Here is a 72,089-nt window from a genome sequence, read left to right as displayed (position 1 = left end):
GTCTGACCCAGTGCCATCCTCCCAGCATGACAGCCCTCTTCACCTCATACAAAGGAATATCACTCAACAATGTCTTCAAAGAGAAACCAACAGCACTTCTTTGCAAATTACCAAATTCCAACCTTTGGATCTCTGGGATGAGGGATCCATTTATAGATATTTGTAGGGGGGTGAGTCAGCTTCTGGGATTTTGATTAGTGTCATATCTCTTATAGTTCTTGGTTCCACTTCGAGATTTCATGATCTCTTACTCATCCTTGGGAAAATTCAGGGAGGCAAGTGTCAAATGAGTAGCTTCTAGAAGATTCTCAGGGTCTCCACCTAACAAACTGCTTGTGCCATTTGTCTGTTCTCACTCATGACACCCTTTGCACTGGGCAGTCTGTATGGTCCTGCTTTGACCAGTTCTAAGTGGTTTTTCATGGAAAACTTCTGGGAGATGATGTAATCGGCTGACCTTGCTCCTTTAGGGTATGAAACAACACTTTTAGGGACTTAGAAGCCCTTGGTTTATGGACATATGTGATTAGCATTGCAGTGACCAAATATGTCTATAACACTATGCCAGCTCTTAGGAAGACTAAGGAGAGCAAGACTCACCATGTCATCATCGGCTATCGTGATTCCTACACTTCCAAGCTCATCTCTGTAGGTGGTGAGCTTGTTCAGATATGTAGAGATCATGTTGCCCTTTTCACACTTGATTTTCCAAAGATTTTTCTTTAGCACTAGCTTCCTCTGGTCGCTATTGTTATGATATAGATCCTTCAATGTTTTCCACATTGAAAACAGAGTCTCCTTCCCATGGAGACTCGAGACAATATGGTCTCAAACTCCCTCTAGAAGAATCCTCCTCACTCTTGCTACACATCTCTTCCATTCCGCCAATTCTTAGGCATTGGCTACTGCTGGCTTGGGGAATTCTCGATCAATGAAGTCCTTCAAACCATTGTCCTCTAATACAGCTTCCATGCTATCGTTCCAGGCTATGTAATTCAATTTGCCATCCAAGGCATACTCGAGTCTCAAGCCATTGAATGCCATTGGTGAACTTTGAGATGTGATAAGAAATTGATTATGTACCTTCAATTAAGAACTTCAAACTTTGAACTTCCACCTTCTTTGTATATTGTTCTCCACTTTCATCACCTTTGCTTTGATACCATGTAGAAATTCTCACTGTAGATCACCTGATAATGCAATGTAACTAAAGCAAAATACTTGATCTACTTCTACTATCAAACTTTGCGGAAGCTTAATCAATTTGAGCAAGATCAATCAGAACACATATAACAGAGAAGAAGAAATCATACACATGAAACATAGAAGAATACTCTGGGGAAAGACTCAGCTAAAAACCCCGCTATCTGTATTATCATACAAGTGGAAATATCTCAGGATTACACAAAGATTTACCTCACAAGCTATCAAGCTCTCAGTAAAATCCCTCACTACTGCTCATAGACAGAATAGACAACACATATGCCTTCCTTCAATCCTCCAATCCTCCTATTCCCTTGTGTAGTTTCTCCTGGGTCCTCCAGCTGCAACTTGTGTGATTCTCACCTCACACACAACACTGACCTCTGAAATAACTGCACAATCCTAAAGGAGATAATTCCTTCTGCATGGATGAGTTTCCTTTATAGGAAAATTCCTCCAACTGATAGTACAATATCCCTTCCTCTAATCTCAACTAGGTCTTTGTCTGAATTGACATGCATGAGTTATTTATGAGAGAATATTCAGTTATTTGGAGAACACTAGTTGCATGCATGCATGCATGCATTAACTAACTGAACTCACAATTAGTTCCACAAACTATTTGGAACTAATTCAACTAGACTTAACTCAGTTAACTGAGCTAACTAATTACAACTCAAATACAACTCATCCTTATCTCCTTGATTAAGGGATAACTTCCTTAATCAAAGGGATAATTGTTGCATGTCTTCACAAAGACTTCACGTTTGATTTTCCCCAACTAATTAACTCAAGATGAATTAATTAATTATTTTTCAAATAGCTAGTGAAACTAAATTCAAATTTTAATTCTCAATTTTGATTCAAGGACAAATCAAAATTGGAATATATCCCAAAATGCTATTTATAGCAATGCTATTTTTAGCATTTCTATTTTTTTCTATTTCCAACAGAGTTGGAGTATATCCTGAAATGCTATTTATAGCAATGCTATTTTTAGCATTTCTATTTTTAGCATTTCTTGTTGCTATTTTCAATAGTCCCTACCTCTTTCACTTTCTCACTAAGTAATATTTTCCCAATCAAACCTCCATTGCACACTACACATTCCTAGTCAGTAGTCATGCCATATCTTAGTCCTTTAATTGGTCAACTACGTGATTAAATTCTTAGTCCTTCCAGAACTATGCATTCTAAAATCACAATGAGAAAGTCTACCTCACTACATCCCTAACTCCCTCAACTGTGCAATATTTCCTTCTTTTCCCTCAATCACTGCACATTGTGTAGTTATAGTGACTAGACAGTCATCACTATCTCCTATTTCTACACACTAGGAAATTGTTGGGCCTCTTTCTGAATCCTACACTTTCTCCTATCTCAATCAAATATGTTGCATGAGGAACAATATCGACTAGAATACTTTGGGACTAATGTTATCTTGTCATGAGTGAATTATATTTACAGGTGTTGTTATCTTGACATGACAGGATGAAGCTCAAAGAAGATGCCAAGGATATAATGCAAGAAGACACTTGTGAACCTGGAACAATAAAAGGACCATTAACCAAAGAGATGAGGGAATACTAGATCACAACAAAAGAAGGAAGATCAAGGTCACAATTAATACTCCCTATAATTCTACAATTTTGGAGGATGACAATGAAGTACATGCAAGACCTATCATGATGATTTAAAGGTAGCAGTAAGAAGAGAAGCTTATCCTTGACATATTCCAATGAATTTCCTTGTCATCACTACCAAGTCATGTCCTATCCAAGTGTCACCATAAAGGTCATTTGTGTCAATGTATTCCGCCACATCATTTGTGGAATGTAATTATTGTATTTTTAAAATGAGAAAATGTAAAATGTGTTGAAGCCCAAGGGTTCCACATGGAATGTGAAAAGTCACTAGAAAGTTCTAAAGTCATGCAAAAGCTCAAATGCCACATAGGAATTCAAAAAATCATAGTAGAAGCTCAAGAGTCATTAGGGAGGTAAAGAGTCACATGGCAGGTGGACAGTCACCTCCTTTGCTATAAATACACCATTGTATCTGAAGAGAGGGACTATGAAATTTTCACCTTGGCTTCTCTAGTTTGGCATAAGAAATAATATTCTTCTTTGAAGGAGACAGTGGTGACTTAATGTTCCACTATTCGGGCTAGTGTGGTAGCATTGCAATAATGTATCTTGGGACTTTCATTTATTATATGAAGATCTAAGAGCCGACACACTTTCATTCATATGTCGCGAATGATTGTGAGACTATATTTTCATTGTTTGAAGTGTATCTTTATGTTAACACATACTAATGAAAATGATATGTTTCTTTGGCTTTGGTATGCATCCTGTTGAATTTGTTTTGTTACTTAATTTTATGGACATTTTTATGCTATGAAATACTTCGCAGTTTAACTAACGATTCCTTCCATGCTCTTGTGTGCCTCCTTACACTCGAAGGTTTTGTTAAGCATTAGTGCAATATGTTACCAACTGCTTCTATTCATTCATTTGAGAAATGTGTTAAGGATCTTCTTCAAACATTTGAAAGATATGATTATAAATATGTATATAAAAGTATCAATCCACTTATAATAAAACCTTGTGAATTAGTAGAGGATTTTCTTGATCATTTATTCACCTTTTCTATGAGTTTCCTGAAGAAGATATGGATTAGGATTTCCTTAGTCAGAAGTTTTATTGTTTGGTTCTAATATTGATCTGATAATCATCCTATGAGTGACTTCATTTAAATATTTATTACATGAAGGTATTATAGACTCATGTGCTGGTGTGTGTGTCTATGTTATTTAGGCAATGGATTGATCAGATTGCAAGTACACAGACACTTGAAATGGAAAACAGTAGAGAAATATAGTAATCAATATAAGAACACAAGAATTTAATAAGGAGTTCACCCTATCCTCCAGGGCTACGTCTCTGGTTCAACTCTTAGTGGTGGCCTTCTTTTATTGTATCTTAAAGCAAAAAATTACAATGAAGGAGCTCAATGTGAGTCTCCTGAACATAATTTGCTTGGCAGGGTGGTTCTTGGATGCCCCAAGCCACTAGAGTACACAAACTCTTTTCCTTACCAGCTCTATGACCTTTTGGTCTTTAATGGAGGAAGCCCAATTTAGTCTGAGCAGATCCTCTCTCGGATGGCTTGAATCTCTCAAGCTCTCTGGTGCTCGATGCTACCTTTGGTAAACTCAGCCCTCTGTCTTCCATTCTGCTTTGTGTCACTATATTTCCTTTGTTTTCTCTGTCTTCTTCCTTTTTTTCTTCCCGTCTTCCTCTCGGGGTCCGGTGTTTGGTTTCCTCTACTTTCCTGTGCATGGTTTTAAAACCATTTGAGCTCATGGCTGTTCGATTCCCCTTATAATTCATGTCGGATCGCCTACTACAGCTTCTCTTGGATTTCCCTATTTAGCATCATCATCAGGCTCACAGGGAGTGACCACTTGTCCTCCTTCAGCTACGCCAACTCACTTTGTCGGTTTGGTTCTTCCATTACGCTGTGGAATGAGTCTTCTACCACCTTGGCAATCAAATCAGATGTCAAATTCTTATAAATCATGGCTTAATCCCTCGTCGATTTCGCTTTCCCATCGGGCGCGATCTCAACCATCAGATCTGGGGCCTCCAGATCCAATGCCATACACATGTTTTGCGTGGTTGACTTGCTCGACCGTTAGCACATGATTAGTGGAAGTTTTCTCTCTCGTCCGCTTGGCACGTGTCGGGTGTTGAGTGGAATTGCTCCATTTTCACCAATTCTGCTTACTACTTGAGGGTGCCCCCGATCAATACTGCCGGTTTTCAGAGCACGGGTCTCGCCTTGTCCTTTAGACTTTTCCCCACGGTTCTCCCGGCTCTCCATGCAACCAAGCACTCGAGGCCTTCCCATTTCGAGGGGTTTTGCCTAGCGACTGCGCATCAAAAACTACCTCTATTTCCCAATTCGAGCTTCCTAGTGGCTAGTTTTGCCTCCTGCACAATCTCCATGGGCCTCAGTCAACGCGCTTGACCGAGGTCCTCGTCACTCCATGCTATCTGCTAACTGCCACTATTCAGAGGTGTTTTTGACCATTGTTTCTTAATTCTTTGATGTTTGTCCCGACCTGATACAGTCATGGTCCTTCTGAAAATTCTTCATGGATCCAATTCGGATCACGGCCTTCCCACTGAAAAATCTTTTGGACCACCAAAAGTTGGTTTTTAAACATCGACTAAGTGAGGGAATTGTTTTCTCACTTGCCCAATCTCAATCCACTTTGCACTGCTTGGCTTCGAACCTTTGAGCCCAATCCTTAGGTACTCCAAATCTCCCCTGCGCATCATCCTCACCTTCCTGTCCAGTACTGTGTCTTCTTGCAATTCATTAAGATATTCAGGTAGCAGGTCATTGATAGAAGGCAATTGACTCTGCTCTTCATGGTCCTCAATCATTGAAGGTTCAAACAATCTCAAGAAATCTGCATTTACGACTGAGTAGATGTGCATGTAAGCTGGTAGATCAAGGAGAAAAGAATTTTCACCAATATTCTCAAGTATCTTAAAGGGTCCATACTTGATAGGTTTTAGCTTTATTCCATCACCTTGCATCCTGTCCTTACTGATATATAGCCGGACTTGGTCACGAACTTGAAAACTATGCTCCATCTGTTGCTTGTCATGCCTAGCCTTGTACTTGGCTTGGCTCTTTTCCAGCTATTCCTGTACTACCTGGTGGATCTCCTAGATCTGTTCAATGAGCCTAGTTTCCTTGTCCACATCACTGTGTCCATCAACCATGGTATATTTACCAAAGACAAAATCTAAAGGAGACCTTCGTGTGAAACTAAAACAGGTCTCAAGAGGAGATCTCTGTGTAGAAGAATGTTTTTCTCTGTTGTAAGCATGTTGCACATAAAATAAATGTTCGTCCCAAAGATTAGGATGCTTGCTGCAATATCCTCTCAGTAACTAAATCAGTGTCCTGTTAACTACTTCTGTCTGGCCATCAGTTTGTGGATGAAAAGTTGTGATTTTCTTCAGTTTAGTGTCCATTAGTTCCCACAGACTTGACCAGAACTTCCCCACAAATCGGGTGTCTTGATCAGATACAATAGAAGTGGAAAATCCAAAATGAACCCATACATGCTCAAAGAATAATTTTGTATTCTGCTCAGCTATAATCTCTTTATTACAAGGTATCAAAATACACATTTTGCTGAACCTATCCACAACAACATATAGATAATCATGACCTTTCCTAGATTTAGGCAGTCCTCCAACAAAATCCATGGAAACACTTTCCCAAGGGTGAGAAGGAACTGGCAATGGAGTGTACAAGCCTAGTTTTCTATTATTGGGCTTGCTTTGAGCACACATAATACATCCTCTTACATATCTAGAAACTGTCTCATTGATCTTCAGCCAATAAAAAAATATTTGTAGCTGTGCAAATGTTTGACCTACTCCAAAGTGACTTGATATCAGGGAAGTGTGTGCTTCTCTAAATATGTTTACTCTCTCAGTTTGTGGAATGTGGATTTTCCCATAATGGTATAAGAGTCGGTCCTTTGCATGATAATCCAAATCTTCTACTCTTTTTCCTTGACTCAAAGTTGCATATACATCTTTAAAGTCTATATCTTGAGAATATTGTTCAATGTAGCTTTCATGTAGCACATAATTATGCTTAAGTATAGTGGATGCATTTATAATGGGTCTAGATAACATGTCTGCAACTTTGTTATGTATGCCCTTTTTATATCTGATGACTAAATGAAACTGTTGTAGAAAACCCATCCATGTGTAATGTCTTGATTGCTGCAACTTAGTTTGGGAGTGTAGATATTGAAGTGGTTGATGATTAGTGTGTATTACTGTCTCTTTGCCCATTAAGTAATGTTTCCACTTTTTCACACTCTAAACTAATGCATACAATTCTTTAACATATGTAGGATAGTTAGCCACTGCAGGATTAAAAGTCTCAGAATGATAACATATGGGTTTATCGTCCTGTCTCAACACTGCTCCCATGTCATAGTGACTGGAATTCGTTTGGATCTCAAATGGTATTTGTAAAACAAGCAGTGCTAGTACAGGTGCTATACTAATATTTTCTTTCAATATGTCAAAGGCTGTCTGATGTTTGCCTCCCCACTGAAACACCTTGTTCAATCCGGTTAAAGCATGTAAGGGAGAGGAGAAATTAGAAATGAACTTACTCCAATATTGTGCTAATCCTAATAAGCTTCTTACTTCTGTAGCAGAGTTGGGTGTAGGCTAGTTCACAATGATTTCCACTTTAGAGGGATCTATCTTCAATTCACCACCCCCTACTCTATGACCCAAATAGTTTAGAGATGTTTTTCCAAATTCACATTTTGAGAGTTTAACATAAAGTTTTTATCTTTTCAAAACATCTATTGTCTACTTAACATGCTTTAAATGTTCTTCCCACGTTTTACTAAAAGTCAGAATGTCATCCAGGTACACAATCACAAAATCATCAAGAAAAGGTCTGAGTACATCATTCATTAATATCATGAAAGTAGCAGGAGCATTAGTTAAGCCAAAAGTCATAACCAGCCACTCATACAATCCCTGCTTTGTTTTGAAAGCAGTTTTCCATGCATCTTATTCTACAATCCCGACCTAATGGTATCCACTATGCAAGTCTAGCTTCGCAAAATAAACAGCTTCCTTCAATTGATCTAAGAGATCATCTATGCAAGGAAGGGGATAACAATTTTTGATTGTTATCTTATTCAGTGCTCGGTAATCAATGCACATTCTCCACAAGCCATCTTTCTTTCTCACCAAAATGATTGGTGACCCACATGGTGATGTGTTAGGCTTGATGAACCCCTTCTCGAGCAACTCATGCACCTTCTTCTTGATTTTAGCATTCTCTAAAGCTGAAAACCTGTACATTCGAATGTTAGGCAATGGAACATCTTGCTGCAAAATAATATCATGTACTATTTCCTTTTTGGGTGGCAGACCTTTAGGTTATTGAAATAAGACATCATACTCTGAAACAACCCTTTCTATATCAGCTTGTTGTTCAGCATTACAACCCTCAAATACATTGGTTTTATTAGGTTTCTTTTCCTTTACAACCATCAGTAAGAATTGTTTGCATGAATTTATCATTCTTTTCATCTGCCCTGAGTTTATGAGAGTATAATTATTCTTTAGCTTATGAGCTCTTACAAAGTATTCGATTCCATCTTTAACAAGCAGATACTTGTTCTCATATCTATAGAAAATAGCCTTTCTATCATACAAGTAAGGACTCCCTAAAACAATTCCATATATATCCAAAGGAATTATGTCTAACTCCACCTCATCTACAAATGTTGACCCAAAAGAAAATTTGAGTTTGCACTGTCTAGTCACTTGTAGTTGTGTTTTATCATTCAGCCATCCTAATGGGTATGGTTTCTTGTGAGGTGGGGTTGCTAATCCCAATTTATTTGCAATTGCTTCAGAAATTAAATTTATTTGTGAGCCACTATCAAACAAAGTATCAATATTTTGATATTTGGAAACAACTCGAATATGGAAAAGCTCATGCCTTTTTCTCTCATTTTCTTCATCAATAACAAATTGAGCAGAATTACTAGTAGATGCTTTAGAATCCTTACCCTTGATACATGTGGCTGCAATGGTTGTTTCATCTCCCAAGTCTGACCCCAAATCTTTCTGAATGGCTGCAACAGTCTTCTTCTTCTTGCCCTCGAACTTCTTAGGTCTCATCTCTAGATGCAGAATCCAACAATGCTCATCATCATGCCCATCCTTTTTACAATGAGTGTATGAAGCTTTAATTTTCTACAGTGTTAGCCTTCCTTGCTTTCTACTCTGCTTTATTTTCTCCTTGCTCTTGCTTGCAGTGGGTTGCAATGGTCCCCCAACTTATAGATTTCCATTCTCTCCTCTAGCTTCTATATGAGTAGCTTGTACAGATACCTCATCTATACTAGCGGGATTGAACATGAGGATGGTATGCCTCATGTAGCTATGTAGACCACCAATGTACTTCAAAAGAGTTTCTAGTGAGTCTAGTGAGATTCCTAGAATCAATGCTCTCTTTCGAAATTCTTGAGTGTACCCTTGCACACTTTTCCCTTTTAACTACTGAAGAGTTTGCCAACTCATCATAGCTTGTTGCATGTAGGCCAATGGATAGAACTGCTTTTTGATTGCAGAAACAAATTCTCTCTAGACAGAGATAGTCATACCATGTCTTTTCATATCAGCTTGGGTTCTGCCTTCGCACCAAACCAAGGCAGTGCCTCGTAGGCATATGCTTTCCAGCTGAATCTTGCTCTTGTATAAGTCAATGTTCTATACTCTGCAATAAACATCAATTTGTTTAATCCAATTGTCCAACTTTTCAGCATTTAACTCCCCATCATATATAGGCAAATCAAATTTAACATCTAGTTTGATTAAGGATGCTTTCTTGTTATGCACAAGGCTATTAGGAGGTGTAAGAAATATTTCCTTTTTCCCTTTTCCTTTTGAGTGGTCGTGGAAGTGAGACTCATCTTCTTCTTTCTCTTGTTTAGAACCTGATGAATCTTCAACCTTATGTTTTCTAAAGTCCCTATACATTTCTTCTACCATGGACTTTATAGCTACGAAGCTTTCTATGAATTGAGGGTCTAGCCCTACATAGCCTTCTTCTAACATTGTCTTTCGAGGATAGACTCTCCAAATTTAGGATTAGTTTCCACCAACTCTCCTTCTCCTAATTTAAGCTTTGATCTAGTGAGCATTCAATAGCTAAACCAACACAAGCTTGTCTAACCTTATAGCAGAGAGCTCTGATACCACTTGTTCTAATAATCACCCTATGAGTGACTTCAGTTAAAGATTTATTACATGAAGGTATTACAGACTCATGTGATGGTGTGTGTGTCTATGTTATTTAGGCAACGAATCGATCAGATTGCAAATACACAGACACTTGAAATGGAAAACAATAGAAAAATATAGTAAGAAATATAAGAACACAAGAATTTAATAAGGAGTTCACCCTATCCTCCAGGGCTATGTCTCTGGTCCAAATCTCAGTGGTGGCCTTCTTTTATTGTGTCTTAGAGTAGAGAATTAAAATGAAGGAGCTCAATGCGAGTCTCCTAAACAGAATTTTCTTGGGAGGGTGGTTCTTGGATGCCCCAAGCCACTAGAGTACACAGACTCTTTTCCTTACCAGCTCTGTGACCTTTTGGTCTTTAATAGAGAGAGCACATTGTGGGGCTCAGTCCAGATAGATCCTCTCTAGGATGGCTTGAATCTCTCAAGCTCTCTGGTGCTTGATGTTGCCTTTGGTCAACTCGGCTCCCTGTTTTCCGTTCTGCTTCACTTCACTGTCTTTCCTTTGTTTTCTCTGTCTTCTTCCTTTTTTTACTTTCCATTTTCCTCTCGGGGTCCGGTGTTTGGTTTCCTCTACTTTCCTGTGCATGGTTTTAAAACCATTCGAGATCATGGCTATTTGATTCCCCTTCCACTTCTTGTCTGATCGCCTGCTACAACTTCGCTTGGAGTTCCCTGTTCGGCGTCATCATCAAGTTCACAAGGAGTGGCCACTTGTCCTCCTGCAGCTACGCCAACTTGCTTTGCTGGTTTGGTTCTTCTGTTACATCATGGAATGAGTCTTTTGCCACCTTGGCAGTCAAATTGGATGTCAAATTCTTATAAATCGCGGCTTAATCCCTCGTTGATTCTGCATTCCCATCAAGCACAATCTCAGCCATTAGGTCTGGGGCCTCCAGATCTGACGCCATACCCACGTTTTGCGCAGTTGACTTGGTCGACCATTAGCACATTATCAGTGGCAGTTTTATCTCTCCTTCGCTTGCCATGCATTGGGCGCTGAGTGGAATCGCTCCGTTTTCGCCAATTCCACTTACCGCTTGAGGGTGCCCCCGATCAATACCACTGATTTTCAGAGTGTGGGTCCCACCTTGTCCTTTAGCCTTTTCCCCATCATTCTCTCAGCTCTCCATGCAACCGAGTGCTCAGGGCCTTCCCATTTTGAGGGGTTTTGCCCAGTGATGCCCAATCTGGGCTTCCCAAGGGCTAGTTTTTCCTCCTGCGCAGTCTCCATGGGCCTCAGTCAGCACGCTTTGACTGAGGTCCTCGTCGCTCCACGCTGGATGCTAACTGCCATTGCTACGAGGTGTTTTTGACCACTGTTTCTTAATTCTTTGATGTCTATCCAGACTTGATATAGTCATGGTCCTTCTGACAATTCTTCATGGATCCAAATTAGATCAAATCTCCATGCAACAATTTATATCATATTCTCCTAATGACTTTTCTCTTAAAACTTTTCTAGATCTTGAGGCCCCTTCATCCTCAGAGGGGGAATTAATTACTCCTATTATTCCTTGACCTCCTCCTTTCTCATTACCAAACAAAGGTACCCCTCATATTTAGGTTGGAATTGTGAAATATGAAAACCAAATTGTTTATTTGTTTCTCTCACATTCATCTTCTTCTCATGAACTAGTTTTCATTCAAAGAAGCATTCAAGGTTCTCATGATTCCAATGAATCTAATGTGGAGGTTGATCCCTTGATTCTTCAAGATAATGCTAACATCAATAAAATTAATCTTGAATCTGATTCTATTGAAAGTAGTGATTCTGCAAGGGATACCTATCATATTCTATCATTTACACCTCAGGAACCTTTGTACCTTCATTTTCTTAATTAATTCACTCCACTAGTAATTTCTCTAAATACTTTTAATTCTCAATGTGTTGGTTCACATCATGATCAGGTACAACATGGCTATATCCCATAGGTATAGGAGAAAAAGAATGAATACAGTTTTCATATTTCTTCGCTCTTTAAGATTCCTCCATCTCAAAATGATGATTCTACACTTTTGGGTTATCAATCATCTTATGATATTGATAACAAGTCAAATGATATACAAATCCTTACTCAAGTTGAAACCTTGGAAAACCATCACCTTAAAATTCATGTCTCCATTGATATAAGAAGTCATGGGTTCCAAAGTAGATTGAATGATCTTTCCTTTCCTCAAGAAGACTTGAATTTTCAAGGCTTCAATCTAATTTCTAAGCAACCATCTCATGGCTTACAAAATCCTTTTTTGGATTGGGATAATATTTCAGTTTAAGATGCTCTTTATATTCCTATAATCCATACATCATTAGATAATAAATGATAAGACTGAAATGGTTAGGTTCTTGAAGCTTTAATATACCTTTTTAAAGAAGAGCAACACCAATTTCGGGATCACATTGGTATGCCATTTTTTTACCATTATGCTGATGAAGATTATGTTGATCTAATTAATAGTTAGCTTTCTCATATTATGCTCTTGTATTTGCCTCACTTCGATGACCCAAGAAATGTCCTATGTGGTAGAGGATGTTCACATAATTTCACGGAGCATAACATGCATATTGATCCATGGATTTTACAAGCTGATATATGTGCTCATGTTTTAAATTCTAAATTAAGTTTAGATGCTTGTCCTCCTGATTATTTTCATATTTCATCAACTTTAGAACACTACTCATTGTGCTCGGATAAGTGTGATGGCCAAGCTTCTCATGAACAACAAATATTCTAATCCACAGGGATTGGAAATTAGTGTGTTTCCTCTTCTCTTCATGGGACTTATCCCACTTCAATACTAAGTCACCCACATTGAATTTCCTTTTCGCTACAAAATTCTTATCAAACCATCTCTTCATACATCTCTAGTTAAGAGAATTTTTTTCCTTTTTCTTTCTTTCTTTCTTCCTACAAATTAAGAAGAGTGTTTATCCTACTCTAAACCAAGAGGAAAGGCTTATGCTGGGATTCTTGTGAAAGTTGAAGGGTATGAAAGTGGATGTTTGAATGCACAATGGCTTATTTTTCATACACCAAGAAGCAAGGAGAAGTATTCAGAGATGGTTTAGGCGTGACATGGTCATCTCATAGGGCGTTCAGGAAATCAATGTGGCAGTTCCTTTCTTCCAAGAAGACAATCCTTTTAATGATGGGGATACGGTTTTTATTACTTGACTCAGCAAGACCATTTCCCTACAAGTAGTACTTAGATGAATGTGTTAATATCATGCCATTTTCTAATGAAAAATCATAAATTTTTAGCAATGAACAATAAATTTCATTGTAAAAAGAAGGTGAAGTCGGAACGTTGAACCTAGTTATAATATTCTACATGAGGAAGTTGATGACTTCTTGATCATTCACTTGCTTTAGAAGAACCGCTTCAATCCACCACGTGAAATAATCTGTAGCAGTGAGAACATAGTGGTGTTGCTTCGATGAGTTCGGAAGTATCTCACTATTTACATCTAAGCCCCATTTTTGGAATGGTTATTCTATAGAGATGTCTTGCAATGATGCAGATGAATTCTTTTCTCGGCCAACACATCTATGAAAAGCTAGAAATTTGCGAGCATAAGCATGCGAGTATTTGAAATGTGTGGGTCAATAGCCAAAAACTTCCATCACTTTGTGTGTCATAGTGTCACATGTGAAATTTCCTCCAACTAGTATGTCATGGAGGTCACATAATACCTTTTCTGAATATGGTTCTTTCAAGCATCTAAGCAGGACTCTATTATGGTGCTTTCTAAAAAGCACTATGTGTACCAACTAGTAAGCTAAAGCTTTTAATATGGTAGCCCTCTTATATCTCACTGATAAATGAGAGGGAAGAGTATTATGCTCAAGTTATTCTCACATGTACGCATACCAATGGGTTGGTATGTTAGTGGGGGTAGCTTGTTCAATATTGTAAATTTCAATCACCTTCTGCCATTCAAAAAAGTCATCTTTTGGTGCCTTTACCACTTCTACTACTAGATGGCATAGACCATGGCCTTTGATAGTGTGAACTAGCTTAAACTCAGGATCATACTCTTGTAAGACAGTCATATAGTTAACTCTTCTTTCACCTAGATCTTGTTGAACGAACAACAAGATGAAAAATAGGTGTGGTACAATGATAATACAATGATTTTTTAGGAGATAAGGTTGAGTGTTTTACCTCCTTGTATACTATGTATGCTTGTTTATCAATGGAAGGATAATTGAGTTTAGTTACTTGTAAGCCAACACTCATTAATGATATGGTCCAATCATTATTCAAATATTTTTGTGTAATTACAATAGAAAGAGAAGTATCAAAAGTGAAAGTATATAGTAGGAAATATTTGTTGAAGTTTGGAACTTACAGTGTTGGTGGTTCTATGATCGCTTGCTTTATACAGGTGAAAGGGACCTTTTCCATTTTATCCCACTTGTATATCACACACTTCTTTATCATCTATTGTAGTGGTTTCACTAACTGTGCATTGTCAGAGATGAATTTGTGGAGGAAATCAATTTTCCCCAAGAAGGATTGCATGAATTTCTTGTTCAGTAGGAATGGAATCTGAGTAATGGTTTTGACACTTTCAGTGTCCACCTTAATCCCACTCTTTGCAATGATATGACCCAAGAGATTTCCCTCAGACATTGTTAAAATACTCTTCTTGGGATTAAGCTATATCATGTATTTGTGACATTTCCTGAAAATTTTCTTCAAATGGCATAAGTGGTCAAATCTTCTTTTGGAAAACATCCTTACGTCATTAACATATATCACTATGATTTGTCCAATCAAATCAAAAAATGAAATTTCCATCACACGTTTGAAAGTTTCGCCTGCATTGATAACTACAAATGACATTCTCTTAAAAGAAAGTGTATGACACTTGGTTAGAAAGGTTGTTTTATATATATCAAGTTCTAACATTAGAACTAGGTTATAGCCCAAAAATCCATCCAGCAAGTAAAACATTTCATGCCCTGATATTGTCTATAGAATCTATTCCATCAATGACACTAGATAATTGTCCTTTCCTGAGGCATGATTAAGATTGTGAAAATCCAAACACAAGCATATTTTCCTAGACTTCATTGTCATGGGGACCAAATTTGAGATCCATGTTGAATGTCACACTTTGAAAATGATCTAAGGATCCAATAGCTTCCTCAACTCTTTCTGAATTAGGGGCTTAAGCAATGAATGAACTCTATGCAGCTTTTGTTGGAAAAGCTTGGCCCCTTCCTTGATTGAAATTATGTGTTGGGTTATTCACATGTCATATGCTTTGAGTTCATCATATGTCCATGCGAAAAAATATCAATAATTGTTAAAAAGGCGGATGAAATCTTTCCTCTCTTGAGGTGGTAGAAAGTACTGAGATTGACAAAATTCAAATCTTGTTCTATTCAAGGATTAATCCATTCGTGCAATCGAGTTGAACTGTGAGTCTTCGTGTTCACTAGCCCCTTAAAGTGAATTTTCAAGTCATACAATTTTTCTAGTGACACCGCACCCTTGGGCATAGGGTTTTCTATGCTCAGTTGAGATACATCCTACAATACTTTATCATGCTTATCTTTGTCGATGGTTCCATATTTAAACAAATCAACATTCGCCATAAAATCTAGAATTTTCTAGTCATCATTGAAAATGTGAAAATTAGTGATATTATCATGAAAGGATGGCCTATAAATGATTTCAATATAAAATCCATCTCACAACAGTGACAGCCTAGAAAAAGCATTTTCTAATGTATCAACAATAGTGTTATGTATTCTAGGAACAAAAACAATACTGAAATCTTGGAATTATGAAATCAAATGCCATAGCTCTTCTTGAAAACTTTTCAAATTAGGTGACAAACAATGTATAGTATTTTCTACTTGTTGTGCAACAATTTCATAGTCGACTTTTTTTTAAGAGCCTCAAGTTTGAGGTCAATGGCTTTATTCACACCCAAGTTGAATACTTTGTATTCTGCAACGTTGTTGGTATTCCAAGTGAGAAGAGATTCGATGTTTTCTCAGTTACGGTTCTAATAAAATGAAACCATATCTAGAGCCCTCCATCATTCTTGAACCATCAAAATATAAAATCCAATAATTAGAAATGTTAGAGCTATAACCTACACTAGTACTATCTACATCTATTATAAAAATGTCATTCTCACTAGGTGGATTTCTAGGAGGGAGGTCCAACTATGTATCTGATGGGACTAGTGAAGGCCAAGCTAGATAACATCCAGGATCTACGTCAAGAAAAAAAAACTGAAGATCACTTTTGCAAAGTCCATTAGCTCATTTTTTTTTCAAGTTGTGTCATGATTCTCTTCATGTAGGGTTCGCTTTCAAATCGAATCTGATTATTTTTTCCCTTGTAGGGAAAACATAAATGAGACTAGTCTATCTCAAGATATCCTTAGAGTTTTCTGGACCAATCTCTACTTAGCATTAATCCATATGCTTTTGGAATGTCGACAACTACAATATTTGTACATTGATGAAATCTATGATCAGATGAAAAATGGATAAGAACATTTTGTAGTTCACCTATAGTTTGGACAGTTGATATGTCTAACTTTATGATTTGTGCATCAATTTTATCCCATTTTGCATTTACTTTCTTTAGAATAAAAAATTCCACAACATTCGCTAAGGCACTGGAATCAACTAAACAATTGTGAAAATTATAATTAAAATTTTCAAAAGTTAGCAGAAATGGTGGGTAGATAGTGTTATAACTTAAATTTACAACATTTAAAATAGATTGGATGGTATCGCAAGAATTACCAGACATTACATGTGATGCAAAAACCTCTTTACCTGCCAGAGTGTGTGACGAGACTGTTTGGAGAATCAATTCACGCTTCACCATTATATTTGGAGCTTGAAAAGTGAAATGTTAGTGTGATATTTATTGATGTCATTAGTAGTGTTATAATCAATGTTTTCCATCACAATGTGCTATGCTGATGAGTCAAGTGGTGAAACTTTGTCTGATGCAACAAGAGTGATGGAAAACATAGCGGGAGTCTTATCATCAACCATTTTTTTAAGAAAAAAACTTCTTAAACTCCCTCCAATCTCAGATTGAATTTGGCTGGAAGGTTGTAATATGATACATATCCTCTACTTTTTAAAGTGTATGAAATGCACTTTCAAGCAACATCATTGATAAGTACCTCAAGCATCCATATATGTATGTATAACATCTATATGGTCTTCAACTTTGGTCTTCGTTTTTGTATCAAACTTTGACAACATATTTTATGGATGTTTTGGCATCTTGTTAAGATTGTCTGGAAGAGTGAACAGCCCTTAGTCCATCCAATCCAAATCTGCATCAGCCATGTCTTCGTCTTTGTCCTTTTCCTCTTCTTCTAATTCTGATGAATCTTCTCCCTGACCATTCAGATCTGCACTATAATCAGGGTGTTTCTCATCAAAAAACTTAAAATATTTCCCTTCACTGTTTGGATTCTCTTCAATAGGTGGAAGTTCCCCTTGATTTTCTATGGGTTGAGTGAACTCTTCGAGGGTTGGAATCACCAAATATTCCACTAAAAGAATCAGTATGTCACTACTAGTTACTTCTTTCTTTATAATATTATAGGGAAAATCACAACGACACAGAGTTGACCAAGAGCTCTCGCAAACTAACAAGGGATGGGTCGTATAGTCCGGAGTTGGTTGTAGGTAACTTAAAAGGCTTTTCCTAGGCTAGAATGAATAGTTTCTTCATTCTTAGAAGTATGAGTGGGCCTGGATATGTGAATTTTGTTTCCTTACATGAATTTTTTTTTGTTAGGATGTGGTGAGTTTTCAAAAATAAAGTGGTTTCCCTCCTTTTATTGCTAGAATTCACATAATTTGGTGTGGGAGCCATTCTAGAAATAAGACATGACTTCCACATATTCTTAAAGATATTCCTTGGCTGTAATGTTTAGCATAAGAGACTAATGCACATATACTTTTAGATTAGTAAGTGAGTATGCCTTGGGAACTTTTCAGTTGCACAATATATGAAGGTTCTTCTACCGAAAGGCGAGAGAAAAGTGATCCTTTAAAAGAAGAGTAATAATATTGCTCTAGTAAAGACATGCATGCATATAAAAATGAATGAATCGTTGGACAAATGAGAAGTAGTTCACATAGAAGAAATGATTTTAGAAAACATATAACACACCTTCAACAAGATAAGTACCAAAGCCACTGAAATAATTCAGTTTTCTTAGTGCAAATGAAAAAAAATACATCACAAACATTCAAAGAATATTCTTACAATATTTATGACATACGAATGAAAGTGTGTTGGCTCAACATGCTTTGAAATGAAGCCAAATTTCTAAGATACATGAAGATAATGAACACCACTAGCCCCAATAGTAGAGAGTTAGAGAAACCACTTGCTCCTTCCAAAGAACTATTTTCCTCTCTAATGCATGGTAGTAGGGTCCAAGGTGAAAAGTCTTTTGCTTGATCTATGAGGGTGTATATAGAACAAATGGGATGACCATTCACCTCCCTTGTGACTCTTGGACTACCATCATGACTATTTGACTTCTTTATGACTCTTTGAATCCTTCATGACTTTTCACATTCTATGCATGTCTCTTGGACTTCCACTTTACATTACATTTCTCTAATACAAAACTTACATATTCCACAAATGATGGTGTAAGTGATGACTCATCACATGACATGACATGAAACTGATGACATGGATTGCATGATGACATGGCAATGTCAAGACATTATATTCTATTAATTTCTTTATGTCTTCGTGAAAGTTTTAACATGCTCTTCTTCTTTCTCCTCCATAAGGCTTGAAGGTAGGGATTCTTCAATGTGATCTTGATTTCTAGATCCTGTCACAATCTGGCATCCCTTTGTATTTCTTGATTGATCAACTTGTCTTCACAACTTCAAATATATATTCTAGTAGGTTCTCCTTCTTCATCACCTTCATCATGATCCAATCGTAACGTGATATAATACTTGTAGCTGAGATCCACTCATGACAAGATGACATCAGTTTGATAAACCCCTAGTTTAACATTCTTCATTACAACCATTGATTGAGATGAATATGGGTAATAGGCTAGAAAGCATTCTCAGGTATTGTGTAGTTTTTCATCTCATGAGGTCAGGGGCCAGGACTAGGCCTTGAGACTATGCAATGTGTAGTTCAAGAAATCCAAGTGTGTCAATTTTTTCTGGATTTGGCTACATGTAGGATCAGTGAGGCCAAAGTGAACAATGACAAAAAAAGCATTGTCCCACACTCATAAAAATTTATGACACACCATTGATCACTTAGAACACACAAACAACATATTTACCTCAATGAAATGACATTGTGACAAATTTCCCCAAGTGCGACACTAAAAGTGCACTTTGCGTCGAAAGTGACAACACTTGTGGGAAAGTGCTTGAAACTTTGGGAATGAGTCTGATACAAGTCTGCATGGTAATAATAACTCATTAACACCAAGTGTACCCCTTGAAACAAAACAAATATACATATATGTGATGTGCAATGCTTTCCATGCTAAAAAATGACACTTTGATTTTCTTCTAAATGGGACAAGAATACTTGGAGAAAACACATGTGATGACTCTTTATACTGGCAATGAAAACATGCACAATCAAAGTAGGCTTTAAAATTTGGTTGTAGGCCAAAATTTAGGAGAGTGTTTTAGTATCAACAACATAACCCTATTTTCCACTCCATTATATTTTCCACTCCATTATAGTGAGAGAAACCCAATATCAACTTACCTTAGCTACTAGCTAGAATGCATCCCATTTCACCTTTTCTTTTACTTATGTCAAATTTATTCCATGTTAAAATGGTGGTATTACATAATTAAGAAATTTATCATAATTATTTTTCTAAAATGTTATAATTATGAAATAATACCTATTTTTTAATTGAGATAATTGAGAAAAACTTCACTATTGTAAAAAATATTTTTAGAGTTTCTCATTCCCAAGGAGATTAAATTGACCCACTTGTGTGTGAGTGGACTAGGGGTCCATTATTGTAGAATTTTACTAACTTCTTACGTCCATGGGTGTTTCTATACATTCTCTTAGAGGGTATAATGAACTTATATAATCTTAACAAGAGGAAAGGGGGGAAGAGAGAGTATCCAATCTATAGTATGAGAGCTATGCTGTATTGGGAGAAGGACACCATACTATAAGTTTGAGGAGATGATCTAATTCTTTGAAGCTATAATTGTACCATTTTGTTTATGATTAATGAAATTACATGTTCCCTTTCCTGTAAATCAATGCTTATGGTTTATTATACATGTTAATGTTTGTTTGAGCTGGCAATCCTTTGTGGAAGGTTATTTGTGGTCTTTGTTTGATGATGCATGTGTGTAGGTAGAATATTTATTGTTGGAGGAAACATCGCTTGGCTGGAGCAAAGACTTTCTAAATCAAACCCAACATCCTTCACATATTTGCGAGGGTTCTAGGTGTGATCTCATACCATTAGTGTAGGGAACACATGCATGATTGGTTGCTTGACCATACAAATCGACATTCATTTATGCGATTGAATTGGTCATATATTTTATTATCTGGTAACCTTTCTAGGGCCATAAGGTTGTGGATAAATAACTCCTTATGTGTGAATTTTGCCTCAACACTTCCAAATCTCAACCAAAATTCCTTTAACATAGGCCCAAAGCCTTTTAATAAAAGCACCAAGATATCGACTCGTTCAAACAACGGTCTTAATTAATGGCCATTTGACTATATCCCTAAAGGATTATTAACAATGAAAAACTCTATTGCGTTTGGTCACAAACTCTACATGAAACCTCATCATTACTTTTATGTTTGGACCCTAGATTTGTTTCCTAGGTGTGCATTTTGTAAATACCATTGGGTTCTTTGATCTAGGATTATGTGTAAAATGGGTCCACCTCCTTCTCTACATCCTTGATTCTCATTTGTACCTACAGTATGTCATGTGGGTTTCTATGTCCTAGAGTTTAATCATCCTAGAGGTCCTCCTTTGTGATTTTTAATTTTATTCAATGGTGGCACCTTTGTGGTGATTTCTCATATGGGTCCTATTGTTGCTGTGATAAGCAACCTCCAAAATTTTACCTATGCTAAATTTTGGAGCCTACTTGTGATCTTATGGTCTGTCATTTTATGTTTTCTGCTATCCATTCATGTTTGGTTGATGTTTTCCAAGTGCTTAAGTCCTCTTCGAAGATTCTTGAGTGTTGAAGTCACTTGCTTACACATTCTTATCTTTCAAGGCATCTACAAGTGCACTTATTTTGAGCAGGCTTACTAGTCAATGTCTATCTTTGAAGTCAATCATTGTTAATCCTTGATATCAATGCTTGTAATGTTTCTAGAAGTAGTGATTTCACATTCCTTAAGGGCAGTCATTGCAGAACTCCTGAACATCTTGCAATCCCTACTGACAATGCTCGTATAGTTGTCAAGGAAAATGCACTGTGCAATCCCTATGGATAGTCAGTGTGCAATTTCGATTGAAAGTCTCTCACAATATTACTTGAAATTATATTATCATCTCAGTGAGTTTCCTCAACTGACGCTTTTGCACATTTTGGTTTTCACAACTATCAATTTCAATTTCCCGACTATTTCTTTTACTTGTTTTTTCTTTTGACAATTGTCTCTTTTTCTTTCTCCTCACTTTAGCATGTGTTTCTTTCACTTTCTTTAGCTTTTGTAAGTGTTTTTTTCATTTTTTTTTTTACTATCACAAGTGTCGCTTTTAAATATTTTCACTCCTTCATGTGTCACACTTTTGCACACCACTAGCGGTGGCTCTAGATCACTTTTCTACATTCGTTGATCTTACATATCATAAGAAAATGTGCTAGATGCTCTCCCATAACTTGTTTCAATTTTTTATTATAATCGACACTTGTGTTGCGAAGTATATCTTAACTGTTGCACTTGGCGGTAAGTGTCATTTTCTTTTTATTTCAATGGAGGCATGTTGATTTCGCGTGCTAAGTGTTAATTTCTCATGTGGTTGCTTGTTATGAGTTTGTTGATCATGTTCAATACTTGTCCATTCTCCAATCTCACCTTTCTATCTCACTGATCCTACACAGTCAATTTATGAAGTGCTCTTCTATTCAAACTTTCCCAATCAGCCACCCCTAATATTGCCTTTGTGAAATGTGCACTACGTGGTCTTAAGCTCCAATCAGCTATGCTTGCCTCCTTGACCTATGCTAAACACATCTCATGCCTCCGAGAATTGTGTATTATGCAATATCAATGTTCAGTCCCTACCTCTTTCACTTTCTCACTACATAATATTTTCTCAGTCAGACCTCCATTGTGCACCACACATTTTCAATCAACAATCATGCCCTATCTTAGTCCTTGACATAGTGAACTACATGATAAACTATCTTAGTTCTTCTGGAACTTTTCATTCTGCAATCAAAATGAGCAATTCTACCTCACTACATCCCTAACTCCCTCAAATGTGCAATATTTCCTTCTTTTCCCTCACCCACTACGCATTTCACATTTATAGTTCCTAGAACCTCATCACTACCTCCTATTTCTGCACACTGGTCAATCACTGGGCCTCTTCCTCAATCCTACACTTTTTCCTAGACCAAGAAAATATGTTGTATGAGTAACAAGATAGACTAGAATAATTCAAGACTAATGTTATAATGTCATGAGTGAATTCCATTTATAGGTGGTGTTATCTTGACATGATAGGATGAATCTCAAGGAGGATGCCACAAAGATAATGCAAGAAGACACTTGAGAAACTGGTACCATAAAAGGACCATCAAGCAAAGAGATGAAGGAAGTTCAAGGTCACATTAGACACTCCCTATCATTCTAGCCTTTGGAGGATGAAGATGAAGTACATGCATGAGCTCTCATGATGATGTAAATATAGCAACATGAAGAGAACCTTATCCTTGACACATCACAATGAAGTTCCTTATCATCATTACCAAGTCATGTCCTATCCAAGTGTCCCCATAAAGGTCATATGTGTCAATGTATTATACCAAATCATTTTTGGAATGCGATTATTGTATTTTCAAAATGAAAAAATGTAAAATGTGTTGATGCCCAAGGGTCCCACATGGAATGTAAAAAGTCACTAGAAAGTTCTAAAGTCATGCAAAATATCAAAGGCCACATACGAATTCAAAAAATCGTAGTAGAAGCTCAAGAGTAATTAGGGAGGCCAAGAGTCACATGGGAGGTGGAGAATCACCTCATTTGTTATAAATATACCCTCATATCTTAAGAGGTGGACTGTGAAATTTCCACCTTGGCTTCTCTAGTTTGTCATAAGAGAGAATATCTTTCTTTGAAGGAGCAAGTGCTGACTTAATGTTACACTATTGGGACTAGTGTGGTAGAATTTCAATTATGTATCTTGGGAATTTCCCTTATTATACAAAGATAAAAGAGCCAACACACTTTCATGCATATGTCGTGAATGATTGTGAGACTATTATTTCATTGTTTGTAGTGTATATTTATGTTAACACATACCAGTGAAAATGATATGTTTCTGTGGCTTTGGTATGCATCTTATTGATTTTTTGTTGTTACTTAATTTTGTGATCGTTGTTATCATGTGAATTACTTGGCAAGTTAACTAATGATTCCTTCCATGCTCTTGTGTGCCTCCTTTAGGATAGTACTATTACTTTTCTTCTAGATGCTCACTCTCTCTTTTCCCTGCCGTGAAAGTATCTTATATGAATTGTAATTATTTGCCTCACAATTTCAACTTACTTTCATGTTTCAAAGACTGTTTGCATAATGTTTTATGCTAATAATTGCATCCAAGGAAAATTTTGAAGAATTATGGAAACCAACCTTATTTCCTGGTTGGGGCTCCTACTCCAAATAATGTGAGGTCTTGTTGGGACTTCATTCTAGGGAGGACCCCTTGGTTACATATTTCTAGCATCATCAATAGTTATTGTTAGAAGGAGATCCAAGAGACAAGATGAGACCATTACGTATGTTTTAAATCTCTCATATTAAATGGATTCATCCTAAATCATAAACTTGAGATACTTTTTTGACAGATAAAATCTCACGATCATGGGCATATTTTTTTATTGATTCAGATTTTCCTTCCTAATGGAATAAATTATAATTATACTCAAGATAATTTGTTTACCCTTACACTTGAAGGTTGTGTTAAGCGTTAGTGCCATATGTTACCAACTTCTTCTATTCATTCATTTGAGCAATGTGTTAAGGATCTTCTTGAAAATTCTGAAAGATATGATTATAAATATGTATATAAAAGGATCAATCAACTTAGAATGAATCCTAGTGAATTACTATAGGATTTTGTTGACTAGTTTCTTCACCTTTTCTATGAGCTTCCCGAAGAAGATATGTATTAGGAATTCTTTAGTAATAAGTTTCAGCCTTTGGTTATAAACTCCATGAAACAATTTCTATCATATTTTCCTAATCACTTTTCTCTTCGAACTTTTCTAGATCATGAGGTACTTCCATCCTCAGAGGAGGAATTAATTACTCATTTGATTCCTTGTCCTCCTCCTTTGTCATTACCAAACAAAGGTTCCCCTTGTGTTGAGGTTGGAGTTATGAAATATGAAAACCAAATTGTTTATTTGCTTCTCTCACATTCATCTTCTTCTCATGAATTAGTTTTTATTCAAAGAAGCATTCATGGTTCTCATGATTCCATTGAATCTAATGTGGAGGTTGATCACTTGATTATTCAAGATGACACTAACATGCATAATATTAATATTGAATTTGATTCTGTTGAAAGTAGTGATTCTTCAAGGGATATATGTCATCCTCTATCATTTACACCTCATGAACCTTTGTACCTTGATTTTCTTAATAAAGTCACTCCACTAGTAATTTCTCCAAATGATTTTAATTATCAATTTTTTGTTTCACATCATGATCGGGTACAACATGGATATATCTCATAGTAGAGGAGAAAAAGAGTGAATACACTTTCCATATTTCTTCCCTCTTTCGGATTCCTCCATGTCAAAACGATGATTCTACACTTTTAGTTGATCGATCTTCTTATGATATCAATAACCAGTCAAATGATATACAAAACCTTACTCAAGTTGAAGCCTTGGACAACCATAACCTTATCATTCATGTCTCTACTGATATAAGAAATCATGGGTGCCTAACTACATTGGATGACTTTTTCCCTTCCTTAGCATCATTAGATTCTAAATCAAAAGAATCAAACGGTCAGGTAATTCAAGGTTTAATATACCCTGTTAATGAACAGAAATGCCAATTTCAAGATGACATTGGTATGCCATTTTTTTACCATTATGTTTATGAATATTATGTTGATCCAATTAATTTTGAGCTTTGCAATATTATTCTCTTTTATTTGGCTCTCTTCCATGACCCAAGAAATGTCCTGGGTGGTAGTGGATGTTCACATAATTTCACGGAGCATAACATGCATATTGATCCATGGCTTTTACATTCTAATATATGTGCTTGGGTTTTAAATTCTAAATCAAACTTAGATGTTTATCCTCTCGAGTATTTTCATATTTCCTCACCTTTAGCACACTTTTCATTGTACTTGGATAAGTGTGATGACCAAGTTTCTATTGAACAAGAAACCGTCTGATCAACAAGGACTGGAACTTAGTGTGTTTTCCCTTCTCTTTGTGGAATTTATCCCACTTCAATACTAACTCACCCACATTGAATTTCCTTTTCTATGCAGAATTCTTATCAAAGCATCTCTTCATGCATCTATAGTGAAGAGAAATTTTTTCTTTTTCTTTCTTTATTTCTTCGTACAAATTAGGAAGAGTGTCTATGATACTATGAACCAAGAGGCAAATCTTACCCTATGATTCTTTCGAAAATTGAAGGGTAGGCAAGTAGATTTTTGGAGGTAGGATCGCTTCTCTTTCATAAAATAGGAAGTAAGGAGAAGTATTCATAGTAGGTTCAGGCATAACACGGTCAACCCATAGGGCGTTCACCAAAGTCATGTGCCAGTTATTTTGTTCAAAGAAGACGATATTTTTAATGACGGGGATATGGTTTTTATTGCTTGACTCAGCAAGACTGTTTCCCTAAAGGTGGTAGTTAGATGAATGTTTTAATATCATGCCATTTTCCCTCGAAAAATAATAAATTTTTATTGATGAAAAATACATTTCATTGTAAAAAAAAAAAGGTGAATTTGAGCATTGAACCTGGTAAGAAAAGAATATTCTACTTGAGGAAGCTGATGACTTCTTGACCATTCAATTGCTTGAGTGGAACCACTTCTGTGCACCACGTGAAATAATATGTAGCAATGAGAAAATACCAATGTTGCTTCAATGAGTGTAGAAATATCTCACAAATAACATCTAAGCCCTATTGTTGGAATGGCTTTTCTATAGAGATGTGTTGCAATGGGGCAACTGACTTCTTTTCTCTTCCAACACATTAACATTTTCAGGCATAAGCATGAAAATATTTGAAAAGTGTGGGCCAATAGAAAACAACTTGCAAAACTTTGTGTGTCATAGTGTTACATGTGAAATGTCCTCCATCTATACATCATGGAGGTCACACAGTACCTTTTCTGAATCTAGTGCTTTCAAGCATCTAAGCGGGACTCTATTATGCTGCTTTCTAAAAAGAACTCTATGTACCAACTAGTAAGGTAAATCTTTCAATATGGTAGCCCTCTTATGTATCAATGATAAATGAGATGGAAGAGTACTCTGCTCAAGATATTGTCACATGTCTTCATACCAAGAGGTTGGTGTGTTAGTGGGGATAGATTGTTCAATACTGTACATTTCAATCCCTTCCTTCCATCCATAAGAGTCATCTTCTGGTGCATTTACCTCTTCTGCTACTAGATTGCATACACCATGGCCCTTGGTAGTGTGAACTGGATTGAACTCAAGATCATACTCATGTAAGACAGTCATATAGTTCACTCTTCTTTCACGTAGATCCTGTTGAACAAACAACAATATGACAATTAGGTGTGGTACAAAGGTAATACAATGATTTTTTAGGAGATAAGGCCAAACGCGTTTTACATCCTTGTATACTACATACACTTTTTTATCAATGCAAGGATAATTTAGTTTAGGTCCTTTAAAGCCAACACTCATGAATGATATGGGCCAATCATTATTCTGATAATATTTCTGTGTAATAACAATAGCAAGAGAAGTATCAAAAGTGGAAGTATATACTAGGAAATATTTGCTGAAGTTTGGAATTTACATTATAGGTGCTTCTATGATTGCTTGCTTTATACAGGTGAAATCACCCTTTTCTCTTTTATGAAATTCATATATTGCACCCTTATTTATCATCTCCTGTAGTGGTTTGACTAATTGTGCATTGTCAGAGATGAATTTTGGAAGGAAATTAATTTTCCCCAAGAAGGATTGCATGGATTTCTCGTTCACTGGGAATGGAATTTGAGTAATGGTTCTAACACTTTCAATGTCCACCTTAATTCCACTCTTTGCGATGATATATCACAAGAGATTTCCCTTAGACACTATGAAAGTACTCTTTTTGGAATTAAGCAAAATCTTGTATTGGCGACATTACTCAAAATTTTTCTACAAATGGCGTAAGTTGTTCGATCTTCTCTTCAAAAACACCCTTACATCATCAAGATAGATCACTACGATTTGTCCAATCAAATCATGAAATGCAATTTCCATCGCATGTTGGAAAGTTTCACCGGCGTTGATATATCCAAACAAAATTATCTTAAAAGGAAATGCACCCCAATTGGTTCGAAAGGTTGTTTTATGGCTATTGAGTTCTAACATTAGAACCAGGTTATAGCACAAAAATCCATCCAACAAGGGAAACATTTCATACCCTAATACTATCCATAGAATATGTTCCATCGATGATAAATGATATTTTTTCTTGCCTGAGGCATGATTAATATTGTGAAAATCCACACACAAATGTATTTTCCTGGACTACGTTTTTACCAAGACCATATTTGAGACCCATGTCGAACGTCGCACTTTGAAAATGATCTGTGCATCTAGTATCTTCCTCAACTCTTTCTAAATTAGGGGCTTAAGCATTGGATGAACTTTATGAAGATTTTGCTGAAAAGGCTTGGCCCCTTCCTTGATCAAAATTATGTGTTGGGTTATTCAAATGTCAGAAGTTTTGAGATCATCATATGTCCATGCGAAAAAATTTCAATACTTCTTGAAAAGGCAGATGAAATATTGCCTCTCTCGAGGCATGTAGAAAGTACTAAGATTGATAAAATTTGGATATTGTTATGTACCAAGATTTATCCATTCGTGCGACCGAGTTGAAATGTGAGTTTTCGTGTTCACTAGCCCCTTAAATCGATTTTGTAAGACATACAACTTTTTAAGTCATAGGGTTTTCTATGATTTCTTGAGTTGCATCCTACAATACTTTAACATGCTCATCTCTGTCAGTGGATGCATCTTTAAACACATCAACATTCGCCATAAAATCTAGTATTTATTGGTCGTCATTGAAAATGTGAAAATTAGTGATATTATCAGGAATGGATGGCCTATAAATGATTCAATAGAAAATACATCCCTCAATGTTGACAACCTAGTAGCAACCTTCTCTAATATATCAGAAACAAAGTTACATATTCTACGAACAAAAACAATATTGAAAGCTTGGAATTTTGAAATAAAATGCCATACCTCTTGTTCAAAAATTTTGAGATTAGGTGATACACAATGTATAGTATTTCGTACATGTCCTATGATGATTGAAGAGTCATCTTTTTCTTTAAGAGCCTCAAATTTGAGGTCAATGGCTTTATTCAAACCTAAGATGACTTCTTTGTATTTGTTGGCATTATGATACAGTTATTGTCCTTGATGGCAACTCACTCAGATGAAAGATCACAGTATAGCAGGTAAACAACAAATAATTATAGATCAGTATTTACAGAATGAAGAAAGAGAGGTATACACAGGTTCAACATTGACCAAGCTGTGTATACATGCAGGTTTACTATATACAAGTCACGTATATGTACACACGCACTTTCATAGAAGGAAAATAGAGTATACCTTGGAAAACTAAGTTTTTTCTGAAGTATTTGCTCATTGATATTTTCATCCATGGTATTGGTCCAAGGTATCTGGTCCAAGGTATTGACCCTAGGTATTTGGTCCAAGGTATTGGTCCTAAGTGGTTTTGGTCCATCGTATTGAGAAAGGCCTAAAACTATAAAAGGAGGAGAAGATCATTAGGCCAAGTTGTGCAAATATCGAATATCTGATGAAGTGTGAGATCTAGTATGCAAGTTATTGGGTTATGGTGCATTGTTGGATCTGAACCAAGGATGAACCTTAGTGAATGATGAGGGATTAGATCTAATGATGGATCGAGATCTTAAGGCGTAAAATGAGCTATCATTATGTGTTTTTCCTCATGTATATTCTAGATCTGAATACTGACGCATTATTCTGTAAATGATATGATCTGGGTATAACTGAAGTCAGGAATATCTATAGAATTCTGAATTAATATTTGCAGAATTTGAGAAAAGCGCATATACATGTAGGTTCGACACATGGAAGTAGCGTATACCTTATGAAATATGTTTTAGTTGCTTCTTTTTGTTGTTGCAGGGTTTTGGGGTCTGGTTCTGGTTACTATATTCTGGTGACAGTATTTTGAATAATCAGATTGATGGATTGTCAAAGTGATTGATTGATTCGGTTGTGGTTGGTTCAAAAGGTGATTGGTTGATGCAGATGTATTTGATGATTGAATTATAATTATAATCTTGTTGATGGATCTAGTCTGAAAATTTATGAAACGTGGTCCCTGGAGGAAGAGATAAGGATGTAGCCCTTTGTAGGTTGGACCTACATACTAGCGAATGTATCGGCTAGTAAAAGAGCTAGGGGGTTGTAGCTTGCTTCCAGTAGTAGTTGGAAAACGAGTGAAGGTTGTAGCCTTCTACAGGTAGAAGCCTGCGTACTCGTATAAGTCTGCACCAGTACAAAATTGTAAAAATATTTTTCTTATTATTAAAAGAAGACAGAGACGACAGCAGCAAGTGGTTTTTACCCACATTGGGTTTCCACCTTATATCTTGGTGTTCATGTGTGATGCTTATGTGTAATGCTTTATTCTGCTTTTACCGCACTGTCTAATATCTTTGACATACTGGTTAAAGTTCAATGCATGATAAATTGGGTAAATCAAAATTTCTCTGCATATACGTTAGTTGCTTTAATAACAATCGCGTGTACATGTTGGTTCACTTCGCTGAAATAGCATATACAAATCTACCTATGGAAATGAAATATTATTGAGCCACAAATACTGATTCACCCCCCATCTCAGTATTATTTCCAACAATTGGTATCAGAGCAGGTCCTTCAGAAGAAGCTTGATCACTTGAAGGAAGATCCATCATCATAATTAATCAAGAAAGTGGGGGATCCATCAGACCACCAATCTTTGATGGGAGCAACTTTGTTTATTGGAAGATAAGAACCACAACCTATCTTCAATCACTTGTAACAGATGTCTGGGAAATCGTGGAAGGAGGATATACATTTCCATCAGTAATACCTACAGATACGACAAGTAAAAAGCAATATGAAACCAATGCCAGGGCTGTCAATACATTATTGGGAAGTCAGACACAATCAAAGTTTGTCAAAGTTATGTAGCTCAAATCATCCAAAGAAATATGAGACAAAATTGTTCTAAGCTACGAAGGAGACTCTCAGGTAAAACGTGCTAAACTACAAACTCTCAGAATTCAATATGAAACTCTTAAGATGCACAATGATGAAAGTATAGCTATTTACTTCTTACCGTATAGATGAGGTTGTTAATTGCATGAAGAATCTGGGTGATAAAGGAAGTTACCTTAGTTGAGAAAGTTTTAAGATCCTTGTCTACTAAATTTGAATCAAAAGTATCTGCCATAGAAGAAAAAGAGGATCTACAGACTATTACTAAGACACAGCTTCATGGAATCTTAACTGCCTTTGAGATGAGAAAAGGAGGCCCATTAGATATGAGAGAAGCCGCATTTAAAGCTTCAGCAAAAGGAAGGACGAACTCATTGAAACAGGACATATTTCAGAAGAAGAAGATGAAGTAAACTTTGTCAAGAAGCTTCGACGGGATTTCAGAAGATTTAGAGGTCAACTACCTTTCAAATGTTTTGCCTATGGTAGAGTTGGTCATTATGCTACCAAATGTCCTCATAAAGATAAATATGATAAAGGGAAGTAATCTGCAAAATGGAATAGAAAACAAAGTGTAAGTAAAAAGAGTTACTATACTCATGAAGATAGCGATGGATTATCAAATAGTGATGAAGATGAAAATAGTAATGACTATAGACTTCTAATGGCTTATGAAGATGATAAATTTTTCGATGCTTTCGAAGAAGATGACCTTCATGAAGAAATCTCTAAACTCAAAATCCATTTAGAAGAAAAGAATATGATTATAGATGCCTTGACATATCAACTTGCTGAAAGAGAAAAACACAATGAAAAACTAGAATGTGAAATTGTGGGTCTAAGAAAGGATCTTGAGAAAACAAAATCTCTCAATCTTAGATTTGCTAAAGGATCAAAAACCTTAAATGAAATTATCAAAGTGTAGCATTCTCCTCTGGTAAATACAGGTCTTAGATATATTAAAGAAGCACCTCAATCATAGAAGCCGTCAACCTCCACTAAAAGCTATCTTGATGCAGCAAAGAGAAGTGAACAATATGACAATCCTCAGCAAAGGCATAAAGTAGATCATCAGGTAAATTAGGCTCAATTTTCTTCAAGGAAGATTAGAAGTCACAACCAACCTTAGGTAAATCATACTCAATTTTCTTCAAAGATGAATAGAAACTACAATCACCAGGTCAATAGATTCGATAATCGCAGGAACTTCTTCAATGGTCAATGTTTCTCATGTCATAATTTTGGACACAAAGTTTCTCAATGTGTTGCTTACAAAACCATCATGACTAGAGAAGCATGAAATCAAAGGAATGTGACAGGGATCAAGAAAATTTCCTATAATAACTTTTCTCTTCTTGAAAATGAAATAGAATTCTCAATCTGTAATAACTTTGGCCATGAAGAATCTGAATGTACGAGTAAATTTCGGCAAATATCTCAAAAGGAGAAAACTCCATTAAATCCCAAAATATGGAGAAAGAAAAACCACAAACAGAAAGATGTGGCATAGCCTTATATGCAGAAGGAAAAGAAAGTCAGTGGTACATCGACAGTGGATGCTCAAAACACATGACGGGTGACAAAGAAAAATTACACTCATATAATGCCTTAGAAAAGAAAAACAATGTCTCATTTGGAAACAACACCCCTGCTGTCATAAAAGGTAAAGGCTCTATTTTCTTGAAAGAAAAAGTTAAAGTTGGGAATGTTATGTATGTTGATGGTCTAAAGCTTAACCTGTTGAGTGTCAGTCAAATGTGTGATCAAGGAAATGAAGTGGTGTTTCGATCAAATGGATGTGTTGTTCGTGAGCTTGATATAGGAGAAACTGTGATCAAAGGTACAAGAACTCCAAACAACTTATACATACTCAAGGGAGGACAACAATAGTGCCATCCAAGCAAACATGATGAAAAATAGCTATGGCACAAAAGATTGGGACATCTAAGATTTTCTAAAATAAGAAAAGCATGCAGATTCCAGGCTATTCGTGATCTTCCGAATATCAACATTCCTGAAAATAAAATATGCAAACCATGTCAATTAGATAAGCAAACTAGATCTCACTTCATTGAAAAAGAAGGGTCAGCTAGTAAGCCTCTTGAACTTGTTCATATTGATTTATGTGGACCATCAAGGAAAAGGTCACCTCGTGGAGAAGAATACTTTATATTGTTCATTGATGATTTTTCCAGAATGTGTTGGATAGGTCTTCTAAAGTATAAAGATGAAGCATTTGAAAAGTTCAAAGCCTTCAAAGCTTTGGTTGAAAATGAATTAGATCACAAAATCAAATGCCTCAGATTTGATTGAGGAGGGGAATTTACCTTGAATGAATTCTTTGCTTTTGTGAACAACGTGGAATAACAAGGTAGTTCTCCACCGAAAGGACTCCTTAGCAAAATTGAGTGGTAGAAAGAATGAATAGAAGTGTTCAACAAATGGCTCGAGCTATGCTAGATGAATCTAAAACTCTTGCAACCTTCTGGGGTGAAGTTGCATTCGTTGCCATCACTATTCTCAACCAAGCAGATGTTTGGGTAAATAACACTCAAACTCCACATGAACTTTCGTATGGTAAGACTCCTACTATAAAATACTTCAAAGTTTTTCGAAGCAAATGTTACATCAAAAGGACTGATGAAAAACTTGGTAAGTTCGAACCCAGAGCAGATGAAGATATTCTTCTTGGTTACTCTTCCCGAAGTAAAGCATATAAATGTTATAATAAAATACTTGGGAAAATTATTGAAAGTATTGATGTTGTGGTTGATGAAGCATGAAAAAATTGAAAATAGATAAAAACTGAAGATTATGACAATGAAGAAGATGAGGATTATTTTCCCACATCAAATCACACTGATTTTAAAGAAGAAACCAATGAAGCACCAGAATAAGAGATAACAGTAGAAGAAAAGACTTCGTCTAGGTATGTTTAAAAAAATCACCCAGAAACTCAAATTTTAGGGGAAAAAGAGGCATGTATGCCGACAAGGAGAACTATTACAGAAGCCTCAAGCTATCTAGCATTACTATCTTCCACTGAACCTCAAAATGTAAATGAAGCATGCAAAGATGAATGTTGGGTCAAGGCCATGAATGAAGAACTTGAGAAAATTGAAAAGAATAATACTTGGGAATTAGTTCCTAGACCTCATGATATGAATATCATAGGAACTAAATGGATATTCAAAAACAAGCTGAACAAAAGTGGAGAAGTTATTAGAAACAAGGCCAGACTTGTTTGTAAAGGATATGCTCAACAAAAAGGTATAGATTTTGAAGAAACTTTTGCACCTGTTGCTAGACTTGAAGCCATAGGGACGTTTCTTGCTCTTTTTAGTTTTCAGAAATTCAAAGTATACCAAATGGATGTAAAATCTAGTTTTCTTAATGGAGACATAGAAGAAGAAGTATATATTGAACAACCAGAAGGATTAATTCTTGGAAATGATGCAAAACTTGTATGCAAACTCAGAAAGGATCTATATGGTCTAAAATAGGCTCCAAGGACCTGGTATTACCGTCTTGACAAATATCTCCACCAACAGGTTTTTTCAAAGGCATCAGCAGATAGAAATCTATATACAAAGATTGATATTGATAAATTTCTAATAATTTTTGTTTATGTTGATGATATCATTTTTGGTAGCAATGAAGAATCCATGAGTTAGAATTTTTCTTCAGTAATGCAACAAGAATTTGAAATGTCCTTGCTTGGTCAGCTTACCTATTTTCTTGGTATACAAGTTCAACAAAATAAAGATGGTATTTTTCTTTCACAAACCCAATATCTCAAACAGATCTTGAAAAAGTATGACATGGAAGATTCTAAACCAGTATGTACCCTAATGGTAACAGGATGCAGTCTCAGCTCAAATGATGAATTAGCAATATTATATCAACCAACTTACAGATCCATGATTGGAAGTCTGCTTTATCTAATAGTTACCCGACCTGACATCATGCATGCAGTAGGAATAGTTGGAAGATTCTAATCAAATCCAAAGGAATCACACCTTCAGGAATTCAAAAGGGCTTTTAGATATCTTCAAGGAACACAGAACTTTGATTTATGGTATCCTAGAGATACAAATCTTACACTTCATGCATATATAGATGCAGATTGGGTAGGAAGTGTTGATGATAGAAAATGCACTAGTGGTGGTGTGTTATGAAACCAGATCAAAAAAAGACAGAAAAGATAGATCAATGCCTTAGAATTCAGCCTATTCGAGGGGGAAACCTCCTTTACATTACACAAATGAATGATTCTTTGATGATTCAAATGAAAACACATCCTTTCTATATATAGGAGTCTAAGGAGTCACAATATAACCTAGTTGACCTAACAATAATAATATAAAGGCACAAAAATAACAATAGAGGGATTCTATGGGGCACAGTAATAATAATATAGGGACAATAAGGGCACAAAAATATTAATAAGGTATATAAATACAATAGTAATGGGGTAATCACTAGTATTGTAGGGACCTAACATGCCCCTCTCCTTCAAAAAAGTGTTGTCCTTAATGCTTGAGTAGCTCTGGATGCTTCTATATAAAATTCTCATCCTCCCATGAGGAATCTCTAGCTGATAAGTTCTTCCACTTGATGAGATACTCTGAAATTGATCGATTTCGTAGCTGTCGAGTTCTTGTTTCTGTGACTTCTTCCGGTTCCAATATATTTTTTCCTTCCTCGTCAAGTTTTGGCAATAATGTTTGAACTGGGAGCTTGTCGCCTATAACCCTATAACCTTCTTTAAACATGAAACATGGAAAACTGGGTGCACTCGAGAAGTTGGAGGAAGCTCCAATTTGTATGCCATAGTACCAATCTTTTGCAACACCTTGTATGGACCATAATACTTTGGTGATAATTTATTATCCTTCTTAGCTTGCTTGAGGGACATTTTTTTATATGGTTGTAGCTGTCGGAATACCCAATCACCTACATCAAAACTTCCTTTGATGCGATGTTGATCTGCCTGTTGTTTCATTCTATTCTGCACTAACATGAGGTTATCCTTTAAGAGTTGGAGGACTTGTTGTTGATGCTCGATGTGATGTTCCACTGCTTGAACCTTAGAATTTTCTCTTAAATATGATGTGATGGATGGTGGCTGATATCCTAAAGTGCCATAAATGGGGTCATTTTTGTTGTTGTATGGAAGGAAGTGTTATACCACTATTCAGCCAGAGGCAACCATTTGACCCATTGTGTCTGTTTATCAGATACAAAGCAACGAAGATATCCCTCCAAACATTTGTTTACTATCTCATTTTTCCCATCAGATTGAGGATGATAAGATGAGCTATGAGCTAACTAAGTACCGAGACAAGAAAATAATTATGTCCAAAAATTTCCAGTGAAAATGGGATCTCGTCACTTACAATAATCTTTGGGTTTCAATGTAGCTTTGAATTGTTTCCATAAATGCATTAGAAACTATACTGGCTTTAAATGGATATGATAATGCACAAAAGTGTGCATACTTGGTAAGTCTGTCAACTACCACCATGATGACACTCTTTCCCTCAGACTTGGGTAAACCTGTGATAAAATCCATTGAAACCTCCTCCCAACATTGGCTTGGAATGGATAAAGGTTGTAATAGACCCAGGGTCTTAATTGTTTCAACTTTATTTTGTTGGCAAACCAAACATTCTGCCACAAAATTTTGAATATCTAATTTAAGGCCATACCAAAAAGATACCTTCTTAACCCTGTGGTAATTTTTTAAAAATCCTGAGTGCCCTCCTAAGGGAGAAGTTTGCAATTCCATAAGAATCTTTTGTTTGAGTTGGTAATTCTTACATAGGTATAAGCAATCTTTGTACCATAACGAATCATTTTGCCAGCTAAATGTATCAGACGTACTGGAATCTTGTTGTAACTTTTGAATAAGGGCCCACAGTTCTTCATCATTATTCCATTCCTCCCTTGCTTCATTTATCCAATCTAGTTGGATAATACAAATGGCGCACAACAATGCTTCCACGTCCTCATCCTTTCTTGAGAGTGCATCTGCCACCACATTTTTCTTCCCTTTTTTGTAGATGATTTCAAAGGCATAACCCAACATCTTTGTGACCCACTTTTGTTGATCTTCAGAGGATAATATTTTTTCTAAAAAGTATTTAAGGCTATCATGATTCATTTTTACCTTGAAGTGTCTTCCCATTAGGTAGGGTTGCCATTTCTTAAGTGCATGTAGTATTGCCAACATTTCCTTCTCAGAAATGGCTTTGTGTAAAAACTTTCCATTGACTAGATGACTTTCAAAAGAAATGGGTCTTTCATCTTGCATTAAAACAACACCAATTCCATTTCTTGAAGCATCACATTCCACAATAAAGGTTTTTGTGAAGTCTGATGCAGCTAAGACCGGTGCTTGGCACATTGCCTCTTTAAGATGTTCGAAGGCCTTTGTTGCTACTGGAGTCCATGAAAATGCTTCTTTCTTCAATAATGTTGTTAGAGGTGCTGCTATTCTCCCATAATTTTTAACAAATTTGCGATAATACCCTGTCAACCCGAGAAATCCTTGAAGATGCTTTATGGATGTGGGGATTTTCCATTCCTTAATGGCTTTAATTTTGCTAGGGTCTACCTTAACTCCTTCATGAGATACAATATGACCCAGATATTCCACCTCTTGTACTCCAAAGGAACATTTGGATCTTTTTTCATATAATTGTTTCTCCAATAGTTGTAGCACCCTGTCAACATGTTCAACATGATCCTTCCAAGACTTGCTGTAGATTAGTATATCATCAAAAAATATTAACACAAATTTTCTAAGGAAAGGTTTAAAAATGGAATTCATCAAACCTTGAAATGTATAAGGTGCGTTGGTAAGGCCAAAATGCATGACCGAAAATTCATAATGACCCTCATGAGTTCTAAACGCTGTTTTTGGAATGTCTTCAGTCTTCATTCTGATTTGATGATATCCTGAATGAAGATCCAACTTGGTGAAGTAAATTGATCCATGCAATTCATCCAGTAATTCATCAATGAGAGGAATGGGAAACTTATCTTTAATAGTGATCTTGTTGAGCTCCCTATAATCCGGACACATGTGCCATGATCCATCCTTCTTGTGCACCAATACTACTAGAGAAGAGAAAGAACTTTGACTAGGTTGAATTATACCAGCCTCTAGCATTTCTACAAGCATACGTTCAATCTCACTATTTCGGGCATAGGGATATCTGTACGGCCTGATGTTTGGAGGAACACTTCTTGGAATCAGATGAATAGAATGATCATGATCACGAATAGGTGGGAGACCTTTGGGAGTCTCAAATACCTTGGAATGATTTTCCAAGACTTTTTGGAGATCTAGAGAAATAGATGATTTCGATGTGGAAACATCTAGCGAACATAATTGTGCAATTACACCTCTTTGTTCCATTTTTATAAGCTTTGTCATACTTCTAGAGCTGATTATCTTTCCCGGTTTCCCTACAATACCCCTTAATTCAACTTCCTTTCCTTCCACAAAAAAATTCATGAAAAGTTCTTGAAAATTAAAAACTATTGTACCCAAGGATTGTAGCCATTGGACTCTTAGTACAACATCAGCACCTCCCATTGGAATGGAAAGCATTAGGCTAGTCAATACATATTCTCCCATGGATAGCTGGATATTATGGCACTTTCTAGAGCAATTTATTGTTCCTCCATTTGCAACCATCACTTGGCACTCTGGTGTTGGATATAGGAAGCAATTCAATTCTTTTGCTACCTTACAATGAATAAAATTGTGGGTAGTTCCTGAATCAATCAACACTATTACCTTTTTCTTCTTGATTTGTCCTTCTATCTTGATGGTTTGAGGAGTGGTAATTACCGCCAATGCATTACAAGATATGGTCGAATTCATTTCTTCTTTATCTAGGCTTTATTCCTGGAGTATATCCTCTTCTTTTGACCTTTCTTGCTCCTTTTCTTCTTCCTCTTCACAATCTATGTAGAATAATTTCTTCTCAGCACACTTATGACCTTTAGTGTATTTGTTATCACAACTGTAACAAAGCCCTTTTGCTCTTTTTTCTTCCAATTGTTATGGTGTCAACCTTATAGGTTGTGGAAGACTAGGGGCAACAACAAGTCCATCTTTATAGTTGTGAGTGGTATGCTTCCTGGTTGCCATAATTTTTCTTTCCATTTTTCTTGCTAACTTGAATGCCTTCTCTAATGAATCAGGTTCCCAATGGCAAACATCATGTTGGATGTTATCCTTTAAATTCCCTATGAACACATCAATCCTATGCTCCTCTGGAATATTTTTTACCCTTATGTTCAATTTTTGGAACTCTTCAATGTGGTCCATTATTGAACCATTTTGTTTGAGACTTATCAATTGGCTAGAAAAAGTGTTGCTTTTTGTATCCTCATAATGTGCTATCAATTCTTCGGTAAAAATTGCCCAAGTGATAACTTGTTTATGATAGCATAGCCATTGATACCATACAAACTTATTTGGTTAAAAATATAAAGTTGCAATATGTACCTTTTGTGTGTTTTGCACATTATTGAGATCGAAAAATTGCTCCATCTATAATATCCATGTTGCGGGATCCTTGCCATCAAACTTCCTCATATTGATTTTTGGAATATGGTGGGTCTTCAATCCAACATTAGAGTCTATGAAATCATGATTAACATTTCTTTTGTTCGTATCATGAGTTTCCTTTACTACCCTTTCACCATTTGTAAGTATTTCTTGTAGAAAATTTGTCAAATTTGTCTTCAAATATGCCATGTTTGTCTTCAAATCTGTCTTCAAATTTGCCATGTCTCTCTTTTTTTGTCAAATCTGTCTCCAGATCTATTTTCAAATCATCCATCTTAGCTTCCACACCCTTTATCTTAGATTCCACGCCATTTATCTTAGCTTCTATTAGCTTTTGGGAGAGTGACATTTGTTGCACTTAGTCTTGTAATTTTGATATATCATGTAGCATTTCTTCCTCTTCTTCATGAGTCATGCTAGAGATTTCAGGTTGCTTACTAGGTGTTTGCATTTTCTTTCCTTGGGGCATCAGTTATCGATAATAATTCTCTACTATGCCCTGCGAATTCTTTCAAAATAATTTTTCAAACCAAGCTTAAGAAAAAATTTAAAAAAATCTACACACCTTTTTTCATTTTGTAGGAGCTCGATATTGCCTCTAATGTGTCTCTGTAATTTCAGATCATCTAGTTCTGACATTGCGACTTATAGTAGCCCTCTGTGTCCTCTTTCTAATGCCACCAGTCTGATCCAAATTGGATTCTCCAAGGAAGAGTTATGCCAAATCTCCCACAGTGACCTGATTATAGACTAGTTTAGTAGGGTGAACTTGTACAACATGCCACATGTCCCTGTTTCGACCTCTGGCTCTGAAAAATATATATAAGAAACTGCACTCTGCCCTATTTCTATACCTTATTATAAAACTTCAATCCAATGCTCAGAGAGAAAGTTATGATGATTTTCCGCAGGTCACCTGTTTGGAATGTAATTCAAGAGTATGCAGAAAGACCAACTTCCTCAGATCATATCTCCACAAATATAGTGCAAAAAGCTTTGAAATTTGGACCCAAGGTTTAGTGAGATTTCCTCTCCATTGGGTTTTTTTTTTCACTTCTGAAATGTCGCAGAAGGAAAGTTATAGTGAAAATTCCACGATGACCTTTTTGGAGCAGCGAAACCCTAGAATCCAAAGCTTTGATTTCAAATGTTATGAAACCAACTCACAAAAAGATAGAAAAGATAGATCAATGCCTTAGAATTCAGCCTCTTCAAGGGGTCAACCTCCTTTACATTACAAAAATGAATGATTCTTTGATGATTCAAATGACAAAACCTCATCTCTATATATAGGAGTCTAAGGAGTCACAATATAACCTAGTCGACCTAACAATAATAATATAAAGGCACAAAAATAACATTAGAGGGATTCTATGGGGCATAGTAATAACAATATAGGGACAATAGGGGCACAAAAATATTAATAAGGGATATAACTACAATAGTAATGGGGTAATCACTAGCATTATAGGGACCTAACATGGTGCATTCTATATGGGTTCCAGGTTAGTGCCTTGGTTTAGAAAGAAAGAAAGTTCAATTGCATTATCTATAGTTGAAGCAGAATATGTGGTTGTTGCATCTTTCTACACACGACTACTTTGGATGATGCAAAACTTGTAGGACATTCAGATCACATGTACTCTACCCATCTCCATTCTATGTGATAATACAAGTGCCATCAGTATTTCAAAGAATCCAGTCATGCACTCCAAGACCAAGCACATACCCACCAAATATCATTTTCTACGTGAACAAGTGCTTGAACAAAAGTTCAAATTGGAATATGTTCCCTCCAAAGAACAGGTTGCTGATATATTCACTAAACCACTGCCCACAGAGACATTTGAATATCTCAGACAAAATCTGGGAGTAGTTGCTGCATCATCCTGCTGTTAAATCCTATTTTTTCAGAGAAAGGTTGTTATATGCGAGTTTCATGAAGTGTAGTCGTGTACATACGCTGGTTTCTATGGGCACAGTCACGTATATGTTGGTTTAAAGAAAAGCAGTGGGCTAGACTCAGGAAAAAGGGGTCTGTTATGGTTCTGTGAATTATTTTCTCTATTTCATGATGGTTACAATTTGCTGATAACATGTGGAAATATATTGGTCCTCATAAAGTTGCTGATAACTTTATGTATATCTTATTGATGATGATGCTTTGATATCTCTTACTCACATATGTAGTGATCAGATATGACAGTGAATAGGTGGAATAGGTTTAGGGGGAGAACATGGTTGATACTCACATATGTTGATTATCATAGTTGATGATGTGGGATGTTCCCTAGTGATGATATAATGAAGATTCTTGTGGAAAAATCATGAAGTTCTTGATAATGATGTCTATGATATGATGTGCATGATTTTGTGCTACCGCTTGGAGATATGACATATTCTTAGTTGATTCATGGAAGGTTATGATAAGGGAACGAAGCAAGTTGATCTTGATGAGATCAAGAGGATGAGTTGATATATGCCGACATACTTTGACATAGGTTGATGATATTTTGGGAACTAATGATGGACATATACAGGTTGCTGGTTTGGATGTTGTTGATAGATGCTACTGATGATACAGATCATATGATAGTTGTTGATGACTATCATGGTCTTGTTTAAGATATTTGGTCTCTGTTATATATGTCATGCATATCATTTAATGTAAAGGTCATGGAAAGACCTAATTTGTAACCCAACTATGCATGGGATGGATGATGTAATTTTTCTTTTTTTCGTCATGTATAAACAATTGGTATATTCCCACTTGGTTAGGTGGATGACTCAAATTTGGTATATCCCCACTTGGTTGGGAGATGGATGTATGTATGAGTCATTAGTGATGGAAGTTCATTAGTATAGAGTCATTTTCTTCTTTTAGAAAATATTTTTGCAGACTTTTCTTGTGCCCAAGGGGAGCATGGACTTGATCATGGGAGCTCAAGCAGTACACTTCAGCATATCAGACCCTTTGCCCTTGATGTCAAAGGGGGAGAGTGACTTGGTGTGTTTGTTGCCATCAAGTCCAAAGGGGGAGATTATTGGCATTATGATACCAGTATTGTCATTGATGGAAACTCACTCAAATGAAAGATCACAGTATAGCAGGTAAAAAACAAAGAATTACATATCAGTCTTTACACAATGAAGAAAGAGAGGTATATGCAAGTTCACCATTGACCAAGCTGTGTATACACGCAAGTTCACTGTATACAAGTCGCGTATACATACACACACACTTTCACAGAAGGAAAAGCATGTATACCTTAGAAAATTAAGTTTTTGGTCTGAAGTATTTGGTCCATGCTATTTTGATCCATGTATTGGTACAAGGTATCTAGTCTGAGGTATTGACCCTAGGTATTTGGTCCAAAGTATTGGTCCTAAGTGGTTTTGGTCCATGGTATTGAGAAAGGCCTAAAACTGTAAAAGGAGGAGAAGATCATTAGGCCAAGGTGTGCAAGTATCAAATATCTGATGAAGTGTGAGATCTAGTATGCAAGTTATTGGGTTATGGTGCATTGTTGGATCTGAACCAAGGATGAACCTTAGCAAATGATGAGGGATTAGATTTAATGATGGATTGGGATCTTAAGGCGTAAAATGAACTATCATTATGTGTTTTTTCTCATGTATATTCTAGATTTGAATATTGACGCATACATTATTCTGTAAATGATATGATCTGGGTATAACTAAAGTATGGAATAGCTGTAGAATTCTGAATTAATATTTGCAGATATATACGCTGGTTGACTTTGAGAAAATCACGTATACACGGAGGTTCGACACATGGAAGTAGCATATACCTCATAAAATATGTTTTAGTTGCTTCTGTTTGGTGTTGCAGAGTTTTGGGCTCTGGTTCTGGTTACTATATTCTAGTGATAGTATTTTGAATGATCAAATTGATGGGTTGTCAAAATGATTGATTGATTCGGTTATGGTTGGTTCAAAAGGTGATTGGTTGATGCAGATTTATTTGATGATTGAATTACAGTTATGATGTTGTTGATGGATCCAATCTGAAAATTTATGAAACGTGGTCCCTAGAGGAAGAGAGAAGGTCGTAGCCTTCTGTAGGTTGGCACCTACATACTAGCGAACATATCGGCTAGTACAAGAGTTAGGGAGTTGTAGCTCCCTTCCAGTAGTAGCTGGAAAATGAGAGAAGGTTGTAGCCTTCTGCAGGTAGAAGCTTGTGTACTCGTATAATTCTGCACTAGTACAAAATTGTAAACAAATTTTTCTTATTATTAAAAGAAGACAAAGACGACAATAGTAGGTGGTTTTTACCCACATTAGGTTTCCACCTTATATCTTGGTGTTCATGTGTGATGCTTATGTGTAATGCTTTATTATGCTTTTACTGCACTGTCTAATTAATATCTAACATACTGGTTAAAGTTTAATGCATGATGAATTGGGTAAATCAAAAGTTCTCTGCATATATGCTGGTTGCTTTAATAGCAGTTGCGTGTACACACTGGTTCACTTAGCTTAAGTAGCGTATACAAATCTACCTATGGAAATGAAATATTACTAAGTTACATATACTGATTCACCCTACCCCCCCCTTAGTATTATTTCCAACAGTATTCTCCAATGTTGTTTGTGCACTCAAATTCCAGGCGACAAGAGATCCAATGTTTTCTCATTTTCAGTTATAATAAAATGCAACCAGCTGTAGAGCCCTCTTGCATTTTTTAACTGTCAAAATATAAAATCCAAGAATTAGAAATGTTAGAGTTATAACATACACTAGTACTATCTACATCTACTAAAAAAATCTTGTTATCACGAGGTAGATTTCTAGGAAGGAGTTACAAATATGTATTTGGTGAAGGTTGAGTGAGATAACATCCAAGATCTACTTCAAGAAAAAAAAATCCGAAGATCACTTCCGCAAACCCCATTAGCTCGTTTTTTTCTTCAAGTTGTGTCACGATACTCTTCAAGTAGGGGTTATTTTCAACTCGAATCTAATTATTTTTGCCCTTGTACATAAGCCATAGATGAGACTAGTCTATTGCAAAGTATCCTTAGAGTTGGCTAGACCAATCTCTACTTAGTAGTAATCCATATGCTTTTGGAATATCCAGAACTACGATATTTATACATTGATGAACTCTATGATCAGATGAAAAACAGATAAGAACATTTTTTATTTCACTTATAGGTTGGAAAATTGATATGTATAACTATATGATCTGCGCATCAACTTTCTCCCATTATGCAATGATTTTCTTTAAATCAACAATGGCACAAGATTCGTTAAGGTACTAGAATCAACTCAACAATTGTGGGCATTATAATTAATTTTTTTTAAAGTTAACAAGAGTGGTGGGTAGAGAGCGTTAGAACTGAAATTTACAACAACTTTGAGATTTCGCGAGAGTTACCAAACATTACCTATGATCCAAAAACATCTTTACTTGTTGGAGTGCGCAAAGAGAGTCCTTGGAGAATCAGTTCTCGCTAGCTCATTATCTTTGGAGCTTGAAAACTGAAATGCTGTGTGATCTTTCTTCATGTCTTCAATAATGTTATAATCAATGTTTTCCATCACAACATGTTGTGCTGATGAGTTAGGTGGTGTAACTTTGTCTATTGCAACAAGAGTGATGGGCTTGTTCTTGTTACTGCTGGAAGTGTTCTTGGAAAAAGGAGCACCTCCAGACTTGTTCTGTGAATTTTGAGTTGAGTTGGAAGGTGGAAAAAATTTGTGTAGTAATTCTTTCTTAATTTCACTCAAAAACAGGTCCCTTGCTCCTCAAATTGTAACGATTATATGGCTACTTAGGAGGATGTTCACTAGCTGTTAGTTGGTCAACACTCTTTCTTTCAGCATTATATATGATACTGGACATGTTTACTAAATTTCCAACACCCGAAATATCTTCAGTCGCATTAGGCTCACTTTTTTCCTCATTTTGCTCAGATTGTTCTTCCATCAATAAGTGTTAAGTTATGGTATGTTCTATGCTTATAACAGTTTACTTCTTTTTCTTATTATATTCCACCGAATAGCAATCACATGTACATAAAGTAAAGTGCAGATAGAACATTAAATGATTGACATAAAACAAGCCAAGACAAGAGACAGAAGATGTGGCGGCTAGCCAGGGACAAACCCCACAATGTGTGGGGAAACCCTTTGATCAAATCTTCTTTTATCTTCAATAATTCAGCAGAGAGAAATAGTATAATAAATCTGATTCATATCAACAGTAGCAAACCCTAGATCAGTAGCATCAGCATTAGCGGCTTCATTATCAAACTAGGGCAGACCATATCTCACAAACCGACAGTCGGATTGACTTCATTCCACCACCAAAAGTTTTAGCTTCCAGAGGAGGTTCAGATGAACCTACAGCGCAGTTTAGATGAAGAGATCTTCTAGGCCACGCAAGTCAATATTTACTTCTGTAGTTGCAGCTTCAGTTTCAGCAGTTTTTGGCTTCAAACTAGGGCAGTCGATATCTTGCAAACCGTTCGTCGGATTGACTTCATTCCACCACCAAAAGTTGCGGATTTCAAAGGAGGTTCAGATGAACCTACAGTGCAGTTCCAAAGAGGAGATATTCTAGGCCATGCAAGTCAATCTTTACTTCTGCAATTGCAGCTTCAAATTCAACAGCTTCCGGCTTCACATGTATGAGAGAGAGAGACCCATTTTAGCGCAGTAGAGAAGAGACTCATATCTGCACTAGAGAGAGAGATTTGATGAGATGAGTGAGTCCATTTGGGCTTCTGAGCCTACATGAGTTGTAGGTCGGCTTGATAATAATTCCATAATCAAAATAAATTCATATCTCCATGATTACTTATCGGAATTGGATGATCTTTATATCAATCCTACACCTCTCGACGAGAGGAATCTAATAAAAATATTATTAGCCATGAATAAAATGACCCACATGAAGTTTTTCCCTGGTTGCCAATTTTAACACTCCCTCTCAACCATGGATAACTCCATCTGTAATCTGTCTATCGGTCGTTACTATTCATGCATCAAATGCACTGCCTTGTACAACTTGACCCTTGCCCTGCTCTACTCTATTTTTCCTGTTCTGCTTTGTCTTGTTCTGCCCTGCACTGATCTGTATTGTTTTTTTCTGTTCTTCTCTACTCTTGTCCGAATTATGAAGAAGAAGAAATGATCGAGGATGCATCATACTGACTCAAAGTCAGTCTCAGAGTATGTACCACTGGTCCCAGACTAGTCTCAACCAACCCAGAGTCAGCGTCATAGTGAATACAACTCCAATGGTCCCAGACCAATATCATCCTCCACTGACTCAAAGTCAGTCTCAGAGTATGTACCACTAATCCCAAACCAGTCTCAACCGACCCGAAGTTAGCGTCATAGTATGGTACAACTCCTACCACTGGTCCCAGACCAGTATCATTGATCCCAGATCAATGAAGGTCATCCTAGTGTAGGGAGTACGGTAGTTACAACGATGCGTCCATCGGTACTACTATGGTCCCTAACTTCATTTCCCTGCTCATTGATCAAATGAGAGGTACTTACCATGAGTCCCAGACTACATGGGTAGGATGCCTCAACAAGAGAAATAATCAATCCTGTCTTCACAGGAGAACACATCAATCCTGCTACAATTGCCATGGAGAACACATCAATCCAGGCCTCACAGGAGAACACATCAATCCTGCTACAATTTCCATGGAGAACACATCAATCCAGGCTGGCATGGAGAACACATCAATCCAGGCCTCACGGGAGAACACATCAATCCTGCTACAATTGCCGTGGAGAACACATCAATCCACGCTGCCATGGAGAACACATCAATCAAGGCCTCACAGGAGAACTAATCATCCTGCTACACAGGAGAGCGAATCATCTTGTTCCACAAGAGAGCGAATCATCTTGTCCCACAAGAGAGCGAATCATCTTGTTCCAGTGTGCACCACCAGGGGAGGGTGAGTCACCCTGTGGTCATATGTTGCTCCAGTAGGAACCCCAAGCCCTCAGAGCTCCTAGAGCTCAATGTATGCAACATGCAGGACCCTTGTACAAGGTTTTCTTGTCGACTCCAAGTCGTTTGGGAAAATCACAGATTAGATCTTTCCTCAGGGCTTTGACAAGGTGTATCAACCTTTACATCATCTTAATGTGATGGAGCTTCCTTGCTCATCAACTTACCATATCCTAGATGATGTCTATCTACTGGAGCAATTGACGAATATGGGATTCCTCAATAATCGAATCCCACCTCTGGTTGTTACAGAGAATCACAGTGGTATCCAATGTAAATCCAAACAGCTCACTGAAGAGCTTTCGCAACTAGACTACCTCACACGAGGTTATGCTAGCAACAATATATCCTGCTTCGGTGGTGCTCAAAGCCACCGACTTCTGCTTCCAGCTCATCCAGGATATCGAAGCAGATCCCAAGGTGAAACAGTACCCAGAAGTGCTCTTACGGTCCACCACACTGCCTGCCCAATCAACATCAGTATATCCAAGTAGTCTCACATCTCCGGCAGTGTATCTTAATCCATGAGAGATTGTGTCCTGAAGACATCTCAGAAGATTCCTGGCATTAATCCAGTGAGGCTCAACCAAATATGAGCTCACAATGCTAACTACAAAACATATGTTCAGACGGAGGTTCACCAAGAACATCAATGCGAATGAGTTTTTGAAACTCAGAGGCATTTCCCAAGTCTGGTCTGACATCACTACCATATAACTTCTAAAAGTTAAGATCCTCGAGGTAGTCACAAGAATGCAGTCCATCATACCGAATCTTTCCAATATATTTACCACATATTTTTTTTTGAGATAGGAAAATTTCCCTTGGCTTCTGCCACACTTCAATTCCTTGGTCCTTCATTTCAAATTCAGAAACCAACTCCCTCTTACATTTGTGAATGAGAGGGTATGAACCTGTTAGAAAGAGGTCATCCACATAGAACACCAGTATGAGAGGCTTGTCATATTTAACCTTAAAGTAAAGGTTAGGATCGGCTTCACTCCAGTGAATCCCAGCTTCATCAAGTAGCTATCGATCCTCTCATACCATGCTCGGGGTGCTTGCTTCAGCCCATAGAGAGCTTTCTTCAACCTGCATACATGAGATTTTTGATCATAAATCTCAAATCCTTTGAGTTTCTCCACGTAGACCTCTTCTTTGATCGAGCCATGAAAGAATGCAGTCTTGACATCCATCTAATGTAGGTTCCATCCTTGTGAAGTGGCAAGGGTTATGATCGAGCGGATGGTCGTATATCTGGCAACAGGTGCATATATCTCATCATAGTGTATACCTTCCTTTTGGGAGAAACCTCGAGCAACAAAACGAGCCTTATACTTTTCCGTGCTTCCATCTGCTACATGCTTTATCTTGTAAAGCCATTTGGAAGTAACAACAGTCTTGTCCTGGGGTCTGGGAACTACTTCCCAAACATCATTCTTTATGATAGACTCATATTCTTCGGTCATAGCATCCTTCCATACTTGATGCTTGACGACATCTGAGAATGATGAAGGCTCATTTTGTATGATCGTGCTCATGATGGTCAGGTATCCCTGATACCTGTTAAGTTTATTACTTTGATGGAAGGTTCCTTAGGGTGTAGCATGTCCTTCAGCATCATCAAGTATCCCCCTAAGCCATGAAGGTCTCTTCCTAGAAGAGGAAGGCTCATGTGGATGAGGATCAATCGGATCCATGGGTTTTTCTACATCAGGCATTGATTCATCATCCTTTTCTTTTGGTTCCCTGGTGTCAGCTTCTTTAGAGCTCCTCAAAGTCGGAAGATTGATCACCTTGCAGAGAGCCATATCTTCGTCAAAGGTGACATCATGACTAATTATGACTTCCCTTTGACTGGCTACATAGATTATATAGCCTTTAGTATTTTCACCATAGCCCACGAAAATTCCCTTCTTTCCAGATGCTCCCAATTTATTTCTTTTCTCTTTCGGCACATGAAAGTATACAGGGCTTCCAAAAATTTTAAAATGAGAAACATCAGGTTTCTTACCGGTGAATTTTTCTTCAGGAGTCTTGGAACCCAATGCTTGATGAGGGCATCGATTTTGTACATATACGGCAGTGTTTGCAGCTTCAGCCCATAGAAACTTTTGAAGTCTTTGATCATGTAGCATGGCCCAGACAGCTTCCATCATCATGTGGTTCTTCCTTCCAACCACACAATTTTTCTCAGGAGTATGTGGTGTAGTAATCTCCCTCTTAATGCCAACCTTAGGTATGCCTAAGTAAACCAATTGTAATATATCGGAGGTCTTGCTTTGGCTTGAGGGGAATGGTCCCCTTTTGAGCTTTCCTTTGGCACATCCTGGACATACACCTTCTTTCTCTACTTGGAATTCGGGCATCCCTGTTACCATCTGTCTTACATCGGGTAGAGATTTGTAATGAAGGTGGGAAAACCTCCGATGCCAAAGTTCGGACTGAAGCGTTGTGTCGCAAGACATGACTCCTAGCGGACTTCCATCGACCTGATATAATGAATCGACACTAAACCCAAGAGTAAAGGCATCTTTAACATTATTTTTCCATATACATACCTTGCCATTGCTGAAGGTTACCTTGTAGCCTCTGTCTTCCATTGCCAAGATGGACACTAGGTTCCTTTTGAGGTCAGGTGCATTTAATACATCGTGGACTTTCTAGCCTTCTTGAATGGTTGTCCTCTTCCTTGATCTCCAGCTCTCCTCTTACCTTTGCTGTTGAATTTGTCATTCCTTTGAATTGCCATCAGAAGGATTTTGATCATCGTCTTGGTGTGAGTCCTTTCTTTTCTTTCCATGAGAAGAAAAGGCAGCAGGAGGACCTTTAGGCATGGGCATTTCTTACACTTCTTCCCTTGTTTCTTCTTGAATGCATCTAGCCATTAATTCCTCGAAACCAGGAATTACTTATAGTTCAGAAGAGTAGTCTTGAACACATACCATTCATATGGTAATCCTCCAAGAGTTGTGAGTGCCATTTCTCTGTCAGTAATAGTTTCCCCAATAGATAGGAGATCGTTCTTGATCTCGGTGATTCTTAAGAAGTATGCTTGCATACTTTCATCTTTACCCTTCTTGATTTCCCTCAACTTATTTCTAAGAAACAAAACTTGATTTGCATCATTAACTTTAAATAAACTCACCAGTCTGTCGTAGATTTCCTTGGAGGTGTCTAGATCAGAGATGTAGGCCACCAAGCGCTTGTCGATAGAGTCCCAGATGATCTTCTTTGTTTTGACTTCTCCATTTTTCCATTTGTTCCAGGCAGCAGCAGATGCATTTGATGAAGGCTCAACAATATCGCCTCTTACATGGTCCAGCACTCCTTGATCTTCAAGGGTTAGATCGATAGACATCTTCCATCCGTGATAGTTAGCTTTCTCACGAAGCTTGTCATCGGCAGGAAAGAGTGTTGAGAACCCCATAGTTCTTTTGGGATAGCCTTGCCAATCTTCTCTTCAATGATTGCTCTTGCTCTTGCTCGGGCTTTGTCTTCACCTCAGCTTTGATACCATGTTAAGTTATGGTATGTTCTATTCTTATAACAATTTACTTATTTTTCTCATTATATTCCACCGAATAGCAATCACATGTACATAAAGTAAAGTGCAGATAGAACATTAAATGATCGACAGAAAACAAGCCAAGACAAGAGGCACAAGATGTGGCGGCTAGCCAGGGACAAACCCCACAATGTGTGGGGAAACCCTTTGATCAAATCTTCTTTTATCTTCAATAATTCAGCAGAGAGAAATAGTACAATAAATCTGATTCATATCAGCAGTAGCAAACCCTAGATCAGTAGCATCAGCATTAGCGGCTTCATTATCAAACTAGGGCAGACCATATCTCACAAACCGACAGTCGGATTGACTTCATTCCACCACCAAAAGTTTCGACTTCCAGAGGAGGTTCAGATGAACCTACAGCACAGTTCAGATGTGGAGATCTTCTAGGCCACGCAAGTCAATCTTTACTTCTGCAGTTGCAGCTTCAGTTTCAGCAGTTTCCGGCTTCAAACTAGGGTAGTCGATATCTTGCAAACCGTTTGTCGGATTGACTTCATTCCACCACCAAAAGTTGCAGCTTTTAAAGGAGGTTCAGATGAACCTACAGTGCAGTTCCAAAGAGGAGATCTTCTAGGCCACGCAAGTCAATCTTTACTTCTGCAACTGCAGCTTCAAATTCAACAGCTTCCGACTTCACATGTGTGAGAGAGAGAGACCCATTTCAGCGCAGTAGAGAAGAGACTCATATCTGCATAGTAGGGAGAGAGACGTGATGAGATGAGTGAGTCAAAATGAGGAAAAGTCCTATTATATTTATACACAACGTTGGTGGGTGAATAGATGCGACTGTTGGGCTTCTGAGCCTACATGAGTTGTAGGCCAGCTTGATAATAATTCCATAATCAAAATAAATTCATATCTCCATGAATACTTATCGGAATTGGATGATCTTTATATCAATCCTACACCTCTCGACGAGAGGAATCTAATAAAAATATTATTAGCCATGAATAATATGACCCACATGAAGTTTTGCCCTGGTTGCCAATTTTAACAGTAAGGTATCAATGAGATTAGCCATCATAGTGTTCATATTATGATTCCACTATGGGCATGTCTGCTTGAATGTTTTTCTTCATCAAAAGTGCAAAAATTATCCATACACATGCTCTCGATATTGAACACTGTATTTGAACTCTGAGAAGAATTGGCTGATTGTGAATTGTTATTTCTCTTAAAGAATGGTGGCATTGAAGACTTGTTGTTGGTAGTGGATGCCTTACTTGAACATCTTTTCAGCGTCAAAGACTTGTTCAATGCGTTCATTTCAAAAGAGTCTTTGTATTTTGTTCTATTGGAAGTGACTTGGTTCTTATTACCAACATATTTGCAATCCTTTGGATGATCATCATCTAAGATGACTCCAATAGATTGCAAATATTTTTCTCAATAAGAGCTTCTACAAAGTTTAAGGCCAAATTTTCATTTCCAACTCTCTTTACAAAAATAGAAATGCTAGTCAACAAGGCAAACGTGTAATAATCCTTAGTGATGTAGCCATGAGGTTGTACATCTATGGGGAACTTGTTCAACAATCACATGAATCTCTGATTCTTTCTTTATTCCCCACTTTCAAATTCCCAAGTTCTTTAAACAACATGGCGGGAGTCTTATCATCAACAATTTTTTCAAGAAAAATGTTCTTAAACTCCCTCCAGTTTCAGATTGAATTGGCTGGAAGGCAGTGATACAATACAAATGCTCTACTTTCTAAAGTGTATGAAATGAGTTTTCAAGAAACATCATCGATAAGTATCTCAAGCATCCATATATGCATGTATAACGTGTATATGGTCTTGAACTTTGGTATTTGTGTCCAGATGAAAATTTGACAACATATTTTCTAGATGTTTTGGCATCTTGTTAAGATTGTTAGGAAGAGTGAGTGGCCCTTGGTCCATCCAACCCAAATCTATGTTAGCCATGTATTCATATTTGTCCTTTTCGTCTTCTTCTAAATCTAATGAATCTTCTCCCTCACCATTCGGATTTGCACTATAGTTGGAGTGCTCCTCGTCAAAATAATTAAAATCTCCCCCTTCACTATCTAGATTCTCTTCAATAGGTGGAATTTCCCCTTGATTTTGTATATGTTCAGTGAACTCCTTGAGGGTTGCGATCACAAAATATTCCATTGACAAAACCAATACACCACTACTAGTTACTTATTTCTTTATAGGCCTATGAGGTAGAATCACAGTGACAAGAAGTGTACCAACATCTCTCACAAATTGACAAGGGATGGGTCATATAGTATGAAGTTGCTTATAGGTAACCCCAAAGGCTTGTCTCGGGCTAGACTGAATAGTTTCTTTGTTTTCTGGAGTATGAGTGAGAGTGGAAATGGTAATGTTTTTGGCTTACAAGGAAGTTTGTTTGTTAGGATGTGGTGACTTTTCAACCATAAAAAGGTGGTTTCCCTCCTCCTAGTTAAAATTTTGATGGTGTTGGATACCACCAACATGCAAGAGGTCTCCCTGATGAAAAGTACCAATTATAATCCACACCATTTGGTGTGGTAGAACTTCTAGATGTAAGGCCCAATTGTCATATATTCTTAAAGATATGCCTTGGCTATAATGTTTAGCACAAGAGAATAATGCACATGTACTTTCAGATTAGTAAGTGACTATGCCTTCGGGAATTTTTGGCTCCAGAATGTAAGAAGGTTCTTCTACCAAAAGGGTTTTGAATGATAAAAGGTGCCTTTTAAAACTCCTAATTATCCTCACAATAATTATCAACCCAGGAAAGTCCTCTTCTTTCAAGAGTGTACATAGTATGTGGCTGCTATTTAATTCAGAGAGTAATGTTTCCTAAATTACAGTATAGATCTTTAAATACAAAGTAACCGGATGCATCTAAAGAATTCCAATAGCAATCATTAAAGGGAATATAAAAACTGATCTCCAAGACTCAAACTTCTATCGAAATTGTAATCAATCCTTACTCAAGCAATTCAACTAGCAATGGCATTAGCTGAGAGTCAGTAAAAATAACTCATCTCTTCTTGACTGATTAAATCTAAATCAAACCAAATCTTCAGTAAATAATCCAAACAGTAATGATATCAATCTGAGAGTCCGACAGTAATAGTTAAAATCTCTATAGTTGATTAAATCAAGCTGAACATTTATCTAAGTAACGCAATCTAAAGATGAACTGAATTAAACGATAATGTTGTAGGTCGTATAAAGCAGAGATATCCTATCAACACAATAAAATAATAAACAGTGAAGGAAATAAAATCACAGAAAGTAAGAATACTATCAAACCATCACACTTGCAAGAATTGGAAATGTATGACACAAAGAAAGCAGTTGAATCCACCAGAGGTCGGGCCCTTAGTTGCTAGCAAACACTGCTAAATTACTTCAGATAGCTCGAGGGAACATCAACTTCACTTATATATTAATCATCAAATGTAAGTAGTATTACATTATAACTGTGTTCTCTCAACAACGAGAGTCTATAATTAAAATTAAAAATTCAATAACAATATAGATTCCTCCCTTTATTTTTACAATCATTTCTTTTTATAATCAGAAACGGTAAAAGATAAATGGTAAATGTGATCCCTCGGGATCTCCCGATCCTGAGGGATTCACAACCAATTTCCAACTTCAGACATCCTTTCCTTACTCACGCTAATCCTCCTGATTCGTCTTTAGCCCTGACCATAACAACCGCGTTTCTTCCTTGGCTTGTTGATTTTTGTTGTTCCTTCGTTACAGAACAACAATTGTCCCTTTTGTTGTTTTCCTACATAAAGAACGGTAATAATTAGCTAAATTGTAACTGTAGATAATTCCTTCATTTCTTACCATAATTCTTTAATATATTAACACATTAGGATATATAAAAGATAAGAATAAAGGAAAAGGATGATGAGATTAATAGTAATTACATACCCATTTCATGACTCAATATACTCCCCTGCTTACCCTATTTCATGTCCTCATGAAAAGCAAGTAATTTGTATGTAGAGAAGTTAAAGAATAAGATGGGGAAGGAATGTCTTAAAGTGGTCTATAATGATGGTTCTTGGCCAAGAGCTCAAATATGGGCCTTGTCTATCCTTTAGGTAATTCGTATATAGCCCGATAACCTTCAGTAGGATACCAAATGATGGCGCTTCGAAACCAACATCCTAGCCAATAAGGACCTTCTCTCAAAATGAGATTGCTATATGTGATAAAACGGTCTGTAGCTAGCTTAAAATTTTCATAATTAAATGGCTCTCTATTATGTACATTACTAGTGGAGATTGTCCACCTCAGCTTGGCTACAACCAAGGAGATTTCCTAAATGGAGAGGAAGTATTCTACTCCATTTTGTACAATCTCTTTCTGAATAGTCCCCAAAATTTTGATCACTCCTTCCCTTGTCATTAGACTCTTGTGATTGGATAGATTTTTCAAAGGGTGCTTGGGTTCACTTCTAACCGAAAGATCCAGCCCATGCTTTTGTCTTTGGAATGCGTTATGAGCCTTGAACCACTTCAATTGATTGACAAAAAATGAGATAAAGGCTTGGAATTGAACATCCCCCACAAAAGCGTTGGGGTTCTTTTCCACCTCTTCCTCTAATACAAAATTGTGTAAGTAAAATTCACAAAGCAACCTTTGAATTTTTACCCCATGCTATTTGCAAAAATTTATTAAATCCTCAATTGTTTTTAATTCTATGGGTTTTCCACCTCTCATGGCTTTAATTTTTAACAAAAAATATCATTCTAACAAAACTACGGCATAATTATTGCCAGGGGATCTGCATGCCAAAACATCAGTGTATAATGAGAAAATAGTGTCCATTTGACTCATGATATTCTCTAATGTGGACTTCATTTTCTCAATTTTCTCTTCTGCTTTTCGATATTTGTCGAAGGTCTCTCTCTCTGATGTATTCATGTCCCAAAGTTGCCTCTGCAATTCTTGGTATTTTTACTAGGAGACAGATTCTTGTTCAAGCCGTTCTACGACAAGCCGAGCCTGTGCTAAATCTTCTTGAAGATTCAATATACTGGGGTCATTTCTTGTCATGATATCTTTGGCTTGAATGGTTGTTTGAGTACTTCTGCTATGATAAGGAATGCCTACTATCTGTGTTTCTTTATTATGGGAGGTCCAAACCTCCATTTGGGTGGCCATGCTGTAGGAGGGTACCATCTCTGTCTGAATAGCTATGTTACAAGAGGGTACAACCTCTGTCTAGGTAGCTACTTCTGCAAGAATTGTGTGTTGTTCCTTAGTGAGTATGGGCTCTGTTTAAGTCTCTGTAGCTCTTCTTTCACATAATTCATTTTGAACTACTGCGTTTACTGTCTCCGGGGTTTTGTCTGGAACCCTAGCTCTTCTTTCACATAATTCATTTTGAACTACTGCGTTTACTGTCTCCGGGGTTTTGTCTAGAACCTTCCCCGCTGATATTTCTTTTATCTTTCTCTTGAGCCTTTTTACCGTTTTCTGAAGCCTCTGTTGTTCCTTCCTAAGCTTTATAATTTTGGCTCTATACTTTTTCAGAAGTGCAGTTGTTCTGTTAATAGTCTCTGCTCCTGTTGAGCCCAGTTGCTCATCTTGACTTTGTTCTAAAAAAACCGTGTCCCTAGATTGGTAGTCATCTTCTTGGTTTATTTCTACTCCTTCTGTTTGGCTTGTATTCTCTGTGTTTAGGCCTACCTAGCTGGGTTCTCCTGGAAGTGTGTCACTAGGTTGGTTCACCTCTTCTTAAATGGCCTCTGTGCCTATTTCTACTTCGCGGCTTGCATTTTCTGATAGAATTCTATCATGGCCAGAAGTCTCCAAAGATTGAGTTGCTCCCAAACTAAAATTAAGTGTGCTTTCGAGCTATATGAAATCATTCATACTGGCCAGGATCTGGGCCAATTCGATATCATGTAATAAATCTCCTGGGGGGCTTGTATTTGGTGTTGAGGGAAGTCCTGATTCATTTCTTTCCTCATCTCTAGAATGCCCTGTTTCTTCCTCATGGTTTGACTCAGGGTCATCCCGTCCTTCTAACTGCAAGTATTGTTCACTTCCTAGACTAGATAGTTCTATGGGCTAGCTAATACTGCCCTGGGGATTTTTTACCGCTCCTAAGTTTGTCCTCATCTTGGCAGAATGTCTGTGCTTTTGGGGAATGTTCACTACAAGGGTAGTCCTCTTCCTTTTCAGAATAGGGTTAGATGTAGGCAAGGCCAAACCTCCTTCGAGAGAAAATATTAGTTACTCCCAGCTTGATTGCTACTCGGCGAGGTTGTAGCCAATTATCAGCCTAATCAAACAGTGGTGGATTACTATGGTTTCTATATGTCGAGACCATCTTAGCCTCTCGGTGGTATCATGGAGTAAAAAGTTCAATAATGCAGGTAAATTTATAGAGAATTTTTGTTTTAGAACTGCTAAGAGTTTAAGTTGATGCTGCCTTACTACTTCTTTGCATCCGTCGCATGTGATGTAATTCTAAACGATCCTTGCTAATTCTCCCCATGGTTCTCCAAGTGAATATGGTTGAATGCCTTTGGCTTTTTTGATGAGCTCCTATCCTTTGTCCTTAAAGGCTTCGATGGCATCTTGCAACTTTAGTAGTTTTTTAGCCCATACGGGTCCATCGGCTGGAAACCTAGATACTTTTGCTATCACAACGTCTGATATTGTGATTTGTCTACCCCTTAATATGGATTGTCCATTCTGTAAATTTCGTAGGAACTGAATGGAAATTTCTTCGTTGGGTGGCTGAAATCGCGTGAAGTATGTTATCCACCCAGCGTGGACTAAAATTTCTCTGGCTGCATCAGAAACAACCAGTATTAGTGGCTCCCTACGCACTGTTCTTCTTCCCATACTACCTGAATTCTACAAATAGTTAGTGTAGCAGAGATAGCACAACAATAAATAGAGCTGAGTGATGGAACAACAAGTTGTTATAATGGTTATATTGGATGATACTTTACAAGCATAAATACCGTTATCTAGGACTTGCTATTATACCACATACTCCGTGATCATGGAATGTCATATTGCCCTGCAAAATCAAATAAAGATCTGACATGCATGCATAAGTACACTGGAAGTTGATCCTAGCCCCCCTTTGAAATAATAGGTCTCCTTCGACCGAATGAGTTAAGGGATAACGTGCTAGCGACGAAGTACGTGGATGATGAAAGTGGCAAGGTACGCATATTAATGAAAGGATCCCAAAATATATCGGAGTGCTGAAATCAATGCATATAACAAGAATTATCAATAAGTAAGGAGATGCTGTGAGGTGATTTGAAAAGGAAAAATGACAATTGACGCAGGAAGAATGCTTTACCATCATCATTCCACTTAAAGCTATTATGATTGATTTTTAAAACACATCACATGCATAAAGGTTCAAAATAAATTAGGAACATAATCTCTCTATAGTAAAGATAAAAAATAAGAAAAGGGAATTGCAATAACTATTGATGTTGAAAATACAAGCCCAATACCATCAGTAGAGCTTCTATTGCCTACAGGCATCTATAGCCTCGACAGAGTTGCTTTCTAACCCTTTGGAACCATGGTCCTCTATGTATAGTTGGGGAAGTGCATTATGATATCATAGTAGAGACCAATGTGCTGGCATGGTAATCAGATGAACACATTGCCATTCAGTGGGAGGGAGTGAAAGGTGGGTAGGCCGACTCGTAATGAGACCTCCTGTTCCAAGGACTTTATTTCTTGATGCATACATTGTATCATATCCCTAGTGTGGTGGCCATAGTGGGAATGCCGCTTCACTGCTTCCTTATGATCACGATAGGTTGGCTCGTGATGAGACCCCCTATTCTCCATCTGTAAAAATCATAGAATTGTTAGTAAACATATGTATATATATATATATATATATATATATATATATATATATATTGAACAACACTTCCTATTTATATATAGATGGTGGCTCAACACTCCTTAGGAGTAGGGATGGCGGAAGAAGTCTGAACATATGAATAGAAAAAAGTATTCCCTTAACCTTGTTTGATGATAATGAACAGAGAGAATTATAGGGGCTAGGAGAGGACCAACATAGTACAAATAATCAGTCAATTTGATTTATAGTGGAAATGAGGATAGTGAAGTGATATATATGGTTGTGTCCTTTCTTTTTCAATCAATACAAGAAAATCTTGTTAAAGATGATAATATTCAATATATTTGCTTGTTCCAGTAAACTTTAGATTTGTATCCTTACATATATATTTGTACACTTGCGCCCTATAGAGGATCATAAAGAGTGAGAAAAGGAAAGAAAGGGTGTTCTCAAACAAATATTCACAAAGTGCTATTTCCTAAAGGAAATAACAAAAGAAAACCTCACACAAAAAGTGTTGTTCCTTATAGGGAACAACAAGGAAAGACATGCAAAAAAAGGTGTTTTTCCTTAGAGGGAATAGCAACTGTTCCCTGTAGGGAACAACAAAAGAAAATACATATGAAAATTGTTGTTCCTTAGAGGGAACAACAGTTGTCCCCGATAGGGAACAGCAAGGGAAATACACGCTGAAAATTTGTTGTTCCTTGTAGGGAACAACGAAGAAAATGTACACAAAAATTGATGTTCCTTAGAGGGAACAACAACTGTTCCTTGTAGGAAACAGCAAGACAAAATGCACACCAAAACTTCTATTCCTTAGAGGGAACAACGACTATTCCTTAAAGGGAATAGCAGTTGTTCCTTATAGGGAACAACAAGAAAAACTTTCACATGAAATTGCTGTTCCTTAGAGGGAACAACGATTGTTCCTTACAGGGAACAACAACTGTTCCTTAGAGGGAACAAAAAAAAAAAATGAAAAAACTGCACACGAAATTGTTGTTGCTCAGAGGGAACAATGATTGTTCCTTAGAGGGAATAATAGTTGTTCCTTAAAGGGAACAACAACTATTCCTTGTAGGGAATAGCAAGAAAAAAGAAAAAAATTGGACGCGAAATTTTTGTTCCTCGGAGGGAACAACAGTTGTTGCTTATAGGGAACAATAGTTGTTCCTTAAAGGGAACAACAAGATGAAAAGAAAAATATTGCACACAAAATTGTTGTTCCTTAGAGGGAACAAAAAATTTTCCTTAAAGGGAACAACAAGAGGAAAAAAAGGAAAAATATTGCACATGAAATTGATGTTCCTTAGAGGGAACATCAATTGTTCCTTAAAGGGGACAACAAGGAGAAAAATTGCACATGAAATTGTTGTTCCTTAGAGGGATCAATAGTTGTTCCTTAGAGGGAACAATAGTTGTTCCTTAAAGGCAACAACAAGAAGAAAAATTGCGCACAAGATTGTTGTTCCTTAGAGGGAACAGCGGCTGTTCCTTAGAAGGAACGACAAGAAGGAAAAAAATTTGCACACGGAATTGTTGTTCCTTAGAGGGAACAATAGCTATTCCATAGAGGGAACAACAAGAAGAAAATCCACATGAACATTTATTTTCCTTAGAGGGAACAACAAAGGAAAAATAGAAAAAAAACAAAATTATATAAAATTTATTATACAAGCAAATTCAATCAAATAGAAAGGGGAAATTTATGTACAAATTTAAAAAACAAATAAATTCTTCATTGGACCAATGCTGTGGATGGGTTGCCTTCCTCAGCAAGAATTTGTATAGTGGAATCTTCCCATAACTGTCGGCAAAAGGACTCCCTGGTAAGAAGTTTGTGATAGAGGTGTACTTGATGTGCATTCGCTTTAAAGGAGTAGCCAGACCCATCAATGGTGGCTAATGTGAGGGTGCCACTATCATGCACCTCTTGTATCTCATAGGGGCCTAACCATCTAGTTTGGAGTTTTCCCGGGAAATCCTAAAACCTAGAATCATACAGAAGTGCCCAATCACCTTCGTGGAAAATATTCTTCTTGATAACGGAATTATGCCATTTCGCTCTTTGTTGTTGGATCAGTGCAATATGCTAAAGAGCTGATGGCCATATTTCATCCAAATCATTGATTTGATCTAGCCTATTAATCTGTGCTTCATTTAAGTCCAAGCCTACCTCCTGAGCTATCCTCAATGTCTGAATTTAAAATTCGATTGGGAAGATAGGTTCTTTTCCAAAAACTAACTGATATGGGGAATATCTCATGGAATTTCTCCATGTTGTGCAGTATGCCCACAGGGCTTCTGGCAATCGGGTAGCTGAGTCATGTCTATGTGATGCAATTGTCTTTGTGAGTATTGCCTCGATTACTTTATTGGTACTTTCTAGATGGCCATTTTCTTGTGAGTGGTATGGAGTTGTGATTCTGTGCATGATATGATGATTTTTTTATGTCGCAGCAATCTTATAGCCTACAAATTGTGGCCCTCCATCCGTGATTATTTCTCTAGGAAAGCCATATCGCACAAAAAGTTGGAAAAGAAAGTGGATTACTGAGTCCTCCATTGCCCTTGGTAATGCTTCTGTCTCCACCCATTTAGTGACATATTCTTTTGCAACTAGTATATACATCTTTTGATTAGATGATGGGTTTATTGGACCAATGAAATCTAATGCCCATCGCTCAAATGGTTCAATGAATAACTGCGGATGTAGTGGAATCTCATCAGACTGCCCAGGGCATCCCATTCTTTGGCAAATATCACATGCCTAGACAAACTTCTTGGTGTCTTTAAAAATGGTGAGCTAATAATAGCCCATCTATAAGGCTTTGTGACTAGTCCCGCGGTTTGCAAAATGTCAACCACAAGGCCCATCGTGGCAATCTTTCAGGATGTCGAAGACTTTGTCTTCCCTGACACATCTTCAAATGTGCATATTGGCTCCTGTATGAAATAAATATCCTCCAATCCAAGTGAACCGAGTGCTACATTGTACTATTTGTTTTCTTTCACTGGGCGTCAGGTGCTTAGTTAATTTTCCCACTGCTAGGTAGTTTGCGACATCTGCGTACCATGGTGTTTTCATAGTGACAGCGAGTAAGTGTTCATCAGGGAACTAATCTTCTATTGCTGCTGAGTTGTCTATCCTTGGAATACATGAAAGGAAGTCTGCTACTGGATTTTCCTTTCCTGATCGATCTTTGATTGTTATGTTGAATTCCTGCAAAAGGATTAGCCATCTAGTCACTCTTCCATTTGTAATAGGTTTATTAGCTAGATATTTAATAGCAGAGTGATCAATGAACAAAACCACAGGGTATCCTCTTATATAATGTCTGAATTTATTAATAGCATAGATTACAACTAGAAATTCCTTTTCGGTCATAGTGTAATTGAACTCAGAAAGAGATAGATTCTTGTTGATGTAGTATATCGCATAAGGTTTCTTATCTTCCTCTTGGCTGAGAACTGCTCCAATGGTTGTATCTGATGCATCGGATGAAATCTGGAATGGAAAATCTTAGTTTTGGCCCCGTAATACTGGGGCTATTGATACTAGCCATTTTAAATCTTCAAAAGCAGTGCCACATTTGTCAATCCATATGAAATCAATATTTCCTGTTAATGCATATAATGGTGTAGAAATTTGAGATAAATTCTTTATAAATCTTCTATAATATCCAGAAAATCCCAAGAAACTACGTACCTGAGTTTGTGTGGGGGGGTAGGTATTAAACGAATTATCTGATTTTTTGTTGGATCTACCTGAATTCCAGCAACTGAGATGTAGTAACCTAGGATGACACCCTCGGTCATCATCATGTGGCATTTTTCATGGCTTAAATAGAGCCTGGTAGGAATGCATCTTTGCAGAAATTTCTCTAGAATTTGTAATGCCAGCTTGAAGTCATCTCTGTAAGGTGTAAATTCATCCATGTACACCTCGAGCCCTTCATTTATCAAGTCTGAAAAAATGCTGAGTATAGCCCTCTAGAATGTGGTAGGTGCATTGCATAGTTTGAAAGGGAAGACCTCGTAAGAAATTGTCCCCAAGGGCAGGTAGAGGTAGTCTTATCCTGGTCTTCATGGGTGATTTGAATTTGATTGTAGCCGTTGAAGCCATCTAGGAAAGAAAAGAATTTTTTTCCCGCCAATGTGTCCAAGACCTGGTCAATGAATGGAAGGGGAAAATGGTCTTTTTGGGTTGCTTTATTAAGCTCTCTATAGTCAACACATATATGCCACTTTCCATTCTTTTTCGGCACCAGTACTAATGGAGAAACCCATTTTCTATCATATATGGGATAGATGAAATTTACATCTAACAATTTTTTTAGTTCATCTTTGACAATATCTTTAAGATGAGGATTTAGCCTCCGTTGAGGTTGTCAAATGGGCCTGACATCTTTCTCTATATAGATTATGTGCATGCCTAATTGGGGATCAATCCATTTCATGTTTGGGTAATCCCATGGGAAAGCCTCTTTATATTTTTTTAGAAGTTGAACAAGCTTTTTCTCCTGGTCATTAGTCAGGTTTTTTTTTTATATTTAGGACTTTCCCTTGCTCAATTTCTATGGTTTTGCTATTATAAACAGAAGTTGTTGGTATTGACTGATCATTAATATCCTCTAAGGGGTCTTCTTTAATTTCGTTATCCAGGGCTGCTTTGATCATGTAACATTTTGGATGGGATACGACATCTGGTTGGTTGATGTAAGTGTTAATGATGTCATATTATGTTTGATCTTTGAATTCAAGAGCATCTTCTATAGTTAGCGGTGATCTAATGTTTTCTAGTTTTTATTATTGTTAAACTTGGCTGAGCTGGAGGATATAAGGCTAAATTCTTTACATTAATTCCTCTTGCTATAGTCATGTTGGCTGTTCGACAGCTTATGTAATCATCTGTTGTTGCTAGCCAAGGTCTTCCTAGAATTAGGGGATGTCTGTCTAGTCAGTTTCCAGGATTGATGATAAAAAAATTTGCTGAGGATTCCCAAGAATCTACAAACACCATTACATCCTATAATGTGCCTTTGGTTTTGACTACTTATCGGTTAGCTAATTCCAGCAAGGTCATGGTTGGATCCAAGGATGTAATGCCAAGTTTTTGACAGGTCATTATTGTAAGAATATTGATGGCTGCTCCTAGGTCAACTAATGCATTGGGGAAGGAGCATCCATTTATTTGTACCGTGACTATAGGGTTTCCTGGGTCCTCATATTTATCGGTGTTTCTCTGCCTGATAATAAATCAGACAAAGTACCGACTACATGGACAGTTGGGGTTGTTTTTATTTTCCTCTTTGGCTTTTTCATACACAATTCCTTAATAGTTTTTGCATAAATTGGAATGTCCTGAATAGCCTAGAGGAGAGGTATTTTTACACACAAATTTTTCAATTCTCCTAGAAGATCAAAATTGGGATATTCGATTGAGCAAGGTATAATTAATCTCTCTGGGAATGGTGGAGAAGAGGTGATAGTTTGATCGTGAGTTTTCTATTTAACTATATTCTCCACTTGTGGTTCTTGTTCTATAGGTAATGGATCTTCAATTTGTATATTTTTATCCCCCTCTAACTCTATTATCTGTCTAGACCTTAATTTAAGCTCATTACACTCCCTCAACTCAGTTTCTAGCTCCGGTCCTTCAATAATTTGCACAGATTGGACTGGTCTATTGTTGGGGTTCGGGTTGGGCTGGGCTGGGAGTTGTGGTCATAGGTTGGTTTGAGGGTTCTGTTGCAATGTGTAGGGTGCTGGCAGTGTAGGTTGAGGTAGGGGGATTTTTCTTGTTGGCTGGTTTGTAGGAATTTTCTAGCTTGACTGCCAACTCTGGTTTTGTGAAGTGGAAGGTGGCCATTGAGATGGATATGCATTATTCTACCAGAATGGTGGAAAGTAAGAGGAATTTAGCCAATTGTTGTTTTGATTTGATTAGCTGGCCCACGGTGACATAGAGAATGGTTTCTATGACAAATTAGTTATAGGTGGTTGGTTCTTCCACATAGTTCCTAGGTATTGTTGTGAATTGTATTGTGAGGGTTGAAAGAAAGAAGATGGGTCAGTAGGTGTACTTTTTTGTCATGGTTGCCATTCGCGATGCTGATTTAGCAAGTACATTGGTTCTGTTTCTTCTTCTTCCTCCTTATATACTACTTTTAACCCTGGGAGTGATGGGAAGCTTTCTGTGGCATGAACTTTGGTACATATGGCATAGGTTTGTACCATATCCAGTGGGCATTCTTTATGACTATGCTTTTTCCTACATCTAGGGCGAAATATCACCAAGTTTTGTTCCGCTTCAGCCTACTCCTTCTTGGCTTGCATGATGTTTAGTTGCGTCGTCAAAGTGCCCAAGATATCTATTTTGAAATTCTCTAACAGGTTGCCAATTTCTGCACGAGTAATGCTCCCGCTAGATATTTTGTTATCCCTGGTGGTCATGCTGCATTCTTCTAGTTTCGATATTGTATTGCCTCTTGAGGACCTGATACACAAATTAATAATATTAGCATAGTATTCTTGATATATATCACCTTTACCCATAATATTTAATGTCCCTATCCATTGGTATTTCATTCCTTTAATCAATGTAGCTTTTAGCACATTATTAGGCAAGGGCAGAGTTGCATAGTGAGACCGATGGAGGTTATATTGAAAACGTTCCATGTATTATTCCAATGTTTCACTAGGTCTTGCTACCATTTAGAATATTTCGTCTTTCAATTCCCTATATCTACAATAGTCCTGATATTTTTTAAGGAAAGCGGTTTTCATTTGATCCCAATCATTTATTGTGCCCCCACCTAGTCCCATAAACCAACGCAGGGCTGTTCCTTTTAATGTAGAGGGAAATAGCTTTAGCTTGTAGGGGTCGGTGGTATAATCATAACCCCGACATAATACATCAAATTCAAACAAAAATTCATCTGGATCCTCTGATCTGAGTCCATGAAAGGTGGGAATATTTTAGAGAGGAATAGCTTTCATGGGTGTGTTGACAGCTATGTCAACGATGGGATACTGTAATGTATAAGTCTGGGGTGCTTGTGGGTTGTTGGCCATTTGATCAAATATATGTCAGTACTCTTCAGGATCTCTAGAGAGTTATTCCTAGGGTGACTAGAAGGGGTGGGTTGATCTTAATAGCACTCCCTCGATCTGGGATACTCAACATTCCTTTTTCAATTACTCCCTGGGGGGATCTCGGTTCCTCTGTTTCCCTTGTTTCTCCTCCTCCTTCATGAATATTACAAGAATTCCCTTCTTGTGAGGGACTTGGGCATGGATTTTCAATATCTTGGAAACTCTGCTCAGTTCCTTCTATTTTACTATGGACCTCAGCGTAGGCTATAGATGGTGCGCCTGTGGCCTGAAGAGAGATAGTAGGTTGTCTGGAAGAAACTGTTTGAGGACCTACTGGTGGATGAGATTCAGCTTTCTTTAAGATGTCGTTTATGAAATTTTATCATCGAAGGGTCACCAGTCCCTTAGATTTTTTTAGGTTTGGGTAAAGGAATTGGATTGTTTTCGGGTCTTTTCTTCCTAGTCATTCATGCAAACAATTCAAATGTTTATCTCTACCCTAAGTTCCTAACAATTCTGCTATAAAGAAGGCAGGGGAGAAGGCATTTTACTTGCTCCATATGTAGGTTCTTACCTTCCGTTTTTAATACATAGTTCTCTCTCAACAGACAAGCATCAAATACCTACTTTAGTTTTCTATAATTGTGCTGAAAAGCGAGTGGAGGAGAAAGAACTTTACTTGCTCGTTACGTAGGTTCATACCTTCCGTTTTCAATACCCAATTCTTCCTCAACAGCAATTATCAGATGTACATCACTCTGTATAAATGGATACACTCTCCCTGGTAATAGTGCCAAAATGTTGACTGATAAAAGGCGCCTTTTAAAACTCCTAATTATCCTCACATTAATTATTATCCTGGGCAAGTCCTCTTATTTCAAGAGTGTATACAGTATGTGGCTGCAATTTAATTTAGAGAGTAATGTTTCCTAAATTGTAGTATAGATCTTTAAATACAAGAGTAAACAGATGCATCTAATGAATTCCAATAGCAATCATTAAAGGGAATATAACAACTGAACTTCAAGACTCAAACTTCTACCGAAATTGTAATCAATCCTTACTCAAGCAATTCAACTAGCAATGGCATCAGCTGAGAGTACAGTAACAATAACTCATCTCTTCTTAACTGATTAAATCTAAATCAAACCAAACCTTCAGTAAATAATCCAAACAGTGATGATATCAATCTAAGATTCCAATAGTGATAGTTAAACTCTTTACAGTTGATTAAATCAAACTGAATACTTATCTAAGCAACACAATCTGAAGATGAACTGAATTAAACAATAATGTTGTAGGTCGTATAAAGCAGAGATATTCTATCAACACAAGAAAATAATAAACAATGAAGGAAATAAGATCACAGAAAGCAAGAATACTATCAAACCATCACACTTGCAAGAATTGGAAATGTATGACACAAAGAAAGTAGTTAAATCCACCAAAGGTTGGGCCCTTAGCTGCCACCGAACACTACTAAGTTACCTCAGATAGCTCGAGGTAACAACAACTTCACTTATGTATTAATCATCAAATGTAATTAGTATTACAATATAACTGTGTTCTCTCAAGAACGAGAGTCTATAATTAAAATTACAAATTCAATAACAACAGAGATTCCTCCATTTCTTTTTACAATCGTTTCGTTTTATAATCAGAAAGGGTAAGAGATAAATGGTAAATGCAATCCCTCAGGATCTTTTGATCCTGAGGAATTCGCAACCGATTTCCAACTTCAGACATCCTTTCCTTTTTTGCATTGGTCCTTCTGATTCATCTTCAGCCTTGATTGCAACCACCATGTTCCTTCCTTGGCTTGTTGATTTTCGTTGTTCCTTCTTTAGGGAACAACAATTGTCCCTTTTGTTGTTTTCCTGCATAAAGAAGGGTAATAATTAGCTAAATCGTAACTGTAGATAATTCTTTCATTCCTTACCATAATCATTTAATATATTAACACATTAGAATATAGAAAAGATAAGAATAAAGGAAAAGGATGATGATATTAATAGTAATTACATACCCATTTCATGACTCAAGAAAGCGTAGAGAAAAGTGAGCCTTTAAAAGAAGAGTAATAATACTAATATAGTAAAGATGCAGGATCATATATATATGAATGAATCATTGGAGAAATGAAAAATAGTCCACAGAGAAGCAATAATTATAAAACATACACCACACCTTCAACAAGATAAGTGCCAAAGCCACCAAAATAGTTAAGTTTCCTGAGTATAGATGAAAACAACATACATCACAAATATTCAAAGAATATTCTTACAATATTTGTGACATAGGCATGAAAGTGCGTTGGCTCAACATGCTTTGAAATTAAACCAAAGTTCCAAGATACATCAAGGTAGTGAACACCACTATCCCCAATAGTGGAGCATCAGAGAAACCACTTGCTGCTCCAATAAAACTATTTCCCTCTCTAATACTTTGTAGCAGGAGCCAAGGTGAAACTTCTTTTGCATGATCTATGAGGGTGTATATATAACAAATGGGGTGACCATTCATGTCCCTCATGGCTCTTGGACTATGATCATGGCTATTTGACTTCTTTATGACTCTTTGAGTCCTTCATGACTTTTCACATTCTATGGATGACTCTTGGACTTCCACTTTACATTACATTTCTCCAATACATAATTTACATAATCCACAAATTATGTGGAAAATAATGACTCGTGACATGACATGACATGAAAATCATGACATGGATTGCATGATGACATGGAAATGTCAAGTCATTCTTTGTGTTTGATTTCTTTATGTCTTCTTGAAAGATGGAACATGATCCTCTTCTTCCTCCTCCATAAGGCTTGAAGGTAGGGTTTCTTCAATGTGATCTTGATTTCCAACTCCTATCGCAATATTGTGTCCCTTTGCCTTTCTTGATTGATCAAATTATCTTCACAGCTTCAAAGGTATCTTCTAGCAGGGTCTTGTTCTTCATCCCCCTGATCATCATCCTATCATAACATGATATAATACTTGTAGCTGAAATCCACTCATAACAAGATGACATCAGTCTGATAAACCCCTAGTCTAACTTGATTCATTACAACCACTAACTGAGTTGAAGTTGGGTGATAGGCTGGAAAATATGCTTAAGGATTGTGTAGCTTCGTAGCTCATGAGGTCAGGAGCCAGGAATAAGGCTTGAGACTACGGAATGTATCGTTCTAGAAATCCAATTGTGTCGAATTTTTCTAGATTTGGCTAAGTGTGGGATCACTGAGGCCAAAGTGAATAATAACAAAACTTAAGCATGATCACACACTCATAACATTTGGTGACACACCATTGATCACTTAGAGAACATGAACAACACATTTCCCTCAATGTAATGACATTGCAACAACTTTCCCCAAATGTGACACTAAAGGTACACTTTGTGTTGATAGTGAAAAAACTTGTGCAAAAGTTCTTGAAACTTTGGGAATGAGTGTCATACAAGTAAACATGGTAATAATAACTCATTAACACCAATATTACCCCGTGAAATAAACAAAATCTACATATATGTTATGCCCAACGCTTTCCATGCTAAAATATGACACTTTGATTTTCTTCTAAATGGGACAAGAATACTTGGAGAAAACACATGTGATCACTCTTTATACTTGCAACGATAGCATGCACAGTAAAACTATGCTTCAAAATTTGGTTTTAAGGCAAAATTTACGAGGGTGTTGTAGTAGCAGAAACATAACGCTATTTTCCACTCCATTATAGTGAGATAAACTCAGTATAATCTTACCTTAGTTACTAGCTAGAATGCATCCCATTTCACGTTTTCTTTTACTTATGTGAGATTTATCCCATGTTAAAATGGCGGTATGGTATTCAATAATTGAGAAATTTATCATAATTATTTTTCTAAAATATTCGAGTTATGAGATAATAACTATTTTGTAATTGAGATAATGAGAAAAACTTCACAATTGTAAAAAATGTTTCTAGAGTTTCTCATTCCCAAGGAGATTAACTTGACCCACTTGTGTGTGAGTGGACTAGGGATCCATTATTGTAGAATTTTCTAACTATTCAAACCCACGGGTGTTTATATACATTCTCCCAAAGGGTAGAATGAACTTATATAATCTTAACAACAGGAAAGGGAGGAAGAGAGAGTATCCAAACTATAGCATCAGAACTCTATTATATTAGAAGAAGGGGACCATACTATAAGCTTGAGGAGAGGATCTAATTCTTTGAAGTTATAAGTGTACCATTTTTTTATGACTAATGGAATTACATGTTCCCATTCCTGTAAATCAGTGCTTATGATTTAGAATACATGTTAATGTTTTTTTGAGCTGGCAGTCTTTTGTGGAAGTCTATTTGTGGTCTTTGTTTGATGATGCATGTGTATAGGTAGTATATCTATGGTTGGAGGCAAGATCTCTTGGCCGGAGTGAAGAATTTCTAAATCAAACCCAAAATCCTTCACAAATATATGAAGGTTGCATGTGTGAACTCAAACCCTTAGTGTAGGAGACACATGCATGATTGATTGCTTGATCATATAGATCAGGATTCATTTATGTCATTGACTTGGTCATATATTTTATTGTTTGGTAACCTTGCTAGGGAAATAATGTTGTGGAGAAATAGCTCAATGTGTGTGAATTTTTCCACAACACTTTGAAGTCTCAGCCAAAAGTTCTTTAGCAGAGGGCCAAAGCCTTTTAATAAAGGCACCAAGGTACCGAATCGTTCAAACAAAGGTATTAATGAGGTCCCATTTGACTATAACGTTGAGGTATTATTAACAATGCAAAACTCTATTACGTTTGGTCACAAACTCCACATAAGTCCTCATCTTTCCTTTTATGTTTGGACCCAAAATTTGTTTCGTCAGTGTGCATTTTGAAAATACCATTTGGGTCTTTGATCTAGGATTATGTGTGAAATGGGTTCATCTCCTTCTCTACGTGCTCGATTCTAATTTGTCCCTGAAATCTATTGTGTGTGCTTCTATGTCCTAATGTTGAATCATCTTAGAGGTCCTCCTTTGTGATTTTTAATTTTCTTCAAAGGTGGCACCTTTGGGGTGATTTTTCATATGGGTGCTATCGTTGTTGTGATAAACACCCTCCAAAATGTTTCCTATGTTGAATTTTGGAGCCTCCTTGTGATCTTATGATCTATCATTTTAAGTTGTCTTCTACCATTTCATGGTCGGTTGATGTTTTCCAAGTGGTTAAATATTCTTCTAAGATTCTAGAGTGCTGAAGTCACTTGCTTGCATATTCTTAACTTTCAATGCATCTACAAGTGTACTTCTTGTGAGCAAGCTTAATAGTCAAATTTTATCTTTGAAGTCAAGCATCGTGTAATCCTTGAGATCAATGCTTGTGATGTCTCTAGAAATAGTGATTTCACAGTCCTTAAATGTGGTCATTGTTATGGGAATAAGTACCCTAGGGCTTTGGGTTAGAACCCCAATAGAGCAAAAGCAAACTACAACAAGAAACACTCATAAAATCAGGAAAAATGCTTATATAAACAAACTATGAAAGATCGATCATACTTGGATTTCCTTCATTCGAGTAGGTCTCGCAGGGTTTAGACTCTATGCAACTCCCGATGTTCTTCAGACCTAAAAATCATTCAATCCGAACATACATAGTAGTATAGAGGCAAATCATATTCACGAATTTTAACTTTATATCATATAAACTAATGATTAGTTATACATCAAAATAACATTCATTCATGAATTACAATATGATTTGATGCATAAACAAATTTATTTTCGAAAACAAGACAACATTTCTTTTATTACAGTAAGCTATAAATAACATGGAGAGAATTCACCTGAGTGTTCTTCTTCTGGCTCCAATTGGAACTGTCCTCTGGATTCATCCTATCCCAACCTTCAACAATCTTCTTCCATAACCAACACCATGATATCTAAAGTAAGAAGGAGAATATCTATAATCAAGGAAACAAGGGTTTCCTGAAGCTTGGGGAAGTGCATGAGGCACAAGGATACATCAGACTCAGTTAGGGATAATCTCAGTATAATAACTCTATCTGTTCTCCTCCTTAAGGCCTTCCCATAGAAGTTTATTTATACTTCTCCCAATTAGTTTTTTAGCTGGGAAACAGTTGGGCCACAGGCAATAG

Source organism: Pinus tabuliformis, chromosome 9 (genome assembly GCF_031772625.1).
Source record: "Pinus tabuliformis cultivar Carrire ecotype Pingquan chromosome 9, CPIR1, whole genome shotgun sequence".
NCBI lineage: Eukaryota > Viridiplantae > Streptophyta > Pinopsida > Pinales > Pinaceae > Pinus > Pinus tabuliformis.
This window is presented reverse-complemented; position numbering follows the sequence as displayed.